Below are 72,089 nucleotides of genomic sequence, written 5' to 3'. Positions count from 1 at the left end.
ATAGATGCCAAAGAGACACAGGCTTGGATGTGGGCTCTCTTCTTGGTGAGGACAGAGAGCCGGTATTGCCTTTGGAGCAGGCGGCAGGCCAGTTTGTCAGAGAATGCTCAAGATGCCCTCAATTTCCTCTCAGCCACCCTACACTTGTGTTTAAGGGTGACAAGGTCAGAATCCTACCAAGAGTTGCACTTGGCTTTGGGCTACAGGCGGACAGGGGCAACAACATCAAGAGTATCAGAGAAAGCAGAGTGGCGCTTGAAAAGGGCAGTGTCAGGATGAGAGTCAGCCAGAGGAGGAGGAGGAGGGGGAGTGAAAGTTGCAGCAAAAGCCTCAACTGACACATGCTTCATCAGCCAGATGACCGAGAAGGTAGGTGGCAATGCTGGAGCAGGCTTGGCTTGTGGGGTAGAGAGGGAGAGATGGGGGGAAAGGACACAGTGATCACTCCATGTGAGAGGAGTGGTGAGAGGGTTGGAGAGGGGGAGGTCAGGGGATATGAGAACATCCAGAGTATGCCCTGCAGAGTGAGTCAGGCTAGAGGGAAGAATGACAGAGATAGAGAGTCAGAGAGCTGGTGAAAGAGTACAGAAGACGGACAGGAAGCATCCAAGTGGATATTGAGTTCTCCAATGAGGAGGAGTTGATTGGTCAAGACCAGGAGGGAGGAGGAGAGGTCAGCCCACTTGGAGAGGAACGAGGTAGTCTGACCAGGTGGCCAATAGATAGTAGCAATGGTGAGGGGGAGAGAGAAACCCTACAGACAAGGCATTTGAAGGAGGAAAAGGCTTGCATAGGGATCACAGAGGCAGGAATCCAGTCCGGGAAGATCAAGGCTAGACCCCCCACCCGAGCGGTTGGGTCTGGGCACAGAGAGGATCTTGTAGCCATCATTGAGGAGAGTGTCAAAGCTTGTGACAGAGCTGGATGTGAACCATGTCTCAGTGAGACCGAGGACATCAAGGTCGGGTTCTTCCAGGAGGCGGCAGATATCAGAAGAGTGTTTGACAGCTGAGCGGCAGTTGAGATTGGCATTATGGAGAAGGTTGCCAACCTTGAAAGACTTCTGGGGAGGGTTACAAATCAGAGGTACGCCCTGTGGAGGTGTAGAAGGAGCCCGAGGGTGGGCAGAGGAGGAAGGCAAGGAAGCTGAAGAAGGGACAGCAGGTGAAGAAAGGAAATTGATAAGGCGCAGGAAGCATCTATCAAAGAGGAGAAGGTTGGCCTGGGGGCCTTGGACCAGGACGGTGCCATTCCGTTAAATATTAATAATTACCTTAGAGGAGTGGAAGGGGTCCATGAGGGCATCCCACCGGGTGCCACCATTAATGGGTCAAGAAGAGAAGGGAGAGAGCACAGAGACCAATGAGGAATCCATAGGTCCGGCGAAGGAACAACAAAGAGGATGTTGCTGAGGGTCTGTCTGGAGGAGACATTGATGTAGGTGTCAGCGATAGGGAGACCAGGGTTGTAGGCCAAGATATCCTTCTGTATCTTCTTCCTACCAGACTTAGTGAGAAGGCTGGGATAGTCAACGGATTAGCAATTAGAGAAAATCGGGGAGTCAGAGAACTTCATAGGTGATGTGGAGGAGGGGGAAGAAGAGAGAGTAGCAGAGGGAGTGGGGGAGCAGAAGGGGGAACAGGAACAGCAGGGCAGGGTAGCACAAGGTAGTCACTGGGCACAGCCAAAGTCAAAACACAATACAGCCATGGGGCACAGCAAAATTCAAATTATTAGCAGAAGGTGCAAACACAGCTACGTTCAATTTATCAACAGAAGGTGCAAACACAGATAAGTTCAAATTATTAGCAGAAGGTGCAAGCACAGTACAGTCTCAGGCAGTAAGAGTGGGAGTCCTGGTGAGGTGGAGCGAGGGTGGGAAAGTCAGAGTTGTAGGAGTATTTATTTATTTATTTGCATTTGTATAGCGCACATGCAGCCCAGAGGCATTATGGCGCTGTTACATGAAAGTGTAGAAAACATTTTGCTTTAGGATGGTTACATGTGGCCGTGAGGTCTCTTAGTTGCAGGTACATAAGTAAAACATACATACACGGATTCAGGCGGACATCAGATAACATTCAATTGGTATTCATATGAAGAGTTTGGTTTTGATTGCTTTGCGGAAGGCTTGGTGAGATTCAATCATTCATAGGTGGGGTGGAAGGGCATTCCATTGTGTGGCGGCTATCGTGGGAAAGCTTGATCCCCCTGCACAGACTTTTTGGTCTTAGGCACGAGGATCAGTATGTTGAAGTAGAGGCGACTAACTCATGGTTGATGAAGTGAGAGTGTCACGATAGTTCAAGGTCCAATGAAGTGTGTGGGAGCACCATCCTCAAGGCGCTAGTGAGGGGTAAAGGGAGACCTCTCACCACAGACCAGCAGCGGACAGGGAGCAGACAGGGGCCTTTGATGTGCGCCTTTGGTTCTGGTGTCGGCTCCCGCCTCCCGGTGCACCAGATTGGTTAAGAGAAATTACTGTGGCCAACCACAGTGGCCCGATGGTAACAAAGGCAGGGAGCCAGAAAAGGGTCCAGGAGCGGCCATCTTAACATGTGGAGCATACAGGTAAAACAGGCACAGGTTTTGAGGCTACAGAAAATGTGGTGCAAATGAGTAATTTATACTGTGTTGCATGCACGGTGGAGAATGCACAGAAAAAAAGCAATAAGGTTCTATAAAACACAGCGCTTCAGTAACACGCTGCAAAATGAATGTAAAAGTCACCAATGGCCCGATGGCCTTACCTTCTTTATGGTACCAAAGGGAATCGTGATGAAAGGGTTGGTAGTGAGGGCCTGGGGAGCACACTGCCCAGCTGCTTCTTCCAGATGCCGAGGGGGGACAAATCTCCAGGGCCCGGATGTGGGCCTTTGGTGCTGGTGCCGGCTCCCTCCTCCTGGTCCACCAGTTTGGTTAAGAGAAATTACTTTGGCCAATCACAGTGGCCCAATGGTAACAAAGGCAGTGAGCCAGAAAAGGGTCCATGAGTGGCCATCTTAACATGTGGAGCATACAGGCAAAGCAGACACCGGTCGCCAAACAAGATTTGTTTTTTCATGATAAGCAACACGATGTATCAGCTGATAGTGGTTTTGAGGCTACAGAAAATGTGATGCAAATGAGTAATTTATACTGTGTTGTGTGGATGGTGGAGAATGCACTGTAAAAAGCAATAAGGTGCTTTAAAACAATGCGCTAGAGTAACATGCTGCAAAATGAATGAAAACGTCATCAATGGTTGATGGCCTTACCTTCATTATGGTTCCACAGGGAATCATGATGAAAGGGGGGTTACTGAGGGCCTGGGGAGCACAATGCCCAGCTGCTTCTTCCGGATGCCGATGTGGGACAAATATCCAGGGCCTCGATGTGGGCCTTTGGTGCTGGTACCGGCTCCTGCCTCCCGGTCCATCAGATTGGTTAAGAGAAATTACTTTGGCCAATCCCAGTGGCCCGATGGTAACAAGGGCAGGGAGCCAGAAAAGGGTCCAGCAGCGGCCATCTTAACATGAGGAGCATGCAGGTAAAGCAGGCACAGGCCGCCTAATAAGATTTGTTTTTTCATGATAAGCAATGCAATGCATCAGCTGATGGTAGCGGTTTTGAGGCTACAAAAAATGTGATGCAAATGAGCAATTTAAACTGTGTTGCATGCACGGTGGAGAATGCACAGAAAAAAGCAATAAGGTGCTTTAAAACACAACACTTCATTAACACACAGCAAAATGAGTGAAACAGTCTTCATCAAGGGCCTGATGGCCTTACCTTCATTATGGTTCCAAAGGGAATCATGATGAAAGGAGGGGTAGTGAGGGCCTGGGGGAGCACACTGCCCAGCTGCTTCGTCGGGATGTGGAGAAGGGACCTGTAACATCTGTTCTGCTAAGTACATAGCATTGTCTCGGGGCAGGAAGCGCCGGAGGGATGTAACAAGTTCTCATCAGTGATGCTGTTTCTATCTTGGTTATAGGGCACAGAGGAAATCTTGTGCTATTTTAATGGGACAATTTGTCAAGGGGAGCTTGTTTTTGAGTGACACATTGGTTTGTGAAAAAGGTCTGAGGCAGAGAGGGCTGTGTCATTCAACCAAAGGAAGCAGAAAGACTGGGAGAGAGTTAACATCTTGGGCAGGCTGAGTCTCCTGTGTTCTTGCAAGCTGACTGTCTTGTGGGCTACCTGTCTCCTGGGTTGGCATTCCTTAGCAAAGCTGCCGTTTCGATCAACCTTATCTGTAATTGACCCTGAGCTCGGCAAGCAGGAAATCTGGGGAAAGACTTTGTGGGTAACTGCCAAGCTAAGTCTGGGAATATCGCCAGCTTAACATAGGTAATTATGCTGTAAAGTGAGGGGCGTGTTAAAGTGGATGTTTGAAAAAATATGTAGCATAGGTTAAGTAATTGAGTTCATTTTTAGGTGCTGCAGTAATAATAAGGATTTAAACCCGCATGTAAAACTATGATGATATTTCTCAAAGTTTTGCTGAGATTCAGAGTACTCAGACCTGCCAGCTTTGTTGGGAAATCAAGGTCGATAACAGGCATAGTTCCACAGTTTATCGCAGATAAAACCTTGTTGATGTTTGAATTACAAAATGAAGCACACATGTCATTCTGTGTAACTTGCGTATTTCTAGTTTCTGATAAAGAATAATAATTCGAAAAGGTGATTTAGTCTCAGTGTATTTATTCTGCAATCAGTCTCATTGAGTTGGCATGCACAAATATGTAAATGTGCAGTAAGAAAAATACCAAAGCAAAGTTAGTCACTGTAAATTGTTTTACTCTGAGAGGCTAAATGAATGTTTTGTATTTCATTTGTTTGTTTAATGCATTTTGAAACACAGCCAAAAGGGCATAAGAGTGATATTGTAGATATAATATCACAGGAGAGCATAAGCTAATTATTGACGTTGCACTAGGTCCAGTATTTGTTTACCATTAGTGACCCTGGTGAAATAATTTTTAGGCAGTGTTCTGAAGTTAGTCTCACCACTATAAAAATACCCCAATATGTTTACCACAATATATTGCCAAGAAATACCACAAAATACCACCATACCAAATACCACAGAATAGCACAAGATACTAAATATAACCCAAAACATCTCTAACATTTTTGGTGCATTGGCTGGAAATGGTAAAATAATTACTGGGCGTGGCCCTTCATCCTAAAGCATCACCATATTGTGCACTCAATAATTGAATGAGTGCTGTGAGGTAGTGAAGTACTGTGTGCTCACTTGACTCTTGTTATAGTGTCATTGGCAATAGTGCCGCCATGCCCCCATTCAGTTTTCTGAATTGTCAGATTACCTCGAGGCAAAGCTTTATGCCTATGCAAATTGGTCCTCAGAAAATGCGACAACATGGAAAAGCAAGATTAGCACAGAGGTGGAAAAAGAGTCATTTGAAAATATTTTTGATAAAGGAAGCATTGTGCAGGTGTGCCTCCCTAATTCATAGTGACAGAATGCATGGAGGAGACAAACTGCATGGACAGACTGTGCTCAAAACTTTGGTTTCTGCTACACAGATCCATAAAGATGCATGGGGAAGACAATGAGGTGATTGCTGAGATTCAGAGTACTCAGACCTGCCAGCTTTGTTGGGAAATCAAGGTCGATAACAGGCATAGTTCCACACTTTATCGCAGATAAAACCTTGTTGATGTTTGAATTACAAAATGAAGCACACATGTCATTCTGTGTAACTTGCGTATTTCTAGTTTCTGATAAAGAATAATAATTCGAAAAGGTGATTTAGTCTCAGTGTATTTATTCTGCAATCAGTCTCATTGAGTTGGCATGCACAAATATGTAAATGTGCAGTAAGAAAAATACCAAAGCAAAGTTAGTCACTGTAAATTGTTTTACTCTGAGAGGCTAAATGAATGTTTTGTATTTCATTTGTTTGTTTAATGCATTTTGAAACACAGCCAAAAGGGCATAAGAGTGATATTGTAGATATTATATCACAGGAGAGCATAAGCTAATTATTGACGTTGCACTAGGTCCAGTATTTGTTTACCATTAGTGACCCTGGTGAAATAATTTTTAGGCAGTGTTCTGAAGTTAGTCTCACCACTATAAAAATACCCCAATATGTTTACCACAATATATTGCCAAGAAATACCACAAAATACCACCATACCAAATACCACAGAATAGCACAAGAAACTAAATATAACCCAAAACATCTCTAACATTTTTGGTGCATTGGCTGGAAATGGTAAAATAATTACTGGGCGTGGCCCTTCATCCTAAAGCATCACCATATTGTGCACTCAATAATTGAATGAGTGCTGTGAGGTAGTGAAGTACTGTGTGCTCACTTGACTCTTGTTATAGTGTCATTGGCAATAGTGCCGCCATGCCCCCATTCAGTTTTCTGAATTGTCAGATTACCTCGAGGCAAAGCTTTATGCCTATGCAAATTGGTCCTCAGAAAATGCGACAACATGGAAAAGCAAGATTAGCACAGAGGTGGAAAAAGAGTCATTTGAAAATATTTTCGATAAAGGAAGCATTGTGCAGGTGTGCCTCCCTAATTCATAGTGACAGAATGCATGGAGGAGACAAACTGCATGGACAGACTGTGCTCAAAACTTTGGTTTCTGCTACACAGATCCATAAAGATGCATGGGGAAGACAATGAAGTGATGAGCAAATTACAGCACAGTTTAGACAATGAATGTGATCAGGTGCAGTAATTAACAACAGAATTAGAACAGAAGGAGGTAGACATGGAATTGCAAGCCAAATGTAGCGATCTTGCTACTCAATTGGCTCAAAGAGAGAAACAACTTAATGAGAGTGAGCAAGAATTAACCCATTTAAAAGCAATATTGGATGATATAAGGTAAGATAAATATGTTCCAGTTTAAGAAATACAAACCCTTCGAGAAGATGGCAGAGAGAAAGATAAAGAACTCCATGCTATGGAAAATGAGATATTTAAATTACTGGAAGAAAATGAAAAAAAGGCCAAAGCACTTAATCATTCTAAGACACAAATCAAGGAATTGTAAGCAATAATCAATAAGGTAAGGGATGAGAATTCCGCTCTCTGTCATAAAGCAGAACAGCTTCATGGACAGTGCAAGAACCTGGAACAGCAAATGTTTAAACTCAAATCTCAGGAAAGCGACAGGGTACTACAGTCCCTGGAGCTGAACTCAATCACCTCCGTAGCCAAGGAAATGTACCAACAGCTGGTCCCTTGGCCAGACTTGGTTATAACCCAATTTTAGGGTCAGAATCACCTGCAAATATTCACATACGTTCTTGTCCACAAGAGAACAGAAACGAGCGACAAAATGACACATGCAGAATGCACTATGTAGTCTTATAAAAATTATGAAATCTATCAAGACTTTGAATTTGAATTTGTTTATTTATATAGCACACCTGACCCTCAGGTAACTGGGGGCATTACTTAGGTTACATATCAAAGGTACATACACAGTACAGAAAAAAAAAAGAATGCAAGAAGTTGGTGAGTTATATACAGCAAGTGAGAAGAAACATCATCAAATAGTAACAGGTTGCAGTAAAGCATGGTAGGGAGTGTAAGATAATAGACAAGTTATGTACAATAGATAGGTAGAGTAGGTGGATACGAGCTAGGGAACACGTTGGTAGGTACGTTGGGAAATTGACCATCAGGAGGTGTTGCAACAAGGCAGGGACGTTTGTCTGTTAGGTCTCTTGGGGGGTGAGCCAGTATTTTACGTTAGTCCTGAATTGCCAGAACAAAGGTTCTACTCTTAGAGCTATGGGTAAGGAGTTCCACAATTTAGGTGCTAGGAAGGGGAAGCTACTGCCTCTTGCTTTTTGCAGGTTGAATCTAGGGACACTGAGACAATGTGATTGGGCAGCTCTAGTAGGATGGTCAGAATGTCTTTTGTTGATTTTACAAGTCTTAGTATTAGGTATTTCGGTCCTGAGTTGGACAGGCATTTGTGGGTGATGCTGAGTGTTTGAAGGAGATTCTATGCTTTACCGAGAGCCAGCGGGCATTATGTATTTTGCAGTATTTGTAATTTATTTAGGTTTCGCGTATTAGTTCCTAAGTAAAGTACGTTGCAGTAATCTAATTTGGATAGAATCAACGCTCTTGCTAGTATTAAGCAACTTGTTGTCGAAAGGTATTTATAAGCTTACATGTGTAGACAGTAGCAGCGGCTGTTGCATTTACTTGTTTAGTTAGTGTTCAGGATGAGTTGAGATAAAATCGTAGTGTCTTAACTACCTTCGAAACTGAGATGTTATTTCGAGCTATGTTGAAGGTATTGTATCTAGAATCAAGTTTGTTTAGTTTGGCTTGGGGCATGTGTGGCCATCCATGCCTGAATGATGAGGTATATTTTGTTAAGTAGTTTTATATCCAAGTCATAGTTTCTGGTGATGGGAATGAGAACTTGGGGGTCATCTGCATGATTAGTGTAGGTGACACCCAAGAGGTCTAGATTGTCAAACAAAGGCTTTGTGAAAATATTATACAACGTCAGTGAGATGCAGGACCCTTGTGGAACTCCACAGATCACTGCATCATGATCTGCCGCTTCTGTAGGTTATGTAGGTGAGAAGACTCTGATCTTTCTATTGTCAAGGAATAATTGAATCCAAGCTGTAGATGTTTCAGAGAAGTGGGCTGATAGGGTATGATGGTTACAAAGGATTTCAAGACTGACCAGGTCGAAAGCGGCTGGTAGATCTAACAGCAGGAGGAGTGATTTATTGCCTTTGTCCTTTTGGTTGTCTAATTGAGTTTTTAGGTCTAATTGGGAAGTTTCGGTACTGTGTCTAGGTCTGAACCCCTATTGTCGTAGGCCCAGAAGATTCTTGGATTCTAGATGTGCTTGTATTTGTAGATAAGCAGCCTTGTCTAAAATTGTTAAAAAGAATGGCACCGTCGTGATAGGTCTATAGTTTGTGGGGATGTCAGGGTCGAGGTTATGATTTTCTACCAATGGAATGACCCAAGCATCTTTCAAGTTAGTTGGGACCATGCTCTTTTCAAATGAGGCATTTATAAATGTGTTGATGGGGGGTGCAAGTTCTTTTGCTGCCTCTTTAATGATGTTTGCCGGGCAAATGTCACCTTGGCAGCGTGATGGTTTGAGGCTCAGTATTATGTCTTCAACCTCTTTGATGGACAGAGGAGTAAAATTAAATAGGCTGTCAGGTTTCACAGTTGGAGGTTTAGATTGAGAAAGGGTTGGTTCAGAAGAGATGCTGCATTTCTTCTTTTCAATTTTAGACTGAAGCATTGATACTTTGTCTAGTAATGTTGCTTGAATCTTAGTGCACCATGCTTTATCTTTAGAGCAGGTTTCGATGGGAGGCGTTGGCGTCTCCAGCTCTCTAAGAATGGTACATAGTTCTTTGGTGCCTCATTTAGCGCTGCTAATGTTGTTATAAGTGTCACTTTTGGCTTGGAGGATAGCTGAGTTATAACAACTGTCAGCTTTTGCAAATAGGTCGTTATTACTGACAGGAAGGTGTTTTTTCCAAACAGTTTCTGCTCTCCTTTTGTTATTGCATAACATTTTTAGGCTTGGGGTAAACCAAGAGTTGAGGTGAGCTTGAGGCTTGGCTTCACGCAATTTCAGTGGAGCTATAGTGTCGATAGCCTGGCTCAGTGTTAGTTCATATAGATCTACAAATGTTGAGGGGTCGGTGTGAGTAGTAGGGTGGTTGAGGATAGGATGTAAGAGAGGTAGTAGGTTCTCTGTTATAAAGTTCTTTTTATTTCTAGTTAATGCCTGTGGTGCCAAAGCAATAGGCAGGTTGGGTTGAATACTCGACTGTAGGGGGAATGAGATAAAATGATGGTCTGTCCATGCACATGGTACGTTAGTGAGGATGTTTATGTTACAATTCAGGTCAGTGATCCAATCTAGGACTCTACTTTTATTGTGAGTGGGCTTAGTCATACGAGGAGAGAAGCCTAATTCTGAGATAGAGTTAGCAATAGTTAAAGCAATGTCATCTTTGGGATCTGAGAAGCCTAGATTGAGGTCACCAAGTAGGAGGATTTGTGAGCCAGATTTAGTATTAGTGGAGAAAAGTTGTGAAATATCTTCTTTAAAGGTCGCTATTGGGCCTGGAGGTCTGTATACAAGATGTATTTTCAGGGTGCATGAGGCTGAGAGTGGGAGTTTTGTGGATAAAAGTTCTGCAGACTGGAATGGGGGATGCAGCAAGGCTCTTAGGGCAAGGTCGTTCTTAGATATAACTGAACGAGCGAGAGCTTCAGGCTGTGAAAAAAAATGCCTTTTCGTGTAGTGGCCAGGGGAGATCAGTGGGCCCCGGCAGGGCCCCGCCTCAAAACGAAATTTCGGGGCCTGCCGGGGCCAGCCCTGGCAGGCCCCGGCCCACTTAAAGCCCTGGTATCAGACTTTCTTAATCGAAAGGTTTGGGCCATGTTGGACAGAGCCGCACCTGAATTTGAAGACAAAGACAAGCGTACCATTGTGCCCAAATGACACCATATGCAATTGAGCTTCAGTTGAAAAAGGATGTTTCCATTCCCATATTTACCAGACAATTTATAGTAGCATTATAATACAGGAAGGGACAACAGATAAACTATTCTGATGCATTTTTATGCCTAAATGAATCCATAAAGCAACAAGGATTAAAATGCAAATATACACCACTGATAGAGATTGGGGATGTACCCATTCAAATCCTAGTAGACAATAAAGGGTATCAAGGCATTAATTTGGAAGAGAATTCAGCATTTGGAATGGCAATACAGAAATCGTACTATACTGCAGATTTCAGTAACCCAGTGATCACGATCATCCCTGAAAGCTATTTGACTGCACAGGGTGAATTACCAGAATCATTGTAGACTAAGCCTAAGGGAATCGTTAACGTTCTGTCTGTATACCATTGTGAGCCAAGTGAAATAGTATGCTGTCATCAGGATGATTTTATTCTATTCGAATCAGGTAAATCTAAAAGAAAAAAAAAGCATATTGAAATGAAGGTCAATATTTCAAAATATTTGAGTATATTGGCTCTACAAATAGACACTGCAACACCATTAGAGGAAAGTACAGAGGTTCCTGCTTTGGAGGATTTCCTAGAGTTTTCTAAAATGGTAGAGGAGCAGATACAAGCCACAGATGCTTGCACAAATGAATAAGAAAAAGACCAATTAAGAAAAATATTCATAGAGTTCAAACAGGTTTTTGCCAAAGATGCACATGACTGTGGGCTGACCGATTTGCATGTTGCTACACTACCAGAAGGCCATGGTAGGGAGCCAGTATTTGTGTGAGAATATAGGTCACAAAGGTGATTTCAAAGCGCTTTTTGAGCTAATCGCGCCTTGAAACACTTGTGTATAGGTGCGTTACAAATGCCATATCATATCATATTTTAACAGGCACTGCTGTTTTTCCTTTGGCACCACGTTTCACTCATGGCGCTTCTGGCCCATCACGCTTGCACTGGTGGATGGCAGGTCAGGCAACCATTTTGGTGTGTGCAAAACTGCGCGGTTTTCCTGGATTCTTGCGCAAATGTGGGCTTTTCGGCCATCTTGGATTTTCTAAACCCACATCACCAAATGTTGCAGCATAATAACTTGAACGTGGGTCAAGACACCTGACAGTGGTAGCAGCGATCGCTCTGGTCGAATGGGCTCTTGGACGGCCGGGCAGCGGTCTGTTTGCCAACCGGTGACAGCGCATGATGCAGCCAGAGAGCCATCTGGAAATGGAAGCCTTCGAGAGAGCCTTCCCTTGATTCACAGGTCCAAAGTTCACAAACAGCTGTGATGCCTTATATGCATATTATTTGTTTCTTGACTATTAATATGTGGTTTATTTGGATTATAAGATGGTTTCTTTTCCTGCAGTGATTTCAGTGGTGTCCCAGCTGAAATAAAGGAGGGGGATGAAGGAATGTAAGTTTCATCATTCATATTTTAGCAAAGGTCTGAATTTTAATTTAAGGCCAAGGGTGTGAGACTCATGCATGTGACTCAAGGGTATGAGAATCAGGTTGGATCTAAATAGATGCCAATACACAGAACACATGCTACAAAACGATCCCTTTGCTCTACAATGCTATTTTCATGGGCTGAGATGTACTGAAAAATAAAACTAACATGAAACTAACATACTAATTTACCCAAACCCATTTAACATGTAACAGACTCCCATGATAACATTTAGTATAAACCAGCCCATGATATAACCTGTGAAATACGAGACAAAGAAAGGGTTTTTTTTCCAGTCTTGCTGCGCCGACACCAAAAGATACTACAAACTCCTACAATTGCAGGTTTATTGTGGTTTGAAAACAGCCTATAAACCTGCAATTGTAGCAGTTTGGTGTATCTTTTGGTGTCGGCGCAGCAAGACTGAAAAAAAAACCCTTTCTTTGTCTCGTATTTCACAGTGGTATACCTGGGCAAGGTATCCTCAACATCCAGTCCACTGCAGCCCCCCGCTTACCTAATTTATGGTGCAAGCGCATCGTTCTACTCTTGGTTTTTTTTGCCCACCCACCTTTCCCATGATATAAACTGGATGCAGGTTGATGGAAATGCATGGTGGTCTGGAAAAGAAATATTAACTTTAAATGTGCAGGCTCAAAGCTGTGCTGTGTTATAAAATGTGGAATATAAGACCGTTCTGCTAAAGACATGAAATTATCTCGGGACAGGAAGCGATGAAGGGATGTAACAAGTTCTCTTCAGCTATGCAGGTTTGTATCTCGGGTAAAAGGCACAGAGGAAATCACATGCTATTTTAATGGGACGATTTGTCAAGGGGAGGTGCTTTTTGAGTGTCATATAGGTTTGTGAAAAAGGTTTGAGGCAGAGAGGGCTGGGTCATTCACCACTCGCTGGCGAAAGAAGCAGAAAGACTAGGAGAGAGTTTGCATCTTGGGCAGGCTGTGTTACCCATGTTCTTGCAAGCTGACTGTCTTGTGGGCTGCCTGTCTCCTGGGTTGGCATTCCTTAGAACAGCTGCAGTCTCGAGAAACCTTACCTGTGATTGACACTGAGCACTGCAAGCAGAAAAGCTGGGGAAAGACTTTGTGGGTTACTGCCAAGCTGAGTCAGGGAATATCGCCAGCTTCACCTTGGTAATTATGGTGTTAGGTGAAGGGCGGGTTAAAGTGGATGTTTGAAACTATGTAGCATAGGTTAAGTAATTTAGTTCATTTTTAGGTGCTGCATTAATAATAAGGATTTAAACGTACATGTAAAACTGTGATTAGATTTCTCCAAGTGTTGCTGAGTGACTCGAACTCTGCCAGCTTTGTTGCGAAGTCAAGGTCGATAACAGGCAAATCTTGGCACTTTATCGCAGATAAAACTGGTTGATGTTTAAATTACAAAATGGTGCACATGTCATTCTATGTAACTTCTGTATTTCTAGTTGCTGATAAAGAATAATAATTTGAAATGGAAATTTAGTCTCAGAGTATTTATTCTGCAATCAGTCTCATTGTGTTGGCCTGCATAAAGATGTAAACGTGCAGTAAGAAAAATACCAAAGGGAAGTTAGTCACTGTAAATTGTTTTACTCTCATTTGTATGTTTAACGTATTTTGAAACACAGCCAAAAGGGCACAAGGGTGAAATTGTAGATAAAATATCACAGGAGAGCCTGAGCTAATAATTCAGAGTGCACTAAGTCCAGTATTTGTTTACCGTTAGTGACCCTAGTCGAATAATTATTAGGCAGTTTTCTGAAGTTAGTTTCACCACTATAAAAATACCCCAATAAGTTTACCACAATATATTGCCAAAAATATCACAAAATAACACCATACCAATTACCACAGAATACCACAAGATACTAAATATAACCCAAAGGATCTCTACCAGCTGCACCTCCTCAGAGGTATTCTTTCTTTCCTCGCCTTCCCCCAGAAGCTCACTATCTCCAGATCTCTGGTTCTCTCTAGGCTGGACTACTGCAACAGTCTCTTTCTAAATCTGCCTGCTTCTACTCTCCGCCCTCTGTGACTCATCCAGAACAGGACAACGAGACTTGTCCTTGGCCTCAAGCCCAGGGATCTTATCTCTCCAGGACTGAAATCTTGGCACTGGCTCCCATCGGCTGTGAAGATTGCATTAAAACAACCTCTGCATTGTCCGCAAGGCTTTCTGACAGGTACAGATTGAACTGTTTGGATAGGTATCAGGTACAGGGAAGTTTTCCACCAAGAGTTTCCGATTGACATCATAGCAAAAGCGAGGTACATGAAGTTTGAGTATTTGATGTTACTAGGATCTCTGTGATGGAAAGCACCTTCTTGTTGAAATATATCAATTTGCAGTTTTATGTTGTGCATCGCCCGTTACTGGCTTTTATCACCTGCTGGGATGCCTCCATGGACCAGAAGTGCAAGAATTGGAGAGAGAAGTCATAGGAAAATTATAGACCACAAATAGACGACTTGCGGCCTCATTTTAAAAGGAAATCAGTATTGCATGCAGGGGACCAACAACAACAGCATTTACAAGCTGTGAGGTTACCTACATACAATATTAACCGTCCATGAGGCAGTATGGACAAGGAACAATTAAAAGTGAGGCACCCTCCCTTTTATGCGTTCATTTTCCACTCCGTCTGGTGGAAAGGTACACACTGCCTGCACATAACCTTTCCAGGTGGCACTTACTAATGAATTTCTACGGAACACCTAGTTGTAGTTGTACAACAAGGTGCATTCACGAGACGTAGGAAGACTGCATGTGGAAATCAGATCTCCGCATCATGCCCCTCTTCTATTTCATCAGTGCTCCAAAAGGAGGCAGCACGTTAACTGCAGGAATAAAACCATGATTACTCACGGTTAGGTGCCATTTAATACACCACCTTATTTCCTGATGGAGTCTTACCAGCTGCATCCTTTTCCCTCCCATAACCCTCGCATTGTGCAACTGTTATATTCATGCTGTATCATTACACCACACAAACAAGCAAAAAGTGCCTGTCACTCTGTCTGCCTCTCCAGCCACCTTTGTGTGCTTTGACACCGGAAGCTTGATCATACAAATTACATAAAGTCTTGCTAGTACAATGTTAGCAATCTTCATTATTTCCTATGCCATGATGGTAAAAAGTGTGGCCATGGTCGTAAAAAGTGTTGCCATGGTGGTAAAAAGTATGTTAAACAATTCTCTGCATTTTCATGGTTAAAAGGCAAGTCTGTAATATGCATTAAGTTCAGCTGCTATTACCATTGGAATTGAGAAATTATCTCATCAACACAATACAAAAGTACAGTAACCAAAGTGAATGAGTGAGTATGTGCAAGGGATTGAGTGAGTACACTTGCATAATAACCTGCACACTCAATTAGCTCTAGCCACTTATCGTGCAATTGCACTAGACATTTTGTGAATGGTTTGGGAGATTCCAGAACAGAATGTTACAACTGAGCAAATTTATTCCCCAAATATTATATTTTAAGCTGTAAAAGAAGATTGAGAGGGACAACGAGAGTTTGTTAAATGCACGAGCTGCAACACTGTAAACCTTAAAATCCATTTTAAGGCCCTCTTTTTTGGGCAACATTCAATATCTTCTATCTTTCTATTGCACAACCATGGCTGGGGCATTCCGAGGTATGTGTAATACATTCCAGAGTATCCCTACTCAGAGACTGGTAGAATTCCAACCAAAGGTCTGTGTAAGGAAATCCAGAATATCCCCACTCAGAGGCCAGTAAAGAGCCAACCCAAGGTCTGTGTAAAACTATCTGGAGTATCCCCACTCAGAGACCAGTATAATGCCAACCAAATGCACGGGTAACAAATTCCAGAGTATCCGCAGTAAGAGACCAGTAGAATTCCAACCAAAGTTATGTGTAATAAATTCCAGAATATCCTCACTCAAAGACCAGTATAATGCTAGCCAAAGGCATGTGTTCCAAAATCCAGAACATCCCCCTCAGAGACCAGTACGATGCCAACCAGAGGCATGTGTAAAGAAATCCAGAGTATCCTCACTCAGAGTCCGGTAGAATGCCAACCAAAGGTATATGTGAAAAAATAAAATATATACCCTATGGAGAATTCATAAGAATCAAACGGAACTGCACCAAAGACAGTGAAATGTACAAACATTTGGAAATAGCAACGGCCAAATTTCAAAAAAGAGGTTATCACGATAAACATCTAAAGGAGACACTAATAAAAGTTCAACAACGTAATCGCCTAGATCTTCTACAAAAAACAACAAAACAAGAGCAATCAGACAAAACAGTCAACAAACTAAGATTTGTCACCACCTTCAGTTCAGACAACAAAATTCTAAGGAAAATCTCAAACAAATTCTATGCCCATCTCATTTCATACAAGATTCACCAACACAAGGACAAACACAACTATGGTCAAAAGAGAAACTAGTAGGATTCTACAAGTGTGGACAATGCAACTATTGTAAGTTTGCAGAAAATGGCAAAAAATCTATAATCTTACCTAATGGAAAAACGCACAATATAATGGATTTCATGAACTGCAACACGAGCAACATAATATATGCTATCATCAGTATATGCAATAAACAATATATAGGCAGTACAATAAGACCTCTAAAAATAAGGATTGCAGAACATTTACGCACAATCAGGAACAAAGACAGCAGATACCCACTGGGAAAACACTTTACAATGGAACATCCCCAGGAAAACATTGATGAGATAAGATACTTTGGTATTGAACAAGTAAAGATGGGACAGAGAGGCGGCAACAAAGAAAAGAAACTTCGGCAACATGAAGCCAAATGGATTTGCATAATGGACTGTTGCAACCAAGGTTTAAACTCTAATACGGAAATGGGGCATTTTATGTAAAAAATGTAAAAAATGCAAGATGCTATCTCAATTTATAGTGTACAGAGATCATGTATATCTGTGTTAATACTTACCAGAATGTATGTAAAATTGCGCACAATATCTTTCAGAACTTTGACATTGTGTATGGAGCAGACATGCTCTGAAATTATAGAAAGTACACCTTGATTCTCCATTAGGAACTAATAGATCCCCATGCTCGATCCATAATGGAGACCGGCAGGGACATAGTTTCTCCTGGCACAAACACAGCATCTCTCCCGATCCAAAATGGCGATCGGAAAGGCTACGCAACGCACGTTGCGTGGTGACGCCAGTCCGCGTCCACGGCGCAACGACGTGATCATGTTGCGAGGCCGCGGATCAACTATAAAAAGCGGCCGCTCTCGAGAGATGCATCGGACAATCGGATCCGATGCACACCCTCGAAAGCGACCGCAAAGAAGATTCCAGACCAAGCAATATATTCAGGTGAGCCTAGCATTAGGAACCTTGCACATCTAAAACGGTAGAACCTATTTAGGTTAAGAAGAAGAAACTTCTTTCCCAAATAGTCAATCAGCCACGCTTATATCATTTATATATATATATTTTTTTTTTCGTAGACTGTTTACAAAACTTTGGGCATATGCAGCAAACTTGTCTAAAAAACGGGATGATTAAGGAAACTTTATCCAACACTAGAAGATAGCTTAAACAAGGGAATCCCAAGACATGTAAGTTGGCACCAAACCAAAAAACAATAACAGGGCGAACCTGATGACAATCAGTATCACAAACAATTATCTGTTGGTTCTTCTTTCTGTTTCCTTTCTCCTTTAGCTTCAATTAGCGCAATTGTATGTTATAAATCCCTTCTGAAGATCCTTGCCAACATAAGCAGGGTGAAACACGTGTAGAGGGTGAACCATACTTAGAAGGTGGAGGGTGAACCTTATAACCCTCACAACAATCCAGAAGATCGATACAATCTTGCATAACTACTTACCTATAGAACAGAGGAGCCATTAAAAATTGAAAAGCAAAGAGGAATTTGCAAATACAATCAAAAGCTCCTCTGGTCAAAAGTGGAAATTATGATTTATTCTTTCTTTATTTTTTCTTGTCATGTACGGTCACAAAATCCACATGAAATAATGTATTGAACAATTTGTGCAACATATAAAATTTATTTTTGGAGCGAATAAGTGGAAGACTTGTGATTATTTTCAGGGTGTCTATTCTTGACATTGGGCAGCCGCAATGGCCCAAGTTCCACATGCAGCAAACAAATAGCACAATACCAGTGCAGCCATTTCTTACAAATAAGCACCAAGGTAGCTCGCAACAGTTGTTCAGGCTGAACGCACTTCCATAATTCATATGTAATATATTCCATGGCATCCCCACTCAGAAACCAGTAGGATGCCAACCAAAAGGTCTATGTCGTACATCCAGAGTATCCTCATTCAGAGACTGGTAGAATGCCAACAGAAGATATTTATAAAATATTACAGAGTATCTCCAGTCAGAGACCAGTAGAATGCCAAGCAAGGGCATGTGTAGTAATATCCAGATTATCCCCACTCAGAGACCAGTAGAATGCCAACCAAAGACATGTGTAATAAATTCCAGGGCATCCACACTCAGCGACCAATAGAATGCCAACAAAAGGTATGTGTAATACATTCCAGAGTATCCCCACTCAGAGACCAGTAAAATTCCAACCAAAGGTATGTACAAAAAAATCCAGAGTGTCCCTCTCGGAGAGCTGTAGAATTCCAAGCAAAGGTATGTGTAATAAATTACAGAGTATCTCCACTCATAGACCAGAAGCAGGCCAGCCAAAGGTCTGTGTACAAATCACAGCGTATCCCCACTCAGAGTCATGTAGAATGCTGACCAAAGGTATATGTAATAAATTCCATAGTATCCCCACACAGAGTTCAGTAGAAGTCTAACCAAAGGTATATGTAATAGATTCCAGAGTGTCCCCAATCAGAATCCAGTGGAATGCTAACCAAAGTTATATGTAATAAATTGAAGTGTATCCCCACTCAGAGACTGGTAGAATGCCAATTAAAGGTATGTGTAATTATTCCAGAGTCACCTCACTCAGAGACAAGTAGAATGCCAATCAAAGGTCTGTGTGAAAAAGTCCAGAGTATACCCGGCCAGAGATCAGTAGCATGACAACCAAAGGTTTGTGTAATAAATTCCAGAGTATCCCCACTCAGAGTCTATTAGAATGCTAACCAAAGGTATGTGAATAAATATCCAGAGTATCCCCACTTAGCGACCAGTAGAATGCCAACCAAAGATCTGTGTAAAACATTCAGCGTAACCCCACTCAGAGACCAGTAGAATGCCAACTAAACATATGTGTAATAGATTCCAAAGTATCCCCACTCAGAGACTGGTAGAATACCAACCACAGGTATGTGTAAGAAATATCTAGAGCATCCCCAATCAGAGACCAGTAGAATGCCCAAGGTCTGCACAAAAATATCCAGAGTATCTCCTCTTGGAGATCGGTAGAATGCCAACCAAAGGTATGTGTAATACATTGCAGAGTATACACACTAGGAGACCAGTAGAATTCCAATTAAAGGTCTGTGTAAAAACCCAGAGTATCCCCACTCAGAGTCCTGTAGAATGCTAACCAAAGGTATATGTAATACACCCCAGAGTACCCTATTCAGATTCCAGTAGAATTCTAACCAAAGGTATATGTAATTAATTCCAGTATGTCCCCAGTCCAGTGGAATGCTAACCACAGGTATATGTAATACATTCAAGAGTATCCCTACATAGAGACTGGTAGAATGGCAACCAAAGGTATGTGTAATATATTCCAGAGTATCTCAACTCAGGGACCAGTAGAATGTCAGTGAAAGGCCTGTGTAAAAAACTCCACAGTATACCCAGTCAGAGATCAGTAGCATGACAACCAAAGTTAAGTGTAATACATTTTAGAGTATCCCGACTCAGCGACAAAGAGTCTATTAGAATGCTAAACAAAGATATGTGAATAAATACCCAGAGTATCCCCACTCAGCGACAAGTAGAATGCCAACCAAAGATCTGTGTAAAACATTCAGCGTATCCCCACTCAGAGACCAGTAGAATGCCAACTGAAGATATGTGTAATACATTCCAAAGTATCCTCACTCAGATACTGGTAGAATGCCAACCAAAGGTATGTGTAATACATTCCAGAGTATCTCAACTCAGGGACCAGTAGACTGCCAGTGAAAGGTCTGTATAAAAAAGTCAAGAGTATCCCCACTCAGAGACCAGTAGAATGCCAACCAAAGGTCTGTGTACATAAATCCTGAGTATCCCCCTTGAGAAACCAGTAGAATGCAAACCAACTGTCTGTTTAGAGGAATCCAGAGTATCCCCACTCAGAGACCAGTTGAATGCCAAACAATGGTATGTGTAAAAAAATCCACAGTATCCCCACTCAGCGACCAGTAGAATGTCAATCAAATGTCTGTGTAAAAAAATCCAGAGTATCCCCACTCATAGACCGGCAGAATGCCTAAATAAACGGTATGTGTAATACATTCAAGAGTGTCCCCACTCAGAGACCAGGGGAATGCTAACCAAATGTATGTGTAATTCATTCCAGAGTATCCCCACTCAGAGATCAGTGGAATGCCAACCAACAGTCTGTGTAAACAAATCCAGGTTATACCTACTGGGCGGCCAGTAGAATGCCACCCAGAGGTCTGTGCAATAAATCCCAGAGTATCGCTTCTCAGAGACCAGTAGAATGCCAACCAAAGGTATGTGTAATACATTCCAGACTATCCCAATTTAGGGACCAGTAGACTGCCAGTCAAAGGTCTGTGTACATAAATCCAGAGTATCCCCATTGAGAAACCAGTAGAATGCAAACCAAAGGTCTGTTTAAAGGAATACAGAGTATCCCCACTCAGAGACCGGTTGAATGCCAAACAATGGTATATGTACAAAAATCCACAGTATCCCCACTCAGAGACTAGTAGAATGCCAACCAACGGTCTGTGTAGAGAAATCCAGAGTATCCCCACCCAGAGACGGGTAGAATTCCAACCATAGGTGTGTGTAATTCATTCCAGAATATCCCCACTCAGAGACCAGTAGAATGTCAACCAATGGTCTGTGTAAATAAATCCAGGGTATACCTACTCAGCGACCAGTAGAATGTCAATCAAATGTCTGTGTAAAAAAAATCCAGAGTATCCCTACTCATAGACCAGCAGAATGCCTAAATAAATGATATGTGTAATAGATTCAAGAGTGTCCCCACTCAAAGACCAGTGGAATGCTAACCAACGGTCTGTGTAAAAAAATCCAGGTTATACCTACTGAGCGAGCAGTAGAATGCCAATCAAATGTCTGTGTAAATAAATCCAGAGTATCCCTACTCAGAGAGCAGTAGAATGCCAACCAAAGGTATGTCTAATACATTCCAGAGTATCCCCACTCAGAGAGAAGTAGAATGCTAACCAGAGGTATATGTGATCAATTCAAGAGTATCCCTACTCAGAGACCAGTAGAATGCCAACCAAAGGTCTGTGTACATAAATCCTGAGTATCCCCATTGAGAAACCATTAGAATGCAAACCAAATGTCTGTTTAGAGGAATCCAGAGTATTCCCACTCAGAGACCAGTTGAATGCCAAACAATGGTATGTGTAAAAAAATCCACAGTATCCCCACTGAGAGACCAATAGAATGCCAACCAAAGGTCTGTGTAAAGAAATCCAGTGTATCCCCATCCAGAGATGGGTAGAATGCCAACCAAAGGTGTGTGTAATTCATTCCAGAATATCCCCACTCAGCGACCAGTAGAATGTCAATCAAATGTCTGTGTAAAAAAATCCAGAGTATCCCCACTCATAGACCGGCAGAATGCCTTAATTATAGGTATGTGTAATACATTCAAGAGTGTCCCCACTCAGAGACCAGTGGAATGCTAACCAAATGTATGTGTAATTCATTCCAGAGTATCCCCACTCAGAGATCAGTGGAATGCCAACCAGCAGTCTTTGTAAACAAATCCAGGTTATACCTACTGAGCGGCCAGTAGAATGCCACCCAGAGGTCTGTGCAATAAATCCCAGAGTATCGCTACTCAGAGACCAGTAGAATGCTAACCAAATGTATGTGTACTTCATTCCAGAGTATCCCCACTCAGAGATCAGTGGAATGCCAACCAGCAGTCTTTGTAAACAAATCCAGGTTATACCTACTGAGCGGCCAGTAGAATGCCACCCAGAGGTCTGTGCAATAAATCCCAGAGTATCGCTACTCAGAGACCAGTAGAATGCTAACCAAATGTATGTGTACTTCATTCCAGAGTATCCCCACTCAGACCAGTGGAATGCCAACCAAAGGTCTCTGTAAATAAATCCAGAGTATCCACACTCAGAGACCAGTAGAATGCCACCCAGAGGTCTGTGCAATAAATCCCAGAGTATTGCTACTCAGAGACCAGTAGAATGCCAACGAAAAGGTCTGGGCAATACATTTCAGAGTATCCCCACTCAAACTATCACAGGCCCTTAACAGTAGTTCTTTACTGTGGAGCTAGTGAAGGGAGGGACCGTTAGTAGCAGATATACAGCAGAATCTATTACATCCTATAACATGGTGAACTTGCACAGTGTGCACCTTCCGCAGATTATGAATACGAGTCTTTGAAAGCCCACCGTAGAGCATATTATTTTAATCCAGTATGGTGTAAATCATTACCCAACAGAAACGGCACCATTATCTTTGAGGAAAGGAATAAACATCAGAAGGAAAAGAAATATACTTTTCACTATTTGGTGGAGGTTCTTTTTTCCCTCCAAGTATCACTGCAGGACTTTCAAACTTGAGAGTTAGCTCAGATTTCCCCACTTTCTTAAAAAGGGAAGCCAAACATTATATGATTGGTTGTAGGTTCTGTGATTGCGCCTGCCTTTCTGTGCAGAGGATGTGGCATAGCAGTTCAGACTGGACTGCTGCCATTCATGTGCATGTGGCTGATACCTTTTTGTAATGGCACAACTGGGCTAACATAATAGTTATAAGGTTTCCTGGAGAAATGGTACTGGCTATGATTAATTCAAAATCTTACATCTATTTATTTTGGGTTTAAGGCATGTAGCCTTCATGCCACACTCCCATCCCTGATATTAGAACAATGTACTTATTGGACGTCAATCACGATCATGTATTTTTAGTTTGGAGAAAACATTTGGAAAAAGGACAATATTGGACCATATTGGAAGATTTTGGCGTTGCTTAACAGATGTGTTTTCAGATCTGAATATTTATTTTCGACTCATTGGGTTTGCCCTATATATAACATGTTCCATACACCTGGAAACCCTTCCTAATTCATGAGCCAAATAAAAGTTCAAGCTCGGAGGCAACAAAGCAGCAAGGTAACAGTGGTTCAATTTCCCTTATGGTGGCCATACTCAATGAACCTCTCACATACAGTAGGTAATCATACAAAAGTCCTTACTATAGGTTGGGCGGAGCGGTACAAATGTGTCGGTAACACCATTACCGCCACATTATCACCATTATGGTTAAGTTGCGCTACTAAAAACCTATGAAATTCAGTGAAAAAACTTTGTCAACGGGACGTTATGGTTCCAAATAAAACCGAAAAACCCTTGAAATTCGCCAGTTATGGTAAGCTAAGCAACCATAACTCGCGCCACCACTGTGCACTGCTATAACACCCAGGACATCAAAGATGACATCACAAATGTCATTGATGACATCACTGATGACATCACATGTGTATGTACTTTTCATGAAATATGTGTACAAGGGATTCTTATTATAATGTTGCGAAACAAGTGTCAAGGATCATTGCAATAAATATCATACCCTAATTAGTGCATTGAACGATGCATTGATATAAATAGCATTCTATTATGGGGTTCTATCTAGTATACTAAGCTACTCATACAGAAACATAACATTATGTGCAGCGTACAAGATGAAGGTATAATATTCGTAATGTTAATATGTTGAATAATGAAATGATAATTGTTTTCTTAATATATTTTTGTGTACTGTGAAATATGTAATAATTAGCTAATAAAACACATGTATTACATAATTGCATTACTATAGACAAAACACAAAGAGACAAGAACACATACCAATATGGGTATATACAGGGAAAGTGAAGTTAGCAAAAAAGCACAAGTAGTAGCAGAAACAATTCATAACTTAACTGATTATTTTCATGCAAATAAATGATTGCTCTGTTTCAAAGCTGCTATTTACCCTATGTATATGTATCACTTGATGTGATTGGACCCTAAGGAAAGTGGTGTGAGTACAATGTATACAAATATGACCATATGCAGGGAAAGTACAGCCATAAAAAAAAAACAGAACTATAAGAAAGTGCTCATAAGTCTATTGATTATCTTTATGCACAAAAAGGATTGCTGTCTTTCAAGCTTGTGTCTTCCCGTATGTATATGTTTCATATGATGTGACTGGACTCTAAGGGAATTACTGTAAGAACCTACTTGAAGGATACGTCTACAAATAAAATAAAATTGTTAGTTTCTGACTGTTACTGAAGAAAACCATGTGGCCTAGATATGTCAGCAAAAGAAAAAAGAGTGAGCCAGACATGTGATGTCATCAGTGATGTCATCAATGACATTTGTGATGTCATCTTTGATGTCCTGGGTGTTAGTCTTAGCAGTGCACGGTGGTGGTGCGAGTTATGGTTGCTTAGATTACCATAACTGGCGAATTTCAAGGGTTTTTCGGTTTTACTTGGAACCATAGCGTCCCTTTGACAATGTTTTTTCACTGAATTTCATAGGTTTTTAGTAGCGCAACTTAACCATAACGTCCCTTTAACAAAGTTTTTTCACTGAATTTCATAGGTTTTTAGTAGCACAACTTAACCATAACGTCCCTTTAACAAAGTTTTTTTCATTGAATTTCATGGGTTTTTATTAGTGCAACTTAACCATAACGTCCCTGTAACACATTTTTTTTACCGAATTTTATAGGTTTTTATTAGTGCAACGTCACCATAACATCCTTTTCAAAAGATGAAGACCACTAGCATCTTAGGTCCTCAAAGTGGGAACACCAGGTGGTAAAAAAAAAAGATTTTCCTTCCTACACAGGGACGCCTGCGGTGTCCCGGTGTAGGAAGGAAAATCTTTTACCAAGATGGCCACCATGGAAAGGGAAGATGGGGTGTATAAAGAGAACACAACAGGGCATGAGCGGGGGCTGGGGGAAGAACAGGGGAGACACATGGGCATGAGCGTGGGGTGAGAGGGAACAGGGCACAAACGGGGCATGAGCAGGGGGTGGGGGGAAAAGGAAGGAAACACGGGGCATGAGCAGCGGGTGGGGGAGAACAGGGGAGACACGGGGCATGAGCGGGGGATGAGGGGGAACAGGGGAGACACGGGGCATGAGCGGGGGATGAGGGGGAACACGAGAGAGACACGGGGCATGAGCGGGGGTGGGGAGGAACACGAGGGAGACACGGGGCATGAGCGGGGGGTGGGGTGAACACGATGGAGACACGGGGCATGAACGGGCGGTGGGGGGAACAGGAGACACACGGGGCATGAGCGGGGGGTGAGGGGGTACACAAGGGAGACACGGGGCATGGGTGGGGGGAAGGGGAGAGACACACGGGGCATGAGCGGGGGGGAAGGGGAGAGAAAAACAGGGCATGAGCGGGGGTTGGGGGAAGCAGTAGGGAGACACAGGGCATGAGCGGGGTGGGGGGAAGGGGAGAGACACATGGGGCATTAGTGAGGGGTGGGGGGGAAGGGGAGAGAGACAAGGGTCATGTGCTGGAGGTGGGGGGAAGGGGAGAGACACGGGGCATTAGCAGGGGGTGGGGGAGGGGAGAGACACACGGGGCATGAGCGGGGGGGAGGGGGGAAAGGAGGAAGACATGGGGCATGAGTGCGGGGTGGGGAGAGGGGAGAGACACACGGGGCATGAGGGGGGAAAGGAGGGAGACACGGGGCATGAGCGGGGGGGTGGGGGGAAGGGGAGAGACACACGGGGCATGAGCGAGGGTGGGGGGAGGGGAGAGACACACGGGGCATGAGTGGGGGGTGGGGGAAAGTAGGGAGACACGGGCATTAGCAGGGGGTGGGGGAAAGGAGGGAGACACGGGGCATGAGCGGGGGGTAGGGGGCAAGGGGAGAGACACATGGGGCATTAGAGGGGGGTGGTGGGGAAGGGGAGAGAGACACGGGGCATGAGCGGGGGTGGGGGGGAAGGGGAGAGAAACACGGGGCATGAGCGGGGGTGGGGGGCAAGGAGAGAGACACATGGGGCATGAGCGGGGGGTGGGGGAAGGGGAGAGAGACACGGGGCATGAGCAGGGGGTGGGGGGGAAGGGGAGAGACACACGGGGCATGAGCGGGGGGTGGGGGGAAGGGGAGAGACACACGGGGCATGAGCGGGGGGTGGGGGGAAGTTGAGAGAGATACAGGGCATGAGCGGGGGGTGGGGGAACAGTAGGGAGACACGGGGCATGAGCGGAGGTGGGGGGGAAGGGGAGAGACACATGGAGCATGAGCAGGGGGTGGGGTGGAGGGGAGAGACACACAGGGCGTGAGCAGGGGGTGGGGGGAAAGGAGGGAGACATGGGGCATGAGCTGGGGGTGGGGGGAAGGGGAGAGACAAATGGGGCATGAGCGGGGGGGTGGGGGGAATTTGAGAGACACACAGGGCATTAGCAGGGGGTGGGGGGAAGGGGATAGACACACGGGGATGAGCGGGGGGTGGGGGGAAGGGGAGAGACACACGAGGGAGATACGGGGCATGAGCAGGGGGGTGGGGGGTAACACAAGGGAGACACAGGGCATGAGCGGGGGTGGGGGGTAACACAAGGGAGACACGGGGCATGAGCGTGGGGTGGGGGGTAACAGGGGAGACGGGGCATGAGCGGGGGGTGGGGGGAAGTGGAGAGAGACACAGGGCATGAGCAGGGGGTGGGGGGAACAGTAGGGAGACACGGGGCATGAGTGGGGGGTGGGAGAGAGGGGAGAGACACATGGGGCATGAGTGGGGGTGGGGGAAGGGGAGAGACACATGGGGCATGAGCGAGGGTGGAGGGGGGAGAGACACACAGGGCATGAGTGGGGGGTGGGGGAAAGTAGGGAGACACGGGTATGAGCGGGGGGTGGGGGAAAGGAGGGAGACACGGGCCATGAGCAGGGGTGGGGGGGCAAGGGGAGAGACACATGGGCATGAGATGGCGGTGGGGGGAAGGGGAGAGAGACACGGGCATGAGCGGGGGTGGGGGGAAGGGGAGAGACACACGGGGCATGAGCAGGGGGTGGGGGTCAAGGAGAGAGACACATGGGGCATGAGCGGGGGGGAAGGGGAGAGAGACACGGGGCATGAGCAGGGGGTTGGGGGGAAGGGGAGAGACACACGGGGCATGAGCGGGGGGTGGGGGGAGGGGGAGAGACACACGGGGCATGAGCGGGGGGTGGGGGGAAGTTGAGAGAGATACAGGGCATGAGCGGGGGGTGGGGGGAACAGTAGGGAGACACGGGGCATGAGCGGGGGTGGGGAGAAGGGGAGAGACACACAGGGAATTAGCAAGGGTTGGGGGGAAGAGGACAGAGACAAGGGGCATGAGCGGGAGGTGGGGGAAGGGGAGAGACACAGGGCATTAGCAGGGGTGGGGGAGGGGAGAGACACACGGGGCATGAGCGGGGGGAGGGGGGAAAGGAGGAAGACATGGGGCATGAGTGCGGGGTGGGGAGAGGGGAGAGACACACGGGGCATGAGGGGGGAAAGGAGGGAGACACGGGGCATGAGCGGGGGGGTGGGGGGAAAGGAGGGAGACACGGGGCATGAGCGGGGGGTGTGGGGGAAGGGGAGAGACACAGGGAATGAGCGGGGGTGGGGGGTAACACAATGGAGACACGGGGCATGAGCGAGGGTTGGGGGTAACAGGGGAGACAGGGCATGGGTGGGGGGGTAACACAAGGGAGACACAGGGCTTGAGCGGGGGGTGGGGGGTAACACGAGGGAGACACGTGGCATGAGCGGGGGGTGGGGGGGTAACACAACGGAGACACGGGGCATGAGCGGGGGGTGGTGGGGTAACACAAGGGAGACACGGGGCATGAGCTGGGGGTGGGGGGGTAACACAAGGGAGACACGGGGCATGAGCGGGGGGTGGGGGGAACAGTAGGGAGACACGGGACATGAGTGGGGGGTGGGGGGAAGGGGAGAGACACATGGGACATGAGCGGGGGTGGGGGGAACAGTAGGGAGACACGGGGCATGAGCGGGGGGTGGGGGGAAGGGGAGAGACACACGGGGCATGAGCGCGGGGTGGGTGGAAAGGAGGGAGACACGGGGCATGAGCGGGGGGTGGGGGGTAAGGGGAGAGACACATGGGGCATGAGCGGGGGGGTGGGGGGAATTTGAGAGACACACAGGGCATGAGCAGGGGGTGGGGGGAAGGGGATAGACACACGGGGCATGAGCTGGGGGTGGGGGGAAGGGGAGAGACACACAAGGGAGATACGGGGCATGAGCGGGGGTGGGGGGTAACACAAGAGAGACACAGGGCATTAGCGGGGGGTAACACAAGGGAGACACGGGGCATGAGCGGGGGTGGCGGGGTAACACAAGGGAGACACAGGGCATGAGCGGGGGGTGGGGGGTAACAGGGGAGACGAGGCATGAGAGGGGGGTGGGGGGAAGTGGCGAGAGACACGGGCATGAGCGTGGGGTGGGGGTAACAGGGGAGACGGGGCATGAGCGGGGGGTGGGGGAGAAGTGGAGAGAGACACAGGGCATGAGCGGGGGGGTGGGGGGAACAGTAGGGAGACACGGGGCATGAGTAGGGGGTGGGGAGGAGGGGAGAGACACATGGGGCATGAGTGGGGGTGAGGGAAGGGGAGAGACACATGGGGCATGAGCGGGGGTGGGGGGAGGGGAGAGACAAACGGGGCATGAGCAGGGGGTGGTGGGAAAGGAGGGAGACACATGGGGCATGAGCGGGGGGTGGGGGGAGAGGAGGGAGACACGGGGCATGAGCGGGGGTTGGGGGGCAAGGAGAGAGACACATGGGGCATGAGCGGGGGGTGGGGGGGAAGGGGAGAGAGACACGGGGCATGAGCAGGGGGTGGGGGGAAGGGGAGAGACACACAGGGCACGAGCGGGGGTGGGGTGGAAGGGGAGAGAGACACAGGGCATGAGCAGGGGGTGGGGGATCAGTAGGGAGACAAGGGGCATGAGCGGGGTGGGGGGAAGGGGAGAGACACACGGGGCATTAGCAGGGGTTGGGGGGAGGGGAGAGACACACAGGGCATGAGCGGGGGGGTTGGCGGAAAGGAGGGAGACACGGGGCATGATCGGGGGGTGGGGGGAGGGCAGAGACACACGGGGCATGAGCAGGGGGAAAGGAGGGAGACACGGGGCATGAGCGGGAGGGTGGGGGGAAAGGAGGGAGACACAGGGCATGAGCGGTGGGTGTGGGGGAAGGGGAGAGACACGGGGAATGTGCGGGGGTGGAGGGTAACACAATGGAGACACAGGGCATGAGCAGGGGGTGGGGGGTAACAGGGGAGACAGGGCATGGGTGGGGGGTTAACACAAGGGAGACACGGGGCATGAGGGGGGAGGGGGATAACACAAGGGAGACACGGGGCATGAGTGGGGGGTAACAGGGGAGACAGGTCATGAGCAGGGGGTGGGGGGGTAACACAAGGGAGACACGGGGCATGAGCTGGGGTGGGGGGTAACACAAGGGAGGCACGGGGCATGAGTGGGAGGTAACAGGGGAGACAGGTCATGAGCGGGGGGTGGGGGGAAGTGGAGAGGTGGAGAGAGACATGGGGCATGAGCGGGGGGTGGGGGGAACAGTAGGGAGACACGGGACATGAGTGGGGGGTGGGGGGAAGGGGAGAGACACACGGGGCATGAGCGGGGGGTGTGGGGAACAGTAGGGAGACACAGGGCATGAGCGAGGGGTGGGGGGAAGGGGAGAGACACACGAGGGAGATACGGGGCATGAGCGGGGGGTAGGGGGTAACACAAGGGAGACACGGGGCATGAGCGGGGGGTGGGGGGAAACACAAGGGAGACACAGGGCTTGAGCAGGGGGTGGGGGAAAGGAGGGAGACACAGGGCATGAACGGGGGTGGGAGTAAGGGGAGAGACACACGGGGCATGAGCAGGGGGGTGGGGGGAATTTGAGAGACACACGGGGCATGAGCGGGGGGTGGGGGGAAGGGGAGAGACACACAAGGGAGATAGGGGGCATGAGCAGGGGGTGGGGGGTAACACAAGGGAGGCACCGGGCATGAGCTGGGGGTGGGGGGTAACACAAGGGAGACAGGTCATGAGCGGGGGGTGGGGGGAACAGGGCACACGGGGCATGAGCAGGGATGGGGGCAAGGAGGGAGACACGGGGCATTAGCGGGGGGTGGGGGGAGGGGAGAGACACGGGGCATGAGCGGGGAGTGGGGATAAAGGAGGGAGACACAGGGCATGAGCGGGGGGTGGAGGGGAAGGGGAGAGACACACGGGGAAGGAGCAGGGGGTGGGGGGAAGGGAAGAGACATACGGGGCATGAGCAGGGGGTGGGGGAAGGGGAGATAGACACAGGGCATGAGCGGGGGGTGGGGGTAACAATAGGGAGACACGGGGTATGAGCTGGGGGTGGGGGAGAAGGGGAGAGACACACGGGGCATGAGCGGGGGGTGGGGGGTAACACGAGGGAGACACGGGGCATGAGCGGGGGCGGGGGAGTAACACAAGGGAGACACGGGGCATGAGCGGGGGTGGGAGGGGTAATACAAGGGAGACACGGGGCATGAGCGGGGGGGAACAGAGGAGACACGGGGCATGAGCGGGGGGTGGGGTGGAAGTAGGGAGAGACACGGGGCATGAGCGGGGGGTGGGGGGAACAGGAGGGAGGCACAGGGCATGAGCTGTGGGTGGGGGGTAACACAAGGGAGACAGGTCATGAGCGGTGGGTGGGGGGAACAGGTCACACGGGGCATGAGCAGGGATGGGGAAAGGAGGGAGACACGGGGCATTAGCAGGGGGTGGGGGGAGGGGAGAGACACGGGACATGAGCGGGGGCTGGGGATAAAGGAGGGAGACACAGGGCATGAGCGGGGGGTGGAGGGGAAGGGGAGAGACACACGGGGCATGAGCAGGGGGTGGGGGGAAGGGAAGAGACACACAGGGCATGAGCAGGGGGTGGGGGGAAGGGGAGATAGACACAGGGCATGAGCGGGGGGTGGGGGTAACAGTAGGGAGACACTGGGTATGAGCGGGGGGTGGGGGAGAAGGGGAGAGACACACGGGGCATGAGCGGGGGGTGGGGGGGAACAGAGGAGACACGGGGCATGAGCGGGGGGTGGGGTGGAAGTAGAGAGAGACACGGGGCATGAGCGGGGGGGTGGGGGGAACAGGAGGGAGACACGGGACATGAGCGGGGGGAAGGGGAGAGAGACACGGGGCATGAGCAGGGGGTGGGGGGAATAGTAGGGAGACACGGGACATGAGCGGGGGTGGGGGGAAGGGGAGAGACACACGGGGCATCAGCGGGGGGTGTGGGGAACAGTAGGTAGACACGGGCATGAGTGGGGGGTGGGGAGAAGGGGAGAGACACACGGGGCATGAGCGGGGGTGGGGGGCAAGGGGAGAAACGCACAGGGCATGAGCGGGAGGTGGTGGGAGGGGAGAGACACACGGGGCATGAGCGGGGGGTGGGGGGAGAGACACACGGGGCATGAAAGGGGGGTGGGGGGAAAGGAGGGAGACACGGGGCATGAGCGGGGAGTGGGGGGGAAGGGGAGAGAGACACAGGGCATGAGCGGGGGGTGGGGGGAAGGGGAGAGACACATGGGGCATGAGCGAGGGGGTGGGGGGAAGGGCAGAGAGACACGGGGCATGAGCGGGGGGTGGCGGGGAGGGGGATAGACACACGGGGCATGAGCAGGGGGTGGGGGGAAGGGGAGAGAAACACTGGGCATGAGCGGGGGGTGGGGGGAACAGTAGGGAGACACGGGGCATGAGCGGGGGGTAGGGGGGAAGGGGAGAGACACACAGGGCATGAGCGGGGGGTGGGGCGGAAGGGGAGAGACATACAGGGCATGAGCGGGGGTTTGGGGAAGGGGAGAGACACACGGGGCATGATCGGGGGGTGGGGGAAGGGGAGAGACGCACAGGGCATGAGCGGGAGGTGGGGGGAGGGGAGAGACACACGGGGCATGAGCGGGGGGTGGGGGGAGAGACACACGGGGCATGAGAGGGGGGTGGGGGGAAAGGAGGGAGACACGGGGCATGAGCGGGGAGTGGGGGGGAAGGGGAGAGAGACACAGGGCATGAGCGGGGGGTGGGGGGAAGGGGAGAGACACATGGGGCATGAGCGAGCGGGTGGGGGGGAAGGGCAGAGAGACACGGGGCATGAGCGGGGGGTGACGGGGAAGGGGATAGACACACGGGGCATGAGCAGGGGGTGGGGGGAAGGGGAGAGAAACACTGGGCATGAGCGGGGGGTGGGGGGAACAGTAGGGAGACACGGGGCATGAGCGGGGGGTAGGGGGGAAGGGGAGAGACACACAGGGCATGAGCGGGGGGTGGGGCGGAAGGGGAGAGACACACAGGGCATGAGCGGGGGTTTGGGGAAGGGGAGAGACACACGGGGCATGATTGGGGGGTGGGGGGAAGGGCAGAGACATGGGGCATTAGCGGGGGAGGAGAGAGACACACGGGGCATGAGCGGGGGGGTCGGGGGAAAGGAGGGAGACATGGGGCATGAGCTGGGGGTGGGGGGAAGGGGAGAGAGACACGGGGCATGAGCAGGGGGTGGGGGGAAGGGGAGAGAGACACAGGGCAGCGGGGGGTGCGGGGGAAGGGGAGAGAGACACGGGGCATGAGCGGGGTGTGGGGCGAACAGTAGGGAGACACGGGGTATGAGCAGGGGGTGGGGGGGAAGGGGAGACACACGGGGCATGAGCAGGGGATGGTGGGAAGGGGTGAGACACATGGGGCATGAGCGGGGGGTGGTGGGGAAGGGGAGAGACACACAGGGCATGAGCGGGGGGTGGGGGGGAAGGAGTGAGACACACAGGGCATGAGCGGGGGGTGAGGGGGAACAGTAGGGAGACACGGGGCATGAGCGGGGGTGGGGGGAAGGGGAGAGACACACAGGCCATGAGCAGGAGGTGGGGGGAAGGGGAGAGACACATGGGACATGAGCAGGGGGTGGGGGGGTAGGGGAGAGACACGGGGCATGAGCGGGGGGTGGGGGGAAGGAGAGAGAGACACGGGGCATGAGCAGGGGTGGGGGAACAGTAGGGAGACACAGGGTATGAACGGGGGCTGTGGGGGAAGGGGAGAGACACAGGGGGCATGAGCGGGGTGTGGGGTGGAAGGGGAGAGACACACAGGGGGCATGAGCGGGGTGTGGGGTGGAAGGGGAGAGACACACAGGGCATGAGCGGGGGTTGGGGGGATGGGGAGAAAGCCACGGGTCATGAGCGGGGGGTGGGGGGCAAGGGGAGAGACACACGGGGCATGAGCATGGGCTGGGGAGAACAGTAGGGAGACACGGGGCATGAGTGGGGGGTGGGGGAAGGAGGGAGACACAGGACATGAGCGGGGGGAATGGGAAAGAGAAACGGAGCATGAGTGGGTGGTTTGATCACACACTGAGCACATTCAATATGATGAATGGCCTGAGACTTCTCTTGGGGACCATAGTTCCCTTTGGGATGGGACACTGCCGTAGATTTAACCATATCTTGCATGGCATGCACCACCATGTCTCAGATGTTCTGTTTGTGTTTCACAAGTGCAGTCTCTGAATGGGGACTATGCCTGTATTAAGAATAGCCAAAGTTTGATTATATGTTCTTTGATTTTATTAAACAGAAGGCAATAGCAGAAGACTTCTGTAATCATATCTGAGCTAGTCTCACTTTCGGTCTTTCAGAGAGTTATTTTTCTCTGACTGTTGAGAGCTTGTTTGGAGGCCTGTTTCATGATCTTAGTTGGATATCCTCTTCGCTCAAGCTGACCCGCCAATGCCTTCACTTGATGTTGTAATCCTGTGTACTGGAGCACAATCTCTGCTACCGTAAGAATTGTCCAAAGGGCAGATTTTCACGTAGCATCTTTTAATGGTAACTGCTGTATAGGAGAAAGGCATTCTGAGCAGTGGGTTTCTTAAATACTGTGAATGATAGTTGATTGTTTATGGTTTCCATTTGTAAATCCAGGAAATGTATTTCCTGATTGCTAGATGCACATGTGAAATTCAAATAGGGATTTTGCTTGTTCAGCCAAATGTAGAAAGTTCATAATTATGTTGTATCACCATTACAAAGCATGAAGATATCATCGATATATCTTTTCTAAACTGCTCTCTGCTGTTTAAAAGGATGGTGCTCTGCGTAAATGTGCATCTATTCGAATTCTGCAACATAAATGTTTGCCAGACTGGGTGCAAAGAGAGCCCCCATCGTGGTTCCCAAGATCTGTTCATATGTTCAGTAGTTAGCACTTAATGGATGGTGTTAGGAATTTCGAGTTACACATTTGAAGGAGGGAGGACAGAAATAGGACAAAATCCCTGGTCGAATGCAGCCTATTTATCTTTGAATATATTGTGCATGGAACAATTTAGATATTGTCAAGTATTCAGTGCTTCAATTTTGAAGTACCACCTTATTCTTACTCCATCCTCTGGGTCATATATGGAGTACCCTTTAATCCCTCCCCGCAAGGGGTTAGGAGATTCATGTGTACTAGGCGCACCTGTCTTCCTGGGATTTTTAAGGACACATCCTTGTTTTAACATTTCAGGGAATGATGATCTCTCTGTATATCCCTGTTAGATAGTCAGCCCACCAATGTGGCCTAGGGCCAGTCTTGCCTGCTTCTAGGGATAGCTTAGTCCTTCCTGAGGGACAGTTCAGCAAGTTCTGAGTATACTCTAGATGCCCCAGCATTGCCCAGAGCTGAAGGATCATAGAAACCCATAAAAATATCTATATTATATTAAATAGCAGCCCAAACATGGCCACAGGAAGTTCATGACTCTCCTGCCAGCCATGTCCCCTGGCAACCATTAGTGGGTGTTGACATGCTTGGCCTAAGTGCTCAGTCTCCATGTCACCCAGGGTCTGAATGCACTCCTACAGCATGCTGAGAAATCCACCCATGGACAGAAAACAAATGAATCTCGCTTGAGTGACTACGATTTACATATCATTGAACCATGGCAGATTCATAGCAGTAGCGTTGCTGCTGAGCCACAACTTTTCATGCACTACAATAGTTTCTGGCAACACAATTATCTTAAATTCTAACCCTCCAAACATGATTTTGATGATGAACTGTGTGTTCATATATCATTTTCCTTTTTTACTGGTCCAGCAAAAAACAAACTCAGAGTAAGAGCATTGTCCAATCTTTCGGCCAAATCCCGAACAGAAGGGGAGAGTGCAGTCATTGACATGGTGCAGACAAAAGGGGTGAAACAGGCATGTTAGTAAATTGAGCTGTTTCTGATCTATTGAGCAACATGGGAAGGAAATATGTTCCTTTTGTCTCTATGGTAATTGCTCCCACCCTGGAGTAATATTTGAATTTTTCTTCAGTATGTGAATCATGGAAGGGGTAATTTGACATTTTTGCCAACCTATGAATGTTAGGATTCGGAGGTTCATTTTATACATCTTTGTCTACATAACCTTGGCTTACACACCTAAGAATGTATGAGTGATGTAACTAATTAGGCATAATCCTAATCAGCTTTATTGTGATTGATGAAGAGCTTTGGTCCACACAGTAAATATCCCCATATTATCAACCAATAGGAATTGATATAATTCACATTTTTACTCACCAAGGCTGAATGTACGATGTTTCTTTGAATTTGCAATACCATGTAAAGATGATTGGGAATATGCAAACAGAGTTCACAGAGTTCAAAGTTTAAGAATTCCAAATGTGGACCCCCCCCCCCCCCACACAGCATGTATGGTATTTATGAAGCACATATTTAGATGGGAAGCAATGGAGCGCCGTACTGCAAGAGATATTCTCAGAGGGTTGCAGGCAGGGTGCATGGGTACCATAGATGGCTGGATTGAGTAGGGGAATCAGGAGGGCTCTCAAGAGGGGGAGAAGAATGGTTGAGTAGAGCGATCATAGATTGGTGAGATATTCTTTGAAAAATAGGCTCTTCCAGACCTTTTTGAAGTGTAGCTCTGTGTAAAAGTTTGATATCTCTGATTCAGTGCAGACATTCTTCAAAAGAGGTTTAGGATTATCAACATCATTTTGAACAATGGCAGTCGTGTGTGTGTATACACAAATGAGTGGCATCTTTTTCTGAACGTGAGGCAGTCTGAGATAACACTGGGCATAACACCTTTAGAAATTTGGTAACACATAGTTGTATTTTCACGTAATAAGAAAACTAGTAAGCATAGGCTCACTGTGTATGCACATGTTTGGCATAGAAGCTGAGGCTTAATATTAGTCTTCCCGTCCAGAATTGCCCTGCAGTGCCTTCAAACCTACCGGTTCCTATTTTAAGACATCTTGCACTTAATTATGCAAACACATTTCATACAGCTTTGTTATGTGAATAACTTGTGCCTGCGTAACATGTAAAGTCTCAGCACTGCTAGAATTATGAATAGTTTTTCAATGTGCAACTTTTATGTATCTGTGCTGATCCCTAATTCATTGTTCTGCAAATTTAGCGGGTGTCCATACTATGCCTGCATCCAATGGATCTTAAAGTGACATGATTGCACAGGTCTACACAGTTGAGGTATTTTCTTTAAGATTTGTAGAAAGCATTTTCTATTTTTCTGTTACAAAAGGGGTCATTTGACAAGAGACGGAGTGGTAAACCAAGGGGTAAAGACCAGGTGTAAAGGAATTTCCCCTTGCCTTACGACTCTGGGACATTCTCCTTCTCTTTCAAGTTGCCGTAGCGGCAAAAGCGGAAGATCACATTTCCACTGTACTTTCTTCCACCGCCTTCATAGTGCACTTTCTTTTACTCTTACATGAGAGTTTTAAGTGCGCGTAAAATGAATGTGTTCCATCGTAATATAGGACCTGCTAAGACCAAGTGAATTCCATCGGAATCTATTGTAAATATTGGCTGCAAAGAGCAATTTGTAGGTGTCTTTCACATTACAGTGTATAAATGCACTCTCCGTGTGAATCAGTAATAAAATATGGTAATAGAGCATGTGTACCCACAGTAGAAAATATATACCTTTTAAGGATAGTAATCATTAATCTAGGTGGCAAATCTTTCATTTGTGCAGGCACATAAATGACTATATATATATATATATATATACATATATATATATATATATATATATACATATGTATATATATATATATATATATATATATATATATATATATGTTGTGTATTATGTAGTATGTTATAAATTATATATTACATACAATACTCAAACCAACTGGTTTGTCTACCATGTGATAGAGCTGTAAACGGTTGCTCTGTCAATTTATACATTTTTTGGACGGGTCAATAGTTCTAACACTACTTTTGTGTCATTAGACCTCACTTCCTGGTTCTGACTCTCCTCCTTCCACGGCTTGTGATCTTGTATCTCTCGCTTCTTTACACAGCACTGTATTGTATGATACAGCTTTAATAGAAGATCTTGTTTCAGTGTCCTTCTTTCTCTATTTCTCCCTACCTTGGTTAACACTGTATTAATATGAATACCAGTAACATTGATGCACCCTTTGTCACCCTACTTTGGGCCCGGGAGCAGTCTATTGTTTGTGTATGTGGCTTCTCAGATAATACTGCCAATGGCCAGAGCCCACCAAATGCGAACATACCCTGTATGCCGTCATGGGTTTTGGTTTACAATCCTCTTTGACACTATCCATGGTGTTTCTAGGGATGGATGCACCCCCGATAAGTATTAAAATAATACTTTGATAAAAGTGATTGGCTGAGTATGTGAGCACTCGGTTGGGCATTTGGATCCAAGGATGCCCTTTCAAATCCAGAATGAAATTGATATTTCCTTGTGGGTGATAGTCTCTTCATAGGTCCACCAATCCGTTTGCATAAGGCTGTTTTTGTTGCTGGATCTCAATTGATTTGAACCACCGGACTCACAATTATCCCAACAACAGAATGAATAAAATAGGCAGTTAATTTTTTCAACTTGACATGCCATAAATGTCAAGGACGGTGTTTTGCACCACATTAATATATGAGGCGTGTTCAAAGCTGCACTCCCCTAGGATAGAAATCAAGCTAGTCATTCAACCATGCCTGTGTGCAATAATTCATTCAAGAAGTCATCATTATACAATTCTGACTGCTCAGATGTACCACCACTTTGCTCCTATAGTCTGAGGTGGAAGTATGTTGACAGAATTCTTTATCCCATCACTGGCAATTTGCCCCTTCCGTCGTCGGGATCAAGGGAAGATGTTTGTGAAGGACTGGTGCATGGATGTATGTGATCTGCCAAGCCATAAGGGAAAAGGGTGAAGATTCAGTGATTGCCCGGCCAATTAAACAGTCCTGCAGTAACCAGGCTGCAGTGAGAACCAAAGCTGGCTCTGGGCCTGATTCTGTTGGCAGGGTTGGTGCTGTCCTTTGAATGTGTGGCAAGTTTTGGTCAGAGCACCCTACCTGGCACCGAAGTATCTGCAGCATGTGTAGCCCTATGCCCTTCCACCACGACAGATTGGCTGAAGATAGTTCTGGTGCAAGTTTGTCCCACGCTACATTTTCTGAGGCTGTCTGGTATCTCTAGGAAAACCAGCTCAGTTCATAATGATCTTACTAGATGCAGCTTTTGCTTCACCTTGTCCGGGAGAGGGTAGGGGGCTCATTCCGGGAAGGGATAATAGCCCATCCCGTTGCTCCACATAATGACTAATGCCAGCAAGAAATCAAGAGAGATCGCTGCTCCCTTCCTATGTTGTCTGCTCTCACCCCCACTATTCATGCACTCTGCACTCTTCTCCACCTCTGCACTCCTGCACCGTTAAACACAGACTCAGGCAGACAGATGGCTCTATCCTGAGCTGAGAAGAGGAAAGGGGTGAGTGAAGGAATGAACCTGACTCTTTTTTGGTGCCATGCCTCTACTGTAGCAGCAATCTGGAACTCCTAGGTCCCGGACATCCAGCACCACGAAGATGCGGGAGCAGCTGCATAGGGCTCTTGATATGATATGATATGACATTTATAACGCGCCTATAAACAAGTGTTTCAAGGCGCGACCTCAATCTTGCAAACCTCAATCAGTTTCTATGGCTCCATGAAGCTCCAACCAACACAATATTTCAACCAGAAAGCCGTTTTGTTGTATTAGGTAAACTGAGTTAAATCTGGTGAGGTTCGAATGGATGTCTGAGAAAGGCAGCTTTTTACAGCCCCACAATATCTTCTTTTGTTCAGTCTGTATGTTCCTCAGTGCATGTTGAATGTGGACAGATTGCTCGCCACTGCGTGTTGTTGTATACAGTATGTTCTGAATGCCTTACTTTTTCGTTGCATCACTTAAGTGAATTGAAATTCAGGGACTCATCCCTTAGCTCAAGTGATGAATAATTCATAACTTAAAACCAGAGGTCATGGCCTCAACTAAAATGAGAACATTTCTTTAATCTGATTGCAATTCTGTAATTAAAATATGTTCACAGGCCTAATTATCTGCTTTAATCCTAAACTACTTTGGTTAAAATTGTTATAATTTTCCTATTATTATTTAAATCTCAGTAGAATAGTACAGTGTTGAATTATGCATTGCGGGAAAAGTCCACACCATTATTGAATATCACAATGGTAATAATCTACAATTTTACCACTAAATGTGTGCTTTGCAGAAATAAGAAATGGTCATATTTTCTTCACCTCGTGGAACCCTATGTATCTCCATGGAAAGGAAATGCAATGCATCGAGACAAGGGTAGCTGAATACCGATGCATCTAGAGCCCTCTCAGCACTGGCCGCTGGACTGAAGAGGTGTACATATTCGCTCTGATTCTGCCTGAATGATCGTGCACAGCAAACGCGCGCAAAAAGCAACCAAGCGGACGCCTGGGAGTCGGCGGTTCGCGCCCATGACCAGTTTTTGAATGATGAAGTGAAATTGTGCAGTTTACAGTTCACTTTCTGCAAAAAAGTGTAACAAGTCATACAAATTATAATTGGATCTGTAGGGTACCAAATAAGAAAAATGTAATAGATTTCAGATCAGCAGCAGAACAAAGAAGCATTTGAAGTGCATTTGTATGATGCCTGAGGACCCAATATACACCAGCATTTCGAATATAAAATACAAATCATGATGATTGTGCCCATAATAAATGCTGGCACTGCTACTATATAGCACAACTAGCAAAAAGCAGACGTACTCTGTTTGGGTTCTGTAGACAGACATGATAACACTCTCATCAAATGTTGAAAATCAATGATCCGGTAGATCGCTGTTCCGAGTTGCCTATTGCTTGATGTGCTTTGAACTCTGAAGAAAACTGCACTGAGAATGGGCGTGTGTTGCTGACATACCCCAGAGCAGACTTGGAGGGGAGGCGAGAGTTGGCGTGCTGCAGCATACTGGGACATTCTGTGCGCTCTTCCCAACTGTCACCCCACCCTGGCACGTTGCAGTGCGTTGCGGTGCAAATATCTTGGAAACAGTGCATCCAAGGCCTTGGAATGGGGTTTTCTAGGTGCCAAAGGCACCTTTGAGTTATGAGACTAGCATTCAAAACGCTTAAAATGATCTTTGTGCAGTGCTTCAATCACTGCATTGACGTGTTGCCGATTTCAGACACCCCTCTCATGTGTGAAGGGGCTGATATCTGTGGAAAGGTGTGGGGTGTCCAAATGTCATGCAGCCAGTAATGTTCATGGGGTCCTTAAATGTAACTATGAAAAATGTGGTGCACATTGGTGAAACAGTGTGGAATTGTATAAGGAACAAACTAACAGATGTTCTGCTTTATAGAGAGAGGTAGAGGTTTCATCAGGGATGTTGTTTTACCGAAATGACAGGGGTAGCGGAAGTGACATCACATGACCCTTGACCTCTGATGACAACACAGGAAGTGATATCATTTAACCCCATCCTGAAGTAACATCACAGGAAGCAATGGAACACAACCTTTCATCCCTTGACAAAACAGGAAGTGGCATCACATAGCAGTGTTCCTAAGTACACTGCGAAAAATAGGGTTACGATATCACTATAGTGTGATATACATTTCATACAAAAATGGATCACCATATGTATTGTTAATATCAGTGTGTATAGGCCCATATTACCACATTATTGTGAATGCAAGCAGACGTTCAAGGCCAAATGCTAATGATGTGTTATTATATAGCACTTATTAAGCGCTTTATATAGAACAAATATACATACAATAACACCCAACCTGTGTTGGTACTCATTTATCGACCTCAGAAGGATGAAAGTCTGGGTTGAGGTGTTTAAGAACAGGCTAAATTATGCCTTGAATAAACCTTTAATGAGTCCACCAATTATTGTATACAATTCCAGAAAAGCAAATGATTTGTTATTCCTATTCTTTCTTATTTAGGGTCATTGCTGAAAGTGTTACACTTGTGGAACCCCCTGTTTTTTTAAGAGGCACGAACAAGCAAGCCTGCCACTCCAGAAACAAAGAGCCACATGAAGCTGTCCACAGCCCAAGAGCTTGAATTTAAAAAAAAAACATTAAATGAATATATATATATATATATATTACTGGTAGCAAGCTAGACCACAGGGATAGCAAGGCAAGGGAGATCTGAGGGGTCACATCTGTGACCCTGGGCGACTCCCAATGATGTCCCTGTGTTTCATGATGCCTATTCTCACAATATAAATAATCATTGCCACTGTAAAACACACTTTCACAATCCCTGTGCCTTCAATGCATGTCAGGATTGCCAAAATACACTGGTAGCAGAGGCAGGTTTAGATTCCCTGGATACAGTGTTGTGGATTACATAAAACATGTCTGCAGGTAAGTTGTGCTTAGCCCTGCAACCTCTTACAAAACGGTCACAGAAAGGTGAACAACTCCACCAAGCTCAGGATCTGACCATAAATTGTAACAATAGGCACTGAGTTAGTCTACATGTGCTTGGTAGTAAGGGTGCACGGTCCTCACATTCCCTTTGGCAATAGTGCCAATCTCTACCTGAAAAACGGGAAGCACCGTTGTATTCAGGGGTGGACTGGGAACCAAAAGAGGCCCTGGAAATTGTTTTCAAAGTGGCCCCATATTACACATTTTCATCAAGCCCAACCATTTTCTTATGAGAAAATGTGAAAATAAAGTATGTTACTACACACAAGAGGCCCAGGGTGTAGAGGCCTAACGGGAAATCTTCAGAGTTCCCTATAGGCTAGTTCACCTATAGGTCTTGTGTTCCATTTCTTCAGAGGCTCCTCAATATTTATTTGGTCAATCAATGATACTTGGATGCACACTAGAACAAATACTAATTTGAAATAACTCCCAGTACATACACATAAAAATAAAGCAATTACTAGAAGCCAATGCTAGGTTCACCTAAGACTTTGATTTTGGGTAAATCTGGCTTGGGCATCTGGCTTACACGAACCACTCATTTGAACATCATTCTTGCTGCTGTAGTGTAGTTCACAACAAGTATCTGAGGCCTTACCATTTATACTCTTGATAAAGAGATCCCCCTGAGTCTGCAAACCCCTAGGGCACTTGGAGTAGAACACTTTATGTCTGGCAGTTTTTCCATTTGGGACAAATGTGTGCCCTCCTCTGATGACATCCTGCCAATGTTTACCAAAGGACGTGTCCCAGATGTCCTCTGAATGGCTCGCTCTGGCTACCTAAGGAACAAGGCCTGGTCCTGCCATGAGGTCTACAGAGTGGTCTCAGACCTTAACCAGTTCACTCCTCCATGAGTGGTACCTCCCCAATTCAGGCACAGGGCTTTTTGCACCACATGGGATTCAGTTGTTGTGTGGGAGGTGATCACTACATGATAGGGTAGGAAAAATATTTGACAATAAATGTAGAAGTGAGATAAAGGGAACAATCTATAACTCTGATATTATTCATGCTATAATGATGAGGATTGCATCAATTGATTTGGGCCAGACAGAGGAATATGGTTTGCAAATTATTAAAGAGGTCACATAAGTGGAATGTATTTTAAATCCAGAAACTTCTATTAAAAGGGAGGGAAACTGGATGTAGAAGTACTCCCATTGACTGCAGATTCATTAATATGCCCAATGACTACACAGGGGAAGGTCTACTGTGTCACTTTGGGAATAGTGTCCAATCATATACATTGACAAATTAGATTGGGGAAAGTATACACACCTCTAAAATGTGGTGGTTTCTGTTCTATAAAATGTCAACCACACACAGACTGGGGAGACTCAGAGACGTACACATGGACACTCACTGAAGAAACTCACTTGCTCGCTCACTGACTGGTGGGAAAGAAGGAGAGATAGGAGGATTGATAATAACAAAAAGGAGATGAATAATATTGTTCTCCTAAAGGACCCATTTTGGATTATCATCCGATCCCTGAAAGTGAGCCCTAGAAGGAGTAAAAGTCCCAGGCCTTCTTCAGTGGAAGAGAAAGCAGGCAGACAGACAGTGCAGAAAAGATGATCCCATCTTGCTGACTGATGCCCACCTGTTCCTGGAGGGGGAGAATTGAAGCAGTCCTTAAGAGGGGTGCCCACCTGTCTGTGATTCAGTCTGAAAAAACCTGATGTGAGGATTATCTAAAATGGACTTTATCTTGTGGGAAGTGATCCTGTAAAGTAAATTAGAGTAAACCCTGGTTCCTATTATTTGTTAGTACTGAGGGGTGGAGATAAATACATTAATTGTGCATCCTGTGAAGTTAGGGAACATTTCAGAAAGTGTATGTGCTTCTGGAAAAACATATACAATTGATAGACTAGGTCCATGGCGTGTAGATATTGAGATCCCCTGACTCCCTTCTCTGTGTATTGTGCAAGCACAGAAAAGCATAGGACATCCAACTGTGTGCATACCTAGACAAATACAGTAAAGTCACTTCCTGGATATATCATTGAGTAGAATACTGTTGTTAAAGCTAAGTTGCTCAACATAAAATGGAGAGGGTGATTATTGACTGTCCATTTCCGCTGTTCAAGGCACTCATTGAAAGGGAAAAAGGTCAATTGTACAGGGTAATTGAATATAAACATACCTGAAGAGAATTTTGCTAGCAAGCAGCACAACAAGCATTTCCTTTGCTACAAGCCATTCACATACCCAAAGGTTCAATAGTTGGTTACAATTGAATTTAAACTCTGACCTGTCTATCGAGTAAGGGGGTGATGTTTTGAAACAAGTGGAAGTAGTGAGAAGTGGATAGGGAGGGATATTGTAACTAATTTGTGATTTGCACAAATAAAAGATTCCTTCTGGACTTGTATGCATGAAGTCCAAGGTGCCTGCGTGCTAAGGGTGAATTAAATACATAGATACTTATGATAATGTTTGTATTACTAAATCTCCATAACTGTAGTATTGAAAACTGAAAACTGAAGTGACTAGTGTGTTGGTTATTTCTTATCCTTGGTCTTTGAAACAATTTGTTTATCTTCAATCTGATTCCATTATTTCTGTTTTGTTAATAAATAGACCTTCTGTGCAACCCTGTGTGTTTCTTGTCCCGAAAGGGGAGGGAAGCTGTAAGGAACCAATTCTTTTGAATAGGTGGTCCCAGGCTCATACATTAACTTTATTAAATAAAGGAGAATTATGTGTTCCTTGTTTCGTGTGGGTGGAAAGTACCCCTGAATTATGTATCGGCCAATTAAACATACTACACCTCTACTACCGGTGTGTAGATCCTACTTTGTGGAGTGAGGCAGTGCGGCAGAAGGAAGCTGGGAGCAGCTGCAGCCCCAGCTGCGATGGAGTGCACAGAGGCAGTGATGCAGGGGCCCTGAGGTGGTACGGTGGGGCGTGGGAGGTGCAGAACACCCAACATGGCTGCGTGGTAGCGAGGAGCTGGAGGACAAGAAGCAGTTCGGAAATGAGAGCAGCTGCCAAACAGCAGCAGTCTAAGCAGCTAGTAAGGAAGGAAGTTAATTTCCTTGCAGAAAGGAATGTAAACAAATAAATAAATACATAGATAAATGAGTCAATTAGGCAGTCCAGGCTCCTCTCCCTCAAGAACAGAAGGCGGGCAACACTGTGCAACAACAGTGGCCATATTGGAGTGGTGGCCACTTTATAGGAATGAATGAGATATTCCCGAATCTCACCATTCATCAGTCTTCTCAGTGAATATTTTGCAAATACAAGTTTTTTTAAATTAATAGTGACTTCATCTGCCCATGGATCATCACATAATGCCACAAAAAAATGTTTCCACTTGGAAGGAGGAAAGAACACACCTCCAGTTGCGCCAAAATCCCAGGAACCACTGCCAACATTGGAAAAAGAAAATACCCAAGGCTTAAGCGGGATCCTGGCTCAATTTTCCCTTATCCAACAAACTATATCAGTGGTGGACAAGCACACACAAGAAATGCAAAATGAGGCCATTCGCTCCACCTTGATGTGAACCCAAGAATGATTGCAGGACATCGAGGAAAGGATGTCGTCATTGGAAGGCAGGATAAAGGGTATGGAACACCTCCAGGGGAAGACTCTATGAGCTAGAGAAGGTTGTCAGACAGTTGGAAGATAGGAACAGTTGCAACATATGAGAATATCCAGAGTACCCCAGGGGGCCAAAAGGACAGACACTAATTCATGGATGGAAAAATAGATTTCTTCAATCTAGCAACTCTGCTTTTCTACCGTACTGGAAATACAGTGGGCTCATCTTGGTGGACCCTGAACAAAACTACAAGAAGTCAAACACAGGCTGCTCATTGTGTGCTTCCTTCCCTACCCACACATGACCAAGGTTATGAAGGCTGTCAGGAAGTACTGTAGCAACATTTCATATGACAGACATACACTTTACATAGGCCAGGACTTCTCCAGACATAAAATGGAGTGGAGGAAATCATTCCTCGACTTCCGACCCACATTACATCAAATGGGGTTCTGCTGTGGCCTCTTCGCACCAGCAAGAATGAAGATCATGAGCCCCAATGGGCTGACGAAATTCTTCGATATACAGGTCCCTACAAGCATATTCTGAGGGACCCATGGAAACTTCGACCTCAGGGAAGGAGAGTCTAGAAACCCCAATGGTTCAGTGACATACAGCATGGAAGGATGGAGCCCCTGTGGCGAACCTAGATGGCAGACTCACCCGGTTCCGGCACCAGAACACTTATCACCACAGACCATGATCTGGCTCTTTTGACACCAACACTTGCAACGGACATGGGCCAATGAGAGACAAATCAAGATCCCCACCAAAACCCAAGGTCCCCATCCTGTCACAAACTAGGACCGGATGATTACCTTTGATTACGAGTAAAAAGCATTATGAGGAGCTGCAGGACTGCTGATGTCGCTACTGGCTCCCCACTTGCCAATAATGACTGTATTTATGGAGCTGGAGCTGGGGCTGGGGAGGCCATTGTGTTGTTGCTGACCCCCATTCTCAGATTCCGCTAGCTGGACCTTGCCAGATGTAATTTTGGTAGAGGATCTGGAGGACACCTGGACATATGATCACAGTTATCCCTCCAGGGTGTACCCCATTAGGGTCGGCCATTGGGAGAGCAACCCTGATTGTTTTTCATGATGTACGTATCTTAGGCTGCTTCATACTATTCCCATCTCCCTCTCACCCCAGCCCTTATCCCCCTAGGATACACGACGAACAAATAACATATGAGAGTCAAACTCACTTACCTTGTCTTATCACCAGACCAGTACAACAAGAGCAATTCATCTCATAATAACTCCCAGGAAGCTCCAAGAGATGGGGCCCCGCACAAGCAAAACTCAAATCAAGGTTAATCACCCAATTTGGACGCCCCATACACTAGAACAGAAATGATTAACACAGTCACATGGAATATTAGGCGCCTGTGATCTCCAGTTTAGACACAAAGGGTTCTTACTCACAACAAAGATGGCCAGGATGCAAACGCAATGGGTGGGACACATTACCTTTTCGGAGGCAAACGAGCAGAAGGCAGGGGTTGTGATCCTCTTTCTCAAAAATACCAACACGCAAATCTTAGAATATAAATCTGATTACATGGGGAGGTGGGTTCTGATAAAATGCATAATTAACAAAAAACACCTATCAATTCTTAATATATATGGGCCGAATCAAAGCAGCCCAGGGTTTTGGAAGGATTTACACCAAAGTGTGCAAGCAATAGACTGTCCTGCTCTGATAGTAGGGGGAGATTGCAACCTACCGTTAGATCCAACCATTGGCAAGAAATCCCAATGCATGTTTAATACATCTAAAATGTACAAGTCCTTCCAAAACTTCATATGTAATAGACTGGTGAATGTGTGGAGGTTATGCAACCCGGAGGCCATGGAGTTTGCATTCTTTTCTCCCATGCATAACACATACTTCAGGATAAGTTACCTTTTCCAGAGCAGGAGCAGGTCAACACAGATATGTAAAGCTGATATATCCTCACTTTTGATATCAGATCATGGTCCCTGGAGTGGGACTATGTAGAAAAAGAGTTGAGCAGATGGTGACTCATATACTGCCCTACTGATCTCTGCTGAGTTTAGGAGCTCATTCGTCGACTTTAGAGGTGAGACATTTCAGTTCAACGACATGGGGGACATGTCCCCAACCCTGAGTTGAATGCATACAAGGCAGCATTGCATGGTCATATAATAGGCTACGTAACATGAAGAAACAGGGAGGATAATACGATGGTGAAACGTTCCCTTAGGACCATTAAAAGAATGAAAGTACAGTACTGGAAATCTTTCTGTCCAGACAAATTAAAGACACTTATCAAAGCTAAAGTAGAAAATCACAGGCAGAGCAGGCACCAGGCATCGGGCATACTACTAAAAAACCAGGCAAAGTTCTTTGGGAAGGGGGGGGCAAAAAAAGGTGGAAGTGCGACTCGCCTTATATTTTAAAGTCAGAAAACAAAATAATAAAATTGCTGCTTTATTAGCAGACAACTGGACCATCGTCAAAGATGAAGATATTTCGAGTTGCTTCGCAGAAAATTATCAATACCTTTACACCCCAGAATCAGAAAAGTCTGCAGACCAGCTTGATGAGTACTTAAAATACATCCCACATCCGTCCAGACACAGCATTCCACAGGCTGACTTCACGCTGCTAGGGAATGAAATCACACTAGCGGAGATCAATATAGCAATCCCTAAACTGAAACGAGGAAGGCACAGGGACCCAATGGGCTGCCTATAGATTTTTTTTCACATGTTCATCAACCTGCGGATCCTTAAACTAAATTAGCTCTTTTCAAATCATAAACCTCAGGCGATAATGGAGGTGTCTCCTACTATGCCATGACATGACAAAGGTCTGGCCTGTAGGGCCCCTCCCCCTGAATCACCACACATGGCCAGTTCCGTAGTAAGGAAAAGTGGGTAAGTCTGTAGATATTTCATTCTAATGTAGGAGGCGTCTTCCTGAAGAACAGCCCAAGGTTTACCCACCATGGGCTACTTCAGGGCTATTCTGAATGATATTGCAGGATGCACACACCAAATCCAGTCCAGCTTCATATAAAACAAGCATTGGCAATGTCAACAATTTGGGCTTTTGTTGGCCTTGGACCGTCAATAGGTGGGCAAACAACCAAACAGCACCTACAAGCTGTGTGCCCCCTCATATGCCATTTCTCCCTCTCCATACTCTAAAGCAACAGTTTCGGCTCATAGGTCTTGCTTTGCACAAACTAAAAAGAGTAATTTCCTTCTCAGCTGCCACCGCTCAACATAGTAGCTAGGATCGGGCATAATTACGCTACACAAGAGAAGGAATGACACTCTTGTATGTGCCCTGTTAAGCCTCGTTATGCTTCAGTGAGTGGATTTAGTCTTAGGGGTCATTACGAGTTTAGAGGTAGCCATGGTGCTATTAGTGCCATGGCTGGCTTCAAACTCGTGTCCGGGCTCTTTGAATGAGGATTTAACGGGTCATTCCAACCGTGGAGGACCCGGTAAGTCCCCATTCAAAATACCCTTCCCCATTCCCATTCGAGCCCTCGTATGGCTCAATGGGAATGGGGAGGGAGCTAATAACGGGCCCTTCAATAACAGGCCCGTTATTAGCTCCCTGGTCCCTTAGCGGCTCCCGCTAAGGACGGCTGGTTTTATCCCACAAAGATGCCAGATTGGCCTGCTGGTATTTGATGTTGGTCTCCACGCCCAGTCTGTGGGAGAGCCTTGTGGACTGCATCTCTGGATGAAGTTTCCTCTTCAAGGTGTCCATCAACTGCTGCTGATGGTCCTCAGAGGGCAGATGTTGTGCATCCTGTGCAGCTGCTGGGGAGATGTTGTTCTCAGCCAGGTGATGAAGGTGCCTGCCATTTTCTGCAGGACCTCACCATGTCGGATGTTTGCATGCAGACTCTGCTGCTCCCACTCCTCTGTCGGTTATGCACACATCCACCATGTGTGCAAGTCTGATGAAGGTGGGATGCCGGGGTCCAGGCCTGTCGCAGTGGTACCCCTGTCATCGGCAGCAGTTCTGCAACCCTCCGTTGGACAGCAGCACCTGCTTCTGATTCTGACACAGGTGAAGGCAATCTTGCAGTCATATTACCGCAGGTCTTCCCACTGACCGGACCCATGTCTCCCGGCTCACCTCCTCAGACTCAACTTCTCCATCCAGACTGCCCATTGGGGATTCCTAAATGTCCCTCAGTGAGTCCTCCACATCTGATTCGGCAGCTTCATGTGCAGAGTTTGAAGAGTCAGGAGCAGATTCTGAAAACCTACTGAGGAGTGTCTGCAGTACCTGGGGACTCTCACGGGGCACAACACCACAGCCTCCACTGGTGGACTGTTGTGCATTCCCCTCTTAATCCTCCACCTCTGCATCTGTTGCATCATCACCTGAACAAAGACGGACAACAACATTCCGAGGACCTGGCAGAACATACATATGTGCATTACAATGCATGCAGACACAAAATGGTGAGTCACACATTGGGCCTCATTACAAATTTGGCATTAGCCTTGCCGGTAAAACCGGCAGGTTGCCGCCAAACTTGCAATATTTTCCAGTGCCCGAGAACGGGCAATTACTGAGGCATTCCGGCCCCGCCGGGTCTGGTAATTGCCCATTCTCGGGTGCCAGAAAAAAGATGCTCCCCATTCCCTGTGCATCCGACATGCTGTGCTCGCGGGTGCCTTTCTGCCTGCCAGGTCCGACCTGGTGGGCAGAAAGGCACCCACGAGCACAACTCATAGTTTTCCGGTCCGGGAACTATGGTACCAGTAAGCTTACCGGTACCGTAGTTCCCGGACCGGCAAACTCATAATGAGGCCCATTGTAACTGAGCACACTGTGACCTGTAAGGCACAGATGAATGGCGTTTGGTGACCTGTTCAATCATGCCAGGGCATATCAGGCTGTGCAACATGGCATGGTTTGTAGGATCAAGAGTACATACATACACACGGACATGATTTGTAAACTTTCTTTATTAAAGCACTTGGAAGCACAGCATACATAAACATTGTCTACATAGCACAGTAACGGTCTGTAACAACATAGGTAGATATGCACTTTGGCATTGGAAGAGATAAAAGAAAATCAGCCATATCCAATGAGACACAAAAAGTGAAACAGAAAAGGTGTTAATATAAATAGATGGAGGTCCGACAGGGATATAATCGAAGTGGCTGTGAAGCTGGCCCCATGTAGTGTTGTTGTAGGTCTTCCATGGGAATCCTCCTGCGCTTGGAGTAAAAGGGATTGGTGGCGCTGCCATATATCTTTCGGATTCGGATGATTGCCTGCTAATTGTAAGGATGTCCATTGGTCACAGTGCCGCTTATAAATGTGACGGCCACCAGCCACTGCTTGGATGACAAAACAATGGGCTTAAGCTAGTGTAGCAGTAGGCATCGCACTGCAGGCAGCAAACCTATACTGGCCAGTTTACGCCTTCGGCCTGTTAAGTCATCAAACACATGTAACAAGCAGTGAATGGGAGTGGTTTCAAATCTGCTGTCAACCATATCAGCGAGCATGGTACATACCACCTTCCAATATCCACCCAACATGGGGCAACTCCACAACATAAGAAAATAAGCAGCATCATTATCTCTGCATCTGATCCAGCAGTCAGTGTGTGTCTGGGAAATGAGTTATAGTCGGGCCAGAGTGTAGTTGTATCTATGAAGGACCTTGAGCTGTATGAGGCACAAGCAAGGGTAATAGAAGATCTCACACATTTACCCCCAAATCTCATCTGTAATTTCAATACCCATGTCCCTTTCCCATTTGTATCGGAGCGCAGTCAGAGGCATCGGGGCCCAGTTCTGGGCCATGCTGTATAGAGTGGAGACAATGGGCCTCATTACATGGTAGGCGGTGAGCCATGGCGCTATTAGCGCCATGGCTCATGCCGGTAAAATACCGGCACCGCCTTGGTGGAAAGGGGATTTACCGCCCCATTCCAAGGTTGGATGGGCGGTAAATCCCCCTTACACCATTGCCCTTCCCCATTCCCATTTCTGCCCCATAGGGCTCTATGGGAATGGGGAAGGCGCTAATTACGGCACCGCAATTTTGCGGTGCCGTAATTAGCTCCGAGGTCCCTTTGCGGGTTGGATTTTAACGCCTGCAAAAAGCAGGCGTTAAATCCCCCAACCCGCAAAGGGACCTCGTAGTAAGGCGGTAAGGATTTACCGGTACCGGTATTTTACCGGTACTGGTAAATCCTTACCGCCATCCGTGTAATGAGGCCCAATATCTCATGTGCCATGCGCACTCAAAACGTACCCTATTATGGGGTCACTGTCCAGTTCCACAGGGAATTCTGCTCACAGTGCTTTGAACGCTCTACACAAACCAATATACCGCAGCCACTGCGAGGATTGGTGTTGCATAGTAACAGGGATATCGTCTGCAGCTATAAAGTTCCCCTCCTGGTACATGTTACTCAGCCAGCCAAAACTACCCTGCGCCCACCGCCTCTCCATGGCAGCATCTTTCCTGGGGAAGTCTGGCACACAATTCTATAAGGGGAGGACAATGTGGTAGGGATGGGCCACCCACAGGAGATACCAAAGTTTCTGCCAGGCCAGTGCAGTCGTGCTTGCTGGGCAAATGGGCATGGGTCTGCAAACAAGGGAGGGAGTATTAAAGACCTAATATCTCAACCCCGCACTGAGTTCTTCTCGAGCTTAACATATGGGCGGGGCACATCCGGCACAAACCAGCATACTGCAAACAGTGCCTGCACTGCTAGCCAGTACAGACGAAAGTCAGGGGCAGAAAACCCCTGTCGTGCATAGGGTAAAGTCAGGGTGACCCACTGCTCTCGAGTGTCATACAAATGTGTTAATGCTGACGTCTAGCTCCTTGAAAAAGTCTGCCCCGGGCCATAATGGTATATTCTGAAAGATGTAAAGGGGTTTAGGAAGAACTATCACCTTGATCAGGGTTATTTTACCCGCAATGGACAACGTAGTCGTGCCAATTCCTGGAGCCTAGGTGCAAGGCCCTCCAAGTAATCAGCATAGTTGTGAGCCAGCAAAGTGGCACAGTGTCTCTACACTGCAATCCTCAGGAACCTCATCTCTGTGGGGGCCCAGGAGAAGCCGAGCATGTCAGGTGGTTTGGTTACAGTCTCCGTTAGGGAGAAAATCTCCAACTTGCTGCAATTTATCAGAATACCCGACATGTCCCTTAATGCAAGGGCATCACGCATTATTGGGGCCAGATGGACCCGTGGGTCCCTCACATAAACTATTGCATCACCTTCATAGAGAGATATCATTTCTGGTTCACTGGTAATCCGAATGCCTCTGTGTTTGTGTTTATATCTTATGAGATCCGCCAGGTGTTCTATGGTTATCGCAAATAACAGGGGGGGATATAGGATAACCCTAGCATGTGCCCCTAGCTATAGATAGCGGGCCGAGAGCATACCATTTGATCTAACTCGAACAGGAATGTGTACAATAGCCGCACCCCCAACATAACATTTGCAACCCTGGTAGGGGTTAATTATGTAAGGCATGAATGGCATCAAACGCATAACTAATATTTTAGCAAATATCTTGACCTCAGAATTTATCAGTGAAAGAGTGTGGTACGACCCACAGTGCTCTGCCAGCTTGTGGGGCTTCAGGAGCACAGTGATAACTACCTCTCTCATAGTTGTGGGGAGCGTTCATAGCTCAACGGCCCCCAGCCATACTTTATGGAGATAGTGGATCAGGGGGTCTATAAATGTTTATAAAATTTGGCGGTAAGGTCATCGGGCCGGGGGATTTCCCTGTAGGTAGAGTATCAATTGCTCAAGCAATATCCTCCTGGGAGATCAAGTTGAGCAGCTGCCTCTGAGGACAGGTGCTTGATAGGGAGACCGTACAGAAAGCCTGTGATATTCGCAGACGAGCAAGCATCTTTATTTACATATAAGTCGGTGTAAAAGGACTCAAAAACATTACTGATTTCATATAGAGTGTGTACTAGGTCCCCTGTATTATTTTGAATAAGTGGAATGCAATGATTTTCATTCGCCTGGCGGGCTGCGTGAGCCGTTCACCCTCCCCATAGCTTCTGGCCATTGCCGGGGGTGTCAGAATTTCAATTCCCTCTCTGCGTGGAAATAAATGTGTCCTAGCTTCTCTGACCTGCTAGAGCATGGCCAAGAAAGGCTGCGAAGAATGCTGTTGTTCCAGGCGAAAAATATCTTTGCTGTCTTTGATGTCCCTGCGGATATTGCTGAGAAACCCAAACTCAGTGGACATTGCGATTCTGCGGATATAGGCCTTGAAAACCTCCCACTGCATACCCACCAAGGCTAACAAACCCTCATTTTTCTAGAAATATAACTGAACATGATCCCGGGGATTGGTTTCAAAGACCACATCCAGAAACGCCTGGAACTTAAAATGCCATTTGGGTCGGGGCTTGGAGAGCCCGTCCAGAGGGTAACTAAGAAGGAGGAATGGTCGAAGAATGTCCTGTGCAGTATACTCGCAGTGGTAACCCCACTAAGGAGAATGTCAGAGAAGAGCCACAGATCAATGCTATGTAGAGGAGCAGCCGAATGCCTCTGCAGGACGCCCCGCCCCCAACCATTGTATATGCTGAAAGCCAGAAATCGTACCATGCATGACACCAGTGAGTATGCCTATTCCGCGGACAGATGTCGAGAAAAGGTATCCACTAAGAAAACCCTTTCTGATATATCCTCATAGAGATGACAATCTCTTGGAAAAGATCTCCAAAGGAATATGAAGATGAAAGAAAGAGAAGCTGGTGACATCATAGGGGATGAGCGTGACGCACTGAGAAGAGTGGCTGAAGAAGAAGATGTATAGATCTTATGGAATCCAATGACGAAGTAAAGAATCAATTAAACTTTCATATGCGAAGTGAAGAGTGCACATGTGAAAAGCACTGCAAAAAATGCAAGCCGCTTAATAACTGTACAGATGCAGCAACGCAAGTAGACTAAGTGATCATACAGGCTAGCTATACGTAGTAAATAGACTGCAGACGGTAGCGCAATTATATAGAATATGGGCATCGGTGTCACATATTTAGTAAGCTCAGACCCACAGAGAAAGATGGATTGAAAGCTGTGTCGCAGCACGAAAGCAGCTGGAATCGATGAAAGACCAAGAAGGGCTGTCTGGCCTGGTGTCAAAGGATGGAGCAGCCAAGAACTGCTTATCTATCCATGAAGAACAGAAACTGTGAGACATTGAAGTATCCCTTGTTAAGGTGCAGGGAAAGAACACTATGAGTGCCAAGTTTATTAATTTAATACAAATAAATGCTAAGAAAAGGAGCAGAATTGAAGTCTCCTGTCACATGGGCTATGGAGTAATAGAAGGTAGGCATGCAGCTCTAGACTTGAGATATAATGGTATTTTATTTGGGGTTTGGCTCTGGGTGCAGCTACTTATGCCAGCAACCTTAATATGCCTCTGGTTGGTCTGGCGTCGCGTTCGTGTGTTGGTTTAGTTAAGGACCAGTCCCCTCCTTCCGTTGGTTCAAAGCTATGGCAGATTGGTACACACCTCCGTAAATAAATTAAGTTTGAGTCACACTTGATTTGGTGTTGTCAGAGCAATTTATTAATTATTTATTGACTCCTATTGCCCGTTTGCTGTTGACACCTGTTTCAGCCTCTCAAGGGCCTTTTTCAAAACAATAACTTATTTGTGGGCAAATAAAATCCGTTTTAGTACTTTCTTCAATATATTTCATAATTTGATACACATAAAATAAAATAATTGAAATAAATTTGACCATGCGTTCGAAGGAAAAGAAAAGAAAAAAAGTGATTGCAGTCATCATTGTAATACGAAACGAACAAATTAAATACATATGTAAACATACAGATAGACATAATGAAATAATACATGGAAAACTGGGAGAAAAGGCAAATGAAAAGAAAACAGAGATAAAAGAAAAAGAAATACTATATGATTAGACATCACAGATCCACCTCCCCTGAATTCAAAAGACTACTTTTAGTCATTTCCGTTAAGTGTTAGGCATAGTTCGTGCATTCTGAAGTGAAAGCATAATAATTAGCCTAATTTTGGTTCAAATTCAACTATTATATCAATGAATCCCTGTACTTCTACACATTTTATCTATCTGAAATGCACTCATACGTGTAATGGCACAGCATCTGGTACATATATTTTAGCCTCCGTTTTACAAGGAAAGATACTTTTTTCTTACCGGGATTCAGTTTCACGAAATCACGGGTTAATCCCTGTAAAATATAAATAACAATAAGCACTTGTTGGCTAGATGTTGACTAATGTGCCCTGTATTATAACTTTCCTCTTTATTGTTATTTTTGCATATCGCAGCTCTAAATGTATTTGTAATTTATTATGCTAATGACACCTGCATAAAACTCTGCATCCTCTCTTTCACTATTTCAAAATTGAAATGCATGCCCGCTCCGCTATTCCACCTCCTTTCCCCCTTTGGGCACTTAGATGCTCAGCCAAGCTCGTCTCTCGGCAGGCCCGTGCGAGAATCCGAAAACATCTCCAATTACAGCTAACTTCCCGCTGCAAAAGGCGACGGCATGCGGACATAATAGTCCGTCCTCATGTCCTCACTTACCTTTTTCCACGTTGCTACACAGTCCCTCGCGTCGGCATCTGTCTAATGGAAGACACTGGCCGCGTGCACAGAGTTGTATATCCGTTGCCACGCCAACCTTGTTGTCCCTTGTCTCTGTCTCCTCTGCCATATTTGCGGCAGCCATCTTAAGACGGTGTTTGGAAATATATAACTACCCAATTCCTTCACTTTACTATTGTTGCCTGAAAGCCGCATAAGTTATCGATTTACTATTCCATCCGATCTGTTATTAGAGTCGAAATTACACCCATTATTGGCATTTCTATGATCAATTTGGGGATGGAGAGATTCGATCAACAAAATTATATTAGTAGATTTGCCATATAATGTACCAGATGTCGTGGACTTGATCGTGGTCCTTATTTCCTGATTTAAATGTACCTTGATGCATAAAAATTAAAAATTACATTGTAGATTTCTGACATATGTCTTTAGCTAACTTTTCTAATGCCTATGTGGATGTTAAACTACTTCAGAAACGATTCACCATAGAATAGAAATTTCAAGTTAGATCACTTATAATGTTAGAAAAATCACCACTTACTGATTGAATTTCTTTGGGAATTTCTCATGTCTTCTTTCTTGGGGGCTCCTCCTGTATATTAATACATATTCCCATTCTCATCTGCATGTATGCATTTTAACATTATCTGGCCCCCTTTTTTAATCGCCTTTTTATCCCCCCAAAAAACTTGGTACTATTACACATGCATTATTCTGAAAACGATAACAACATACAATTTTTCTCCACATAAATATCACAAAAAATGAACCATCTCATTGTCCGTGTTTAATCCAAATTCGATACTTCTAAATTTACAGATGATTCTTGCTTCCGTCTGCCTCAATTTATTCTCCAAGTTTCCTCCTCTTCTGTCCAATTTCACTTTCTGTAAACCAATAAATCTCAAATTTTTTTGTCCTCCAACTGATGTTCTGATGTTGGGCCAACGGCAAGGTTGGATCCTGACTCCACACTGATGCAAAATGCTCCCAAATACGTGTTCTTATTTCTCTGAGTACTTCCATTATATATTAGTTTACATACACATATTACTGCATAGACTAAATACTTAGAACGGCAGTTAATGCTGTCCTTTATCTCCATTTGTGTTCCTCTTTCATCTTTGACACTCTTCGTTGGTTCGTCAGCATAACTATACATAGAGCAACTCCCACATTTCCTAAATCAAAGAGGTTTTTCTTGTAACCATGTTCTGGGTGGTTCATTGGTGATTTCTGGTAGTAGTGAAGGACTCAAAATCATCTTAATTGTTTTTGCTTTTCAAAAAGTCATCCTAGGTCTGTCACCAATTTAATTTGAAAGATGGTGGTTCAATTTCAGTAGATGCCAATTTTTATTAAGAACCTTGGTATCAGCGTTTGTTCCCAAGACATTTTAGTAGCCTTCTGTCGGGCAGCTTTAATGCATGCTCTTGAATAGCCCCTTTGCTGGAAACGCTCTTGTAGTAAGTCACACTCTATTTTAAAATCCTTGGAACGTTTACAGTTACGTCTGGCCCTGATAAACTCCCCTGTTGGGATGTTCCACTTTATCGGCCTATGATGGCAACTTTGTGCATGTATGGTGGAGTTCACCTCCGTTTCTTTCCTGAAAGTCTTTGTAGACAAGCTCATTCCATCAACAAATATCGTTAGGTCCAAAAAATCTATTTTGGTTGCACTCTAGTGACCGACAAATTAAATTCCGAGATTGTTTTGGTTCATTCTTAGTTTGAAATCATTTAGTTCCTCACTCGTTCCGTCCCATATTAACAAAACATCGTCTATGAACCGTACTCAGAATTTTACATTCTTTTTGTAGGCCTCATCCAAGTATACTTGTTGGTCCTCATATTTCCCCATGAACAAATTTGCTAGGGCTGGGGCATATTTAGTGCCCATAGCAATCCCTCTCCTTTGTTTATAGAAACAGTTATCAAACATAAAGATATTGTTGTTCAGTGTAAATATATGCATCTCCTTGAGAATCTGCACATGTTTATAATGTGATGCCGTGTCTTCCCTGAACTCGTAATCTATGGTATTAATCGCTTCTGAATGTTCAATGATGGTGTACAGAGAGCGTACATCCCAGGTCGCCAATAAATATGTTGCGTTCCAAACCACTTCGCTGATGATCTTTATTGTGTCGGTGGTACCTTTAATGAAAGCCTTCAATTTGGGTACCCTTGGTCGTAAGGCATTATCAATATACTCTGAGATCCTCTCTGTCAGCCAGCCAATACCCCTAAGTATTCTTTTTCTTTTCTTTCTGTTTTCTTTTCATTAGCCTTTTCTCCCCGTTTTCCATGTATTATTTCATTATGTCTATCTGTATGTTTACATATTTATTTAATTTGCTCGTTTCGTATTACAATGATGACTGCAATCACTTTTTTTCTTTTCTTTTCCTTCGAACGCATGGTCAAATTTATGTTATTTTATTTTATGTGTATCAAATTATGTAATATATTGAAAAAAGTACTAAAAAGGATTTTATTTGCCCACAAATAAGTTATTGTTTTGAAAAAGGCCCTTGAGAGGCTGAAACACGTGTCAACAACAAACGGGTAATAAGAGTCAATAAATAATTAATAAATTGCTCCGACAACACCAAATCAAGTGTGACTCAAACTTCATTTATTTACGGAGGTGGCGCAGTCTAAGTATGTACCAATCTGCCTAGACTTGAGATAGCTATGCTCACAGTCCCTTATATTCCCAGTAGTGAGGATACTTTGCAAGGCCAATTTCAAAGGCAATCTCCATGGCAGAAGGCATGGACGATGAGAGATGTTGGGGAGATGCGGTCAAAGTCCACCCACTGACACCTGGGGTACCAGCTTACATGCTGCTAGTGTGCGGAAGGGCACAAGTGTGCCAACCAATTATATGAGGCCATATAACTGTCTACAGTCATCACTTCCCATAAAACCTCCACTCCGGACGTGGAGCATTACAGAGTGTTTGCTGAGTGTTCACTGATGTGTGAGGAAACACGTTGTGCTACACTCAGCTTCTCTACTGTCTTTGATTCGATCTTCTCTGCAAATCTGGAGAGTGACATGAAAGAACTCAAGGATCTGGGACTTCAGCAGAGGACAAGAAGTAGGTCACAGCAGCAAGTTGCATATATAACTGCATATAAAACTGCATTGCAGGCTACTGAAATGGGGACTGGGAGCGGGGTGGGAAGGGGAGCAAGAGTGATCCAGATGAGCTCACAAAATCTCAAAAAATATAGTGATATGCAAAACCGACTCCCAAATAACGCAGTCACTGCCCCCGTTCCCTCTGCACCCCTCACTTCCATCTCCCCCCACCCAGCCTGGCTGCATTTAATAATGATGGTCCCTGCATTCTAAAGGCTTTGAGCAACTCACAAGTTGATCAGACGATTGTGACGGCTGCAGTGAAGCTGCCAGGCTGAGCCGCGAGACAGAGACAGAGGAGACGCGTTCTGCAATGAAACATCACCCACTCTTCCGTCGCATCCGGAAGCGGCTGTTCAGCCCCCGAATGGCGTGGATAGGATTCTCAGTGAAAGGGGTAATGCATTACAACACGTGAAGGAAACAATTGCAACTGTTTGCTGTTTGAAAAGTAGAACTGAACTACTAATGAGTGGTAAAATGTCAATCGGACAACAGGACTCAGAAAAAACATCAGACAGTGGGCAAAGTACGGGTGGCATGAAAACAGCCTGTCGAGTTTGCGCGACTCTCGCCAAACCCTCCGATGGACCATCGGGAGCGAACACTATTATACCGGCAAGAACAGCCTGGTTAAGTGATTCGGAAACTGTGCGAAAAAAATGAAAACGTTTTTCACTTACTGACATGGCCAAATTAAAATGGCTCCGTAATTCAAAGGTCTTCAAACATCACAAAACAGTAGCTTGGAGAAAGAGAGAGAACAGCCTTCATCAGACTTAAGTCTCCTAGTCAAACATAGTCAAGACTTAATGGAATCAATACAAGTAACTGATGAAGACTTCCTAAAATCCACAGCAAACATTGTGAAAGTTAATGCCACACTGAACTGTTGAGGGAGAGACTCCTACGATCCTGGAACAGGATACAAGGGAGATTATTACGGTGGCTCCTCGCCATTCAGATCATGAGGTAGACGAAACTCCTGTGTACCCCAAACCGAAGTCAAAAGGAGGCTCGCCCCCATAAGAAAAGGAAATCTGTAAAGTGAGTACAAATCCTGCATCCGCCTAGATTCAGTCTGTTTACATCTTGGAAGAACATGATCAATCAACCAGGAAAACAGTGGATAAACTACCCAAAGAGAAAGAAATACATGTAAACAGTGACCAATTGTACTGCAGGTTAAACAAAGAGGATCTACAGACAAGACAATCTTGGCATGTTACAACGAAAAGTGGCCAAAAATGCCCAGGACACAAGGTTGGAACACAGGCAAGGTAAAGATGGAAAAGAGAAACACCAGCAACAAGACAGGTGTCAGTCCACATGGCTCGACCGTAGTAGTGGCAGACCTCTGGATAAGGTGGATGATTCCGACCTGACTGTAAAATTAACATCAAAATACAGAAATAGATGTAGAAACCATCCCTCTAGCGGTGACTCTGACCTCTCAAGTACAGAGAGTTCCGAAAGTCAGAAAAGATGTCACAGTAAAAAGAGAACAACACACACTCTGAGAGGAACGAACCAGTGGCCGCCAAGGTTTGGAACACAGGAAGACCTGGAGGCAACTCAAGATGATGGAAGATTCTTGCATAGCTCAATAATCTCTGCATTAGCGATTACCTTAGTGCCCTACTTAAAGCTTTACGAGGCACTAAGTGACAATTATAAAAATCTCACGACACTCATGGCAATAATGAACTCAAAATTGGTCTATGTGGAAAACTTTTTTTTTTGAAGCCATGAGGGAAAAAAAAGAAAGTGAAAAGAATTTAGAAGGGATAATCCTGAAATCATTAATTGACGCTCTCAAGGACGCAAAAGCTGACAAAAAAACATTTCTGGAAGGGGTCAAGGAAATAGTAGGATGGGTAAAATCAGCTCCAGCAACTAAGCTAAGTGGATGTGGCTCGTCAAACGAGACAGCTGTTGAAAGTGTATTACAAGAAACAAACCCAACCGAAACTGTTAAAACAACTAAGAATGACTCAGATACAGGAGTAGAAACATATGTGGAGCATCCACAAGAATTAGAAGAAGAACCTCATGTCCAAACAAAGGCTATATCGGTCACAGAACCCATGCCAATGAGGAGGGTACTACATGCTATGATCCATAGAACCGCTGGAAAGGAGAAAACAGTGGAACCACCTGCGGTTCTTTCAGACAAAGGGCCTCATTACGAGGTAGGAGGTAGCCATGGTGCTATTAGCACCATGGCTACCCCCTTACCACATACCGGGTCCAGGTTCTCGGAATGGGTACTTACCGGGTCATTCCAACCTTGGAGGACCCGGTAAGTCCCCATTCTGAGAAACATTCCCCATTCCCATTTGAGCCCCCACAGGGCTCAATGGGAATGGGGAAGGAGCTAATAACAGTCCCGCTAATAGCGGGCCCGTTATTATCTCCCTGGTCCCTTAGCGGCTCCCGCTAAGGGACCTCGTAATGCAGCGGTAAGGGATTAACGGCAACGGCAACCTTACCATTGCCGTTAACCCCTTACCACCAACCTGATAATGAGGCCCAAAGTCACCGGCATTATGAATGGAAAAAATATAAATCCCTTCTCTATCTTCAAGCAAGGTTCACTATTAGGTGAAAAGGCCAGAATGAACAACACAAAGAATATGACACAGAAAATGAAAAATATAAAAAACAGACCAAAAATAAAATGCGTGAATCATGGACGTTTTTACGGATTTTGCATCTGCAGGAAAAAGAGGAACCCAACAAGTCAAAGCACAAACAAAAGTACCTAAGGAGTGTGAAACCAAAACAAAACACGGGACAGACCCACAGTGTCCAATGTCTGACACTTCTATGAAGTCTACCCGAGAGGAAATGAACAAAAGCCTAATAGAATTATTAGACTTATCGACATATGAAGATAGCATATTTGACACTCTGAGCACACCTAAATGCACTGTACTAATAAGCCCAGAAATATGCATAGAAGTCGAATCAGTGAGGGAGACAAGAACTTTCCCAAAATCACCTCCCTTTTTTGCATTAAGTGATAGATGGAATAAAAGAGAACCTTCTCCAATGCAAACACTGGAATCTGGGGTCCAGGACGACCTGATGAAACGATTAATTGAAAAATCCACAAACCTGCGGTCGATGAAAAATAGCAGTAACCAAAAGGAACACCAACAAATAAAATAACACAAGATGGCAGAAAAACTTTTTGCAAAGAGACAATGTAAAGAAAAAGTGGGAGTCTGTGGAAAAGAAATGTATCCTTATACAATGAATATAAAAATCTAAAGATGGTCTGCTATTAAATCGTTTGAATTTGATGACCTTATTGCATGATATACCCAGACTGCAAGTTATTTCCTGAAAGGATATAAAAAGTGTTAGCTTTCCAGATGAGAACATGAATGATAAAATTATTCTAACCCTGAGCTCCTCGATTCTATCATCAACAATTATGGCAGCAAGAGATTACCTTCGCTCTCTTGGTTTTGACACTGAAGAGATTGAAATGAAAAAGACCACTGATGTGGCAACGACTCTTCACTCGCCAGTAAGAATGTCAAATAAAGACCACAGGGAAACCTTCCCAACTGTCATACAGAACAGAAAAATTGACAAACACTCAATGCGTGAGGGGGGAGGCAAGCTTTAAAAAGAACCAAATTTGGACTTAAATGGGCCAACGAACATAAAAAGCTCCCTTCACAAAATTAAAATAACAATCCAATGAAAAGATCGGCAGCCTAATTCATGGAATTATTTGCCTGAAAAACGCAGATTTGCACGGATTTCTGCCCGAAAAACCCTGTTTGAAGTATAGGGATTTTCAGGCAGAAAGGCACGCAAATCTGCGTTTTTCACGCAAATAATTCCATGAATCAGGCTACAAGCTGTTGAACCCAAGACGAGCAAAAGATCTAATGAAGAGGAAAAAGGAGCAAAGAACTATGCGTCTTGGAACTGGCTAGCTGGTGCTCTTGTTACAAAACGATACGAATAGAGCCAGAAGAAAAGTCTGGAGGGTTCGTGGAATTGGAAGCTGGAACATACAAGGCTTCAGCCATCTATTCAAGGACATATGTCCGAAAATAATCGAACTGACATAATATGCTTGCAGAAGACTTGGTTAAAGGAAGCTCCACAATTGGATGGTTATACTATTCAGTTAAATCCAGCAAGGGGCGGGAAAAGAGGAAGGCCGTCTGCTAAACTAGTTATTGATAAAGAACAACCGAAATGTAAAAATCACTCAAATGAAAAGTCCCAACCCATACATCCAGACAATAAGGATTCAGAACATAAATAAGACCAGCACAGGAAATGTTCTAAATATAATGAACTTATATTGGAACCCAGAAGCAAAAGAGAGTCTGACATTTGTGGAGACAGTCACAGACCTAATAGATCAAACCTTAGAAGAAGACTCGAAAACAGGTTTTTTGATCTGCTGAGATTTAAATTCAAACTGTCTTACACAAATCCAAAGTGGTAACCAAAAAAGTATAGGGAATCGATGAAAGACAAGCGAGGGAGAGAATGGACAGAGGAGATCAAACTAAGAGACCTCCACATTGTAAATGGCAGCATTCAAGGGGACATTCCAGCAGCCCCAACATGGACAAATGGCCAAATATAAGCAACTCTTGACTATTGTTTTGTGTCAGCCAACATACTTCTGAGGTAAAGAACATGACAGTTGAGAAGTTAACCTACAGCGATCATGACCCCCTTATAACGCTAAAAGGAGCAGTAACCATCCCAAAACAGAAATGGCAGCACAAAATAGAGGTTGAATGAGGAGCAAATAGAGTACGTATTCTACCGGAAGACGTAGCAACAAAGCCAGAAAGTTAGGAATATCATTTATGCATGACCAGAAGGGGGTGGAATATGAACACACCCTAACAACATAATAAACAAAGGCTCATTGAAGCCAAAATTCAGTCATCTGCATGTCTACAATAAAAAAATAATTGAACAGAAAAAGTTGTTAAGGAAAGAAATAAGAATCATTAAGGACACAAGAACCTTGAACAAAAAAGTACTTATGAAGAAAAGAATGCAAAAGTATTAGAAATTGGATAAAAAGTGAAAAAGCAAATACACTTCAAAATGACACTGAAAACATGCTAAGAGCTATTTCAAACACTAACAGTAGGTATATCTGGCAACTTTGGAAAGAAAAAGGTGAATCTACTAACTCGCTCACTGTCAACCCAATAGCCGAAGAGACCTGGACGAGTCACTTTGAAAAATTATTTGGAAACTCAGAAACAACAGCAAAAATAAAGACTGGCATACAACAAACGCCTAAAAGAGGAGGATGGAGTATTACATCTGACAAAGAGGCGATTCTGACCTTAATTAAGAAGCCCAGCCTATCAAGAGCACCCGACCCTGATGGGTTATCAAATGCTCTTATGAAGGAAGCCCCCAAACTTTGGGCCTCTTTCTGTGACACATTCTTTTCAAGAATATATGAGAGAAGAAAAATCCCTCAGTCATTGAAGAACGTGATAATAATCCACATTTTCAAGCAAGGGGATAGGCAGGTAGCTAAGAATTATAGACCTATCGCTCTATTAGACGTAATAGGAAAGATATTCGCTATGGTGATTCTAAAAAGGCTGAAAGACTGGTTTAAAGAAACAAAGTCGATAGATATCCACCAGATCAGATTTGTGAAAGAAGTGGGGTGCAGTTTAAACCTAATGCTGTTCAATCTGATGAAGCACTGTGCTGCCGTAAACAAGGAACAAATCTACGTAGCAAGTGTCGACCTGAGACAGGCTTTTGCCAGAAGTGATCGCAGTCTACCTTGGGGAAAACTAAAAGAAAAAGGATGTCCAAGTGACGTATTGGAAGCCATCCAAGAGCTATATTCAAATACAAGACGGCAAGTAAGATTGGACAAGTATGAAAACCTGCCGAAAATAATTGAAACATTGATGGGGTTAAAGCAGGCCTGCCCATTGGAGGCAACCCTGTTTAACTTCTTTATTCATGACATCAAAGAAGATCTACGCAGCAAATTAAGATTTCCATAAAAATTAAATGGCAGAGATGTAGGGTGGCTTCTTTAAGCAGATGACATCATTTTGTTGGAGTTGACTATGATTGGTCTCCAAAGCAAACTTCTATCACAACAGAACTACATTGAAAGAAATCTGAGGATCAATGTCGAAAAAACAGTTATCATGGCGGACGGTGAAACAGATGGAAAAAAAAAAACTCCTGGTGACTTGATGATGTAAAATTACATTCAGTCAATGAAATACCTATGAGTACAAATAAATGCATATCAAAGTGAAAGTCCATGGATACAAAACCTATGGAAGAAGATCAGACAGCTGACTGCCCAAGGAAGAGCCATGGATGAGGATTTGGCAAATTTTTGTTAACTCCTATTTTACATTTTTACAAACAAAAGGTAAGACCGGTTCTTATCTATGAAGCAGAAGCCTGCTCGGGAATCCGAAATGAGGTATGGGATCGCGTTCAGGGGCACTTTTGGAAAAAGATCTTACAGCTTCCCCATGCAATACCAGTGGCTATCATACGTCACGAGCTAGGTTTAAACACCATTCGAGCCATAATTCAATGGAACAAAATTGCATTATATAGGAAAATAATAATAAATCCACTCCCTCCACAATTTGAAGTTTTAAAGATCAGAGAGAATGGTGAAGACAACAGCATTATTAAGACCTGGAAGTTGGAATGTGAAACCGTCCTTGCCAACTTGGGCTCATCTAAAGAAATGTTATGTAGAAACCCAATGTTAATAAAAAAGGAACATATGTGCAGTGGATTGGGACATGACATCACAAAAAAGATCAAAAGAAGTTCCAGAACAATTCAGATCGAAATTTGCTGTTGAGATTTAGGTTGAATGTATTGCAAAACAGAACCACTTTGAAACGTTACAAAAAAGAGAAATCTGAGGAGTGCAGACTCTGTGATAAAGAGAGTGAAACACTAAAATACGTATGTCTCTTTTGTCTGAAATTGAAGGATTTAAGATCTATCCACCGTTTAAATGTGTTACATAAGAAAGTAGGGCTGGATGCTGAAAAATGGTGCGACCTTATATATGGAATAGATGATCAGAAAGTAAATTATGCGAGAGTAAACTTTTTTAAAGTAATGATTAGAAAATTGGAATTAAAGACTGCACGGAAATTGTGAGCAAGTAAAGTTTTGAGATATTGATGGAGCCCGTATTGGGACGAGGAGAACACTAACTTTTCTAAGTTTTAAACTTGTTAGGAATTGTATTTGTGTTGTAAATGGAGGACAGGAGGGATGTTCAATTGAAATAAGATTTTTAAATGTTTGTAATAAACTATATGCAACAGAAAAAGTGTATATATAACGAAGAGCCTTATAGTTTGATAACCAATGGTGTACCATGTGTCAAATCACTTTTGAAGATAACTTGCACTAGGGCTGGGCATAGGTTGTCAACCTGATTGTAGAGACCCAATCACAACCCCATCCCACATAGAAAGTATAATTAGATGAACCCTTTAAGCCAACCACAACACCCTATAGGTTTTTCTTGTTTGTCATGCAGTATGACACCACGTCTGACACATTTCTACGATATAAATGTTATTTTTATGACATGCTTTGAGAGAGTTCTTGAGAACTATATGTGTGTGACGTCTGTTGATGTCTGTTGTAACTCCCTATTTTAGACAATTGATATTGAAACAGTTAAAAGACTTTGGGTCTCATTACGAGTCCGGCGGTAACCGAGGCAGTAAAACCGCCTGGTTACCGCCGGACTCGTATTACCATTCCGCCTCCGTGATTCCCGGAATTACTGGGGCATTACAACCCCGGTTTTCCGGGAATCACGGAGGCGGAATGGTGTTAATCCCCATTCCCATTCAGTCCTATTGGACTCAATGGGAATGGGGATCATGGAAACACCGGCAGCATCTCGTAATGCTGCCAGTGTTTCCTCGTCCGCCTGCAGGCGGGCGGTGTTAAACCCGCCAGGTCAGACCTGGCGGGAACATCACCTCCCGCCTGCAGGAGTTGTGATCGTGCGGCATGGAAACAACGGTGGCGGTGGGTTTACCGCCACCGTTGTTTCCATACCGGGTGATTTGTAATGAGGCCCTTTGCCTTTTTCCTGGTGTAAGAGTTACTCTGCATCCCATCTACTGTACGGTATGCTACTTATTTGAGAGCCATTAGCCAACACTTGGTAGCAGTGGTAGGATGGTTAGACCCATCGACTAAGTAACTCCAGTATTTCAGACGATCAGACATCCTCTGCCATCTAGCCAGAGGATTGCAGGGTTTCCTGTGAAAAGCAGCCGAATAGAAATCTTGCAAGACGAATCGAGACAGTGGACAGTGTCCCTCTTTGATGAAGTCCCTACCTGGTTTCCACAGGCGCTCTGCGTACGGAAGGTGAATTGGTTGGTTGGAGAAGAAGACGATACCGAAGGCCTCGAGCCAACCGAGCGAATGGTGAATAGACTAAGGGGAATGGCAAACTAAGGTAAACAGTGTTGTGGTCATTTTAAAAGTAACAAAAGTAATGAGAGTAAAGGGAGTAACAGGAAATATTGTGTAAAGAGAGAGAGATATAGCGCCTGAGTATCCTAACACAAGGGGGTTTAGAAGAGGTCGTATTACACCCCAGCGGGGGTCCATAGGCTACGTATGAACAGATTCATATAAGAAGATGAGCTAAACTCTGTGATCAGAGTATTAATTTAGAAGAGAGAGGAAAAAGGGTGATCATTGTGGTTTTGTTTTGTGCAAAGTTGACTAGTCAGTCTGTTTATGTATTTGTGTTGAATTAAGGTGTTAAAGAGTAATACGAACAGTTGTGAAAGAATTGAGATAAAGTCAAGAAGTTATACTATCTATCTAGGGAAGTGTTTGGTACCAATCCAGAGGTAGACTGAGAAAATTGGAGAAATAGAAGTTTTGAGTGGCGAATATTGGAGCGCACTCATATTTGTTGTTTTTGGTAAAAGGTATTTTTATAAAGTCTGGTAAGTATTGGCAGTCAATTGAGACTCGTCACATTGGGAGACACTCCTCTGATGCATTTATGTAAGGCATTGCCAAAGCACATGCCCAAGCTCAAACAGTATATTGCAGAATGGGTGAAAGGCATAGCAGATAAGATGTTCATGCCAGGGCCGCAAGAGGGATCATTGTCAAAAACAGTATTGCAACACATGACCGCATACTTGCACGCTATGTACACAGGGAAGAAATGGGTTAGCTATTTTAGAGCTTTGGAAGATGTACCAGGAAGAGAAGGAAGATCTGCCACCAGAAGAGTGGATGCTTAACCAGTGTAAGGAGGAAGGTGTTGAGCCCTCTGCTCCCCTTACCTCTCCTGAAGTAAAAGACGCTAGTACGGAAGAAGTAGGGTTGTATCCTTTAAAGGAACTGAAAGTGGCAATGTGGTATAGTAATCCAATATACAAACTGCATGTTTATAGCAGTGACGATAGTCAAGAGGAGAGTAACAGAAAAGAGGAGATCTTTAAGATCATACAAAACAAGGAAGAGAAAAGTGAGTGATTGAATGTATTGACTGAAATAGAACGAGAGATTAAGAGATGGAAAGGAGAGAAGGATAAAGCTGACGAGGTTACGCTCATGCAGAATGAATGGATGGGAGGACAAATATTATTCAAGCTAGATGGGAAAAGCATTGAGGAAGTGAGGCAAAGAGAAGATCAGGACGAGATAGAAAAGACAGGTAATGAGAAAAAAGACTGAAGGAAGACGAGCATAAGAGAAAGAGCAAGGAGCAACGAGAAAAGATGTATCAGGAGGAGCAAGAAAAAAAACAAGAACGTGCAGAAGAACAGACAGAGAGCAATAGAAGATAGGGGCAAACAAGAAAGGAAGAGATAAGAGGAGGAAGCGCAGAAATCAAGAGACAAAAGAATACAAAGATGAAGAGAAGAGGAAGAAAAGATGAAGAGAAGAGGAAGAAAGGAGAGCAGAAGCAAGGAGCGAAGAATGAAGGCAAGAGGAAGAGAGAACTAGAAGGGAGGCGAGAAAGGAAAGAGAATTAAAAAAAGAGTTAGAACATAAGAGGAGACAGCGGGAGCTTAATATTAACCTTAATCAAAAGGAGGCATCTAGAGTGGCACTAGATGAAGAGAACTTTGATATAGAAAGTATTGGAGACAGGATCAATAAGGGCTATCAAGAATTAAAGCAAAGTAGCAAATCGGGAAGCCGAGGGAAGGGAGATCAATCCCTAGTATTTCAATTATGAGATGAAGGAGAAAATCCATTCAGCCTCGAACACAGACCTTATCCTTATGCAAACTAAACTTAGATGAGGGTGAAGGAGACGAGAGTCACAACAGTTGGGGACTAGACATGTCAGATGAGGAGAGAGAATCCTTCTGTGGGGAAGAGGGGGGAGGTGCATGTGCCCCAGAGGGAAGCATGCAGGTGGACAAGGAAGTAAAGTGGTCCGATCTAGAGCAGCCTAAGGATAGGGCGAAGATCTCATAGCGTACTTGGAGCATCCCAGTGGACGATTGTATAGTGAGAAAGGAGAATCACTGCCATATGTGAGTAGGCTAAGATCACTACCAGCAAGGAGTTGGTCAGGGACCATTATCCCTGCCATGGATAGGCAGACGTTGGGAGCCGATTGTGGGTTAGGGTTCACACAGTTTCCCTTTTTGGAAAAAGGTGGAGCAAGACCGTAGTTTATTCCATGGCCACAAATGAATAAGGATGATTTAAGATGCAGACTCCTGAGTTTGACATCAGGTGTGGGAAAATGGATTTATGAATTGGAAAAATGACAGGAGGAAACACGCTGGCAATAGGAGACATCAAGAGTCTCCTGACAGCCATTCTTGGGGAAAAAGCTGATGACATCTGGAGGAGACAAGGCTATTCAAGTTTGACAAGACAGAAAACTGCCCATGATGGAGCACTGTTTAGTAATTGCAGAGCCGATGTTGGAGGGCTCTCAGGGTACAGTATCCTGACACATCAGATATGGGTGCATTTATGACACGTAAAATGAAAGAAGATGAAGACCCTATTGCTTACATTCAGGATATTCAAGAGTGCTGGACTCTTGAAACAAGGGAGCTGTGGGAAAAAACTGTGGCATTATTTTACCACATTTTATGTCAGGGGTTGCCCGAGCAAGTACAGAGGCAAATGAAGAAGCAAGTGGGGATGGAAGCAAAGCCATGGGCTGAAATACAGTTGCCGATAGCGCATCACTGTTGGCTACTGTAGGATAAAAATAAGAAGAAAGATGAGGCGAGGAAAATTGAAGAAGCTAAATTAGTTCAGAAGAAATTGTCAAAGTATGCCATATAAGGGGCGGTATTGACAAGCGGAGAAGGGCTGGGAGAAAAGCAGGCAGTGGGTACATTGCAGGGAAATAATCAGCACCCGATGGACCAAGGAGGGAATGGGTTCATACCATGAGGTAGAGGCATGGGCTATAGAGGAAGGGATGGATTCCAAAGCAATAAAGGTGGGTTCCAGAATGCACAGAATGAGAATCATAACAGGCAAGAAGGATTCAACCAAGGGGGATTAGTCAGATGGCCTCCCTCTGTATGTTGGACTTGCGGGATGACAGGGAACATTGCGCGCATATGTGTGAGCCAAGGGAATGTACAGAATGGCCAATTCTCAAGAGAGGCAACAGCTTATCCTCCACAATATAGCACACAAACTAGGGAAGGGTTTTCCCAAGATCAGTGTATCAGACACAAGTGCTGCGAATGCAACAGGCACAGCAACCACAGCAAGCGCAAATGAACCTTCTGCAAGGGCAGTCACAGCATGCCCCCATGCAGACACAGAAATATGCAAACACAGGACAATTACTGACACCTGGAATAGGAGGTGCCACTGTAGGAGGGAATCCTTTTACAGTTACAGAGGAATGCATATTCCACATATTAGGACAGCTCAAAGGGTGACTTTTTTTTTTATTTTACATTTATAAAGCACTCACACAGCCCGCAGGCATCGAGGCGCTGTTACAGGAATTGTTTCTTTTTCTTAGTTGCGTAATTGTGTTTTTTTTTGTCTTAGTTACGTATTTATAACGCGCTTAAACACCCAGAGCTTTCTAAGCGCGGACCCGGGGATCGAACCTGTTGTTGCTTCGTGTCGTCTTGCTTCCAAGACGCGCACGCTGCCGCTGAGCTATCCTCCCAGGACTTGATGTGTTCAGTCGTATCAGTGACACTAGACCCCTCCAAGAGGAACAAAGGGTGGATGCGACGATGTGTACTAGTATAGCCAAGGGTTTTTCTTTATAGGATGAGCATTCTATTGACATGGCTACCTGGCTTAGTGGAAAGACTGTGAGGATACCTAACAAATTCTTGTTTAGACCACAGATACCTATGGATGAAGAGGTCAGGACAGACCATCCCTCTAAAATTAGAAGTAGCCATAGTACAAAGGGAAATGGTGATGCTTAAAGGAATGGATGATGAGGGTAGACCATGGAGAACAGTGATAGCTATTAATGAAGGGTGCAGGTTGACTGACATTTCTGATGATGACATGTTTAGAGATGATCCAGCAGATGATGAAGTAGTGTTCTTTATGAGCATCACATACCGGATAAGAATAGAGAATAGGGAAATCCCACAGCAAATGACAATAATGCAGCAGCGTCCAGAATTTTTTGATGAAGACTTGGAGAAGGTGCTATGTGTTTTATGGACTACAGGCCCTTGTGATGTAGTACTATTGAAGGGAATCGGGGAAGTTAAAATAAAGTTGAAGCCAGGGGACGATTTTACCTTGAAC

The sequence above is a fragment of the Ambystoma mexicanum genome, chromosome 5q, assembly GCF_040938575.1.
Source record: "Ambystoma mexicanum isolate Mex_15411 chromosome 5q, UKY_AmexF1_1, whole genome shotgun sequence".
In the NCBI taxonomy this organism is placed as follows: domain Eukaryota; kingdom Metazoa; phylum Chordata; class Amphibia; order Caudata; family Ambystomatidae; genus Ambystoma; species Ambystoma mexicanum.
The sequence above is the reverse complement of the archived record's forward strand: the minus strand, read 5'-3'. Positions refer to the sequence as shown.